We start from the raw sequence: 72,089 nt of genomic DNA, 5'->3' as shown, positions 1-72,089 counted from the left end.
TTTTTCATGTAGAATGACAGTACTCTGCTTTACAGCAAGCTGCATGTTTTAATTACATATCACTCTGGCAATGCAAGCCATGAAAAACAAAAATAAATCACACTGCGGCTTCGGCAAGACATTGTCATTTTGATAACAAATATACATTTATTATCATGGCACTTGAAATAAAAAAGGAATAATTACATCAAGAGTAATGAGCAGTCAAGGTTATCTGAGCTTGTTAGTACCCAAGGGATGTGTGGCTGGACCAGAAGGAACAGAGCCACAGCAGGTTCAAAGTTGCTGGTACCCTACATTGATCATGGTCCTGTGAGAAGTTTTGCTGATATCCCAGACTTGAGGTTCCCTTTGCTGGTTCAGGCGGCACATGAGCATTAAGCTTAACATACACAGACAATTCTAGGTTTCTTCCAGAAAGCTATTCCTGGAGGATAAAAATAAATTGTCTATTAGCTTCACTATTGAAACTCTTTCTCCAGAAAATGAGAATCCTATGTTCTGCTTGGCCTAGAAATCTTAAAACTTTTGCATCTCATCTAGATTCTCCTTCTCAGATTAGGATCCTTGTCTAAGTTTGAAAGACAGGTGTCTGCTAAGGAAGGCAGGAGCCTCTCTTGAAATGGAAAATGTAAACCTCTGCCCTCCAAATTATTATAATTATGAAATTAAGGGGCTCTCAGACAAAGATGTGGTGGTAGGAATATCAGATCTTTATTAGGAAAAATAAAACAAAAATGCAATAATACAAAACAACACTGAGAGAGTGAGAATACAACCTGACCCCTTGTGGGTCAGGGTGTTGGCAGCAGTCCCATTAAATGGTGGCTGCAGCCCTCCTGCAGTGTCAGGTGTGGCTCTCTTGGAGCAGTGATCCTGTAGAAGGGGGCAGTTCTCCTCTGAAGGTCCAGTGGGGGTGTAGATGGGCCTGGTCTGTTACATGACTTGTGAGGGTTCCTCAGGGTGAGAGAGATAGACGAGAATCTTGCTGCATGGTCAGAAGACTGGATTTATTATTTTATGATATATAATACATTAAGACTATACTAATAAGAATAGAGAGAGAAGTTCAGAAGCTGCTAAGCTAAGAATAGAATAGGAATAGGAATGAATAACAAAGTTCTGTGTCCAGGCAGAAAGCAAGCAAGCTCTCCTGTGAGTGGTCAGCAAATCCAAACACTCACAGAAGACCAATCACCGATGCACCTGTTACATTCCACAACAGCAGATAATAATTGTTTACATTTTTCTTCTGGGGCCCCAGCTTCCCAGAAGAGGAAAAATCCTAAAAGAAAGGATTTTCCACAAAAGATTTCTGTGACACTGGTCTTCTGGGAATCCAGTGGGAAAAGAAAGCTGCTCCTCTGGGAATCCAGTGGAAGAGGTTATCCCTGGTGCTCCCAATCTCAGATTGGCTCCTCCCCTGGGCAGAGCATCTCCCAATGGGATGATGTACTTTTATCAGTCAGGCAGCGAGACTCAATGGCCCATTAACAGAAGATATCTTTCTGGAGGGAGGATTGGTTGAGGAAGAGATAAAGAAAACTGCCCTACCTGGTTTTAACAGGCGGCCAAATTAACAGAAGATAGCTCCCCACCTCTAACAAGTGGCAATAGAATACATACCTCTGGCCACATCTTGCATTTGCAACCTGAGACAATCCTAAAACACAAGAGTCCAATGTGTAGGAATTTAGGTACTTTACAGACAGGTTACAATGTATTTTATATGCATTATTTAGACTTTTTTTACCTGCTTCAACAGCACAAGTGTCTATTTTTCTTCATTTCATGAGGAAAAAAATTTGTTCCTGATAAAACTTCAACCAAAACAAAGAAAAGCCTTGCAATATTAAGGAAGGCCTTAACCGTATCTTCTTTGACTCATTGTTCCTAATGTTCTTTTCAGGCATGCAAAGCTTGAATGACTAAACCAGGCATTTAAGGCTATAAAAATCATGGTTCATTTTATAAGAAAAATAAGCCTCATTTTCTTGTGCTTTCTAACATATTACCAATGTCCCTTCTCTCTTTCAATGCCCTTCTCAGACTATAGATACAAATTTTCACTGTTTTTCAAATTAATTGAATCTCCTTTGAAAAATTGTTGCATTTAATTTTCTATAATATTGCTTATATATATATTTTAATGGCCATTATGACAAAAGTTATTCCTGCTTATCCGGTGTAAGGTGATCTCTACCATCTTATTTGGAAAACTAATCTGAAAGCCAACTTACTGCATGATTAAAGCTGTCCAAAATCTGTTACACCCCAGGGAAAAGTGTGTCCCCCATAGAAACCCTACTCAAGTCCATCTTTCCAGTTTTCTTATTCAACTGTTCCTTTTTTTTTCCTTAAGTATACCATCATCCCCATGAGATTGGTACTCACATCAGGGTCAACTCTTGCCCTGGACTACTCCTGGGCAATCAGAAAATAGAAAGCAATAAGGACATGAATGGTAGACATTGGAGTAAGTTAGATGACCCTACAGCCAGGTTTTATAACCTAGTCTCATGACAAATGAAGAAACTGTAAAAAATAACATTAAAAAATTAACCCAAATGTAGCAGAAGAACTGTCCATATAAGCCTTTCCACAGTTTCCTAGTGAGGGTGATAAAGGAAAGAGTTTTGGGAAAAATACAGAAAAAACAACATCTTCCATTGTCCTCTCTCAGCTTCCAGCATCAGAGATATAACATGCACATGCCAGCAGCCTGTATTCAAGAAAGGAATAAATGATTTATTGTTTTCTATTGGAAGGAATTTAAATAATAAATTAATTTCAGATCTTTGGAAAAGAGAAGACCATTATTAACAACTTAATTTGATTTCTGGAATACTATAGATCATAAAATGTCTGTTAGGCCTTTTAAAAGTTTTGATCTGGATTTCAACTATAAATCCAACACATGTTCCACTGATCCTCATATGTATATATATGTAGGAGTGACTAATTCCTTATATATTAGAATTGCCCATATCCATTTTTTGTGCTTGTTTAGATAAATATTAAACTTACGAAGGTTCCTTATTTTATTCATTTCTTGTAATGTCCAAAAGTCAATTTTAGTATTCACCACTGACTTTTGACTCACAATTTTTCATCTTCTTTATATTTCTCTCTCAAAACCCACTTTCCAGAATTTTACTATGATAAAATCTTTGCTTATAATTTTTTGTTTCAGATTCCTTGCTTTGTCTTCTATCTCCTGATCTTTGCTCCCTATTGGTTTCCCAAGCTTATACACTTTTCTATTTACCACTCTGGCTTTTCTTTTCTTTTCTTTTCTTTTCTTTTCTTTTCTTTTCTTTTCTTTTCTTTTCTTTTCTTTTCTTTTCTTTTCTTTTCTTTTCTTTTCTTTTCTTTTCTTTTCTTTTCTTTTCTTTTCTTTTCTTTTCTTTCTTTTCTTCTTTTCTTTTCTTTTCTTTTCTTTTCTTTTCTTTTCTTTTCTTTTCTTTTCTTTTCTTTTCTTTTCTTTTCTTTTCTTTTCTTTTCTTTTCTTTTCTTTTCTTTTCTTTTCTTTTTTTTCTTTTCTTTTCTTTTCTTTTCTTTTCTTTTCTTTTCTTTTCTTTTCTTTTCTTTTCTTTTCTTTTCTTTTCTTTTCTTTTCTTTTCTTTTCTTTTCTTTTCTTTTCTTTTCTTTTCTCTTTTTCTTTTTTTTTTTCTTTTTACCACTCTGGCTGAGTAGAAACACTGTGAGCATAGCTAGGTGAGATGGGTTCTTCTTTCAGTTTTTAATGAAACAGTAGCTTGCAGCAGCTATCCAAGGGAAAATTTGTTCAGGTTTGAAATTCTAAACTGAAGAAAGCTCAGAATGTATGGAAATGTGCAGGTCAAACTTGTTCATCTTTCTCCTGAACAAATAGTGTGACATTTTAAACAGCTGGATTTATTTATTGGATCTTATAGTTCTGGAATCTGCAGGTCTTAGTGCAAGAAAGTATTCTTTGAATTAAAAGGAGTACCATTGCTTTGAAATTATCCAGTGGAAACTGTTCCAAAAGAATTATGTTGAGAAAGTGGGTAGCTTCATTAACAACTGAAGGCACTGGTGAAACACATCTTCCTTTCTTAATAGTAGAGACGAATTTGGGCATTTCTGTGGAAGTGCACAGACTGAAGTAAATTTCCAGAATCCTTGCAGAATGACACTGGAGTGATCAGAATTGGGGTTTTTTTTTGCTGTTAATCTTCTGGCTCAGATCCATATGCTATCCTTTTTTCAAAAGACAAGACTCTTTTAATAGAACGCTCTGCCTACTTAAAACCTAGGGCAGATTACATCTGTGACTCAGAGGTACAGGAACAGAAAAAGATTAATGTCAGGGCGCACTGAGCATCATCCTTTATAATTTCTTTTTTCTGCAGCTTCAGTAGAAATCAGTGTTCATCCCTAACTCCATGTATACCAAGTGTAATAATTTTTTCACTAAACTAATGTTTACCTGGGTTGAGAACAGATAATAGAAATAACAAAAAGTTACTGGTGAGTCAGACAGGACAGTTGTATGGCATTTTTTCTAAGTTAAAGAAAAGTTATCTGTAATATTGAATTAAAAAATAAGGGCATTGTTAAAAAAAAAAAAAAAAAAGCCAGAAAAACCCAGCAGTTCATGAACAGGTACCTCCTGCTCAGCCAGCTGCTGGTTGTGCTGCTCAGCCTCAGCCACTGCCATGGTTTAACCCAGCCAGCAGCCAAGGCCCACACAGCAGCCTGCCAGTGGGATCCAGGGGTAAAAGCTAGAGAGGTAAAAGTGAGAAGTGTATGGGCTGAAAAACTCGTGAGATGACATAAAGACAGTTAAATAGGGAAAGCAAAAACCACACACACAAACAAAGCAAAACAAGGACTTAGACTGCTATTCATAGGCAGGCAGCTGTTCAGTCATCTCCAGGAGAGCAAAACCCCATCAAGTGCTACTTCAGAGGACAAACTTCATCACTCCAAACATCCTCCTTCCAGCCTCTTCTTCTCATTTTTGCATACTGAGCCTGATGGTGTATCATCTGGAGTATCCCTTTTGTCAGTTTGAGCCACCAGTCCTGGCTGTGTCTCCTCCTGACCTCCCAAACACTCTCAGTTCCTCCACCAGCACAGCAGCATGAAAAGCAGAAGCCCTGCTCAGCAACAACAAACCACCTCTATATTAGCAGCTCTATGTTCAGCACAGATCCAAAACATAGTCCCATGTCAGCCACTGGGAAGAAAATTAACTACCCCAGCTGAAACCAGCACACTTGCCCCTTAAAGAAAGAATTTAAATGCTTAGCACAGACCTCTGACTTGAGCAGGTTCCCAAGAATTAGCTATTATGGTGCACAGTTTTTCAGTTTTGAAGTACCTTTGTCAGCTTACTGTGTTTTCCTGTGAAGCTGTGTGGGAGCAGCACCACCAGGAAACAGACATTCACCATTCTGGCTCCAGTTTTGAATTTGTCAAATCCCAATAGTAGAACAGCTGGAAAAGGGGATCAACGTATTTGGCATTATGAATAGCTATAATACTTAATGAAGGCATGACACTGTAATGAAAATCCACAGAAGCTGAAGAGACAAAGCTGTGCTTGTCAAAAGAAATTCTTACATGACCTTAAATCTACCCAGATTTTAGTCAATTTAGCTTCTCTGAAGCTTTCTGGAAATCAAATCTAAATGAACAGTAGAAACACTGTAGGGTTTTCTGGCTGTTGCTGTTCTGGTGGCCTGGAAAGGCCCAGGGATGGCCTTGGAGAGCCGACGCTTCAAAGAACGAGGAGAGACTTCTGATCTTGTCTCGGTCTCGGTGTTTATTAATTGTTTATCTAAAAGATTTTCTTTCAGCCCGACAGAGGTCTGCACAGCAAGTCAGCCATGGGCACACTCCCCAAGCCCCTGGGCGGTCACTTATCTTTATACCCTAAGTTACATGTACAATATTTATCATTTTTCTCCAATACTTTCTACTCTTATTAACCTGTGCACTTCTAGTAATGACCAATCCCAAAGTGCCACCACCACCACAGAAGATGGAGGCCACGAAGAAGAAGAAGAAGGACAGGACACGCCCCAATTCCTCCATCTTACTTCTTTAGACCCCCCTGTACCAAAATCCTAAACCCTGTGTTTTACACTCTAATTAACTTATCCCTTCACCATTCACCCAGTGAATTCCTCCCAGCCCTCATACAGGTCTCGTCTCCTGTGTAGGATCAAAGTCCAGCCACCAGACACTTCTGGCAACATTCCAGGATTCCAGAGCCCCCCAAGGGTGGTCTCGGCCTCTCTGCACCTCCATCCTGAGGTGCTGAGATCCCACAAAACACCTGAGCATATGTTTTGGTCACTGAATGTGAAAGCCAATAATAACTTCCACCAGAAAAGGAAGGGTGCCTCAACCTGTCTTTTCATTTGGCCTGTTTTGAAAAGGTTAATGTAAGTCTGCACATAAGACTTTCAAGAGTCAGTTTCTTATAAAAGGCAGAAAGAAATATTTTGTGGATAGCTCCAATTTGTAAATATTGAAATTATGGAGATTCGTAGAAAGTGCCATTAAGATTAATTTATTTTCACCAGTTGAAAATTTTATTTCTTAATCTGAATTTTAGACATGACTCTCTGTTATTGTAACCTATGCCCATTACTTTCTATTCTGTCTAACATGAAAAAGGAACTAAACTTTTACTGTTTGTAATGGGTTTGTTGACTGCAATAGTTTTCATCTTTTACTTTCATCTCTACCCTTTAAACTCTTTTAGGATTTTGGTTTTTTAGGTCCTTGCAGACTGTGTTTTCTAAACCTCTGACCAGCAACATTGCTATGTCATAAATTCTTCCTAAATGGTGAATTTTATTTGATAATCTTCCCATTTGAGAAGTATTTTTGCTTTATTAAACTTCATTATGAGCTGCAGTGCCAGACCACTGTGGTGTTGGATAGATTGGTACGATTCTCTACAACTTCGGCACAAGTCACATGGATGATGTTCAAAATGTTACATTTTAACACGTTTTTCTTGAGTGCCTTCATCTTTTCTTATCATTGAACCAGTAAATCCCAAGTCGTACTCTCCAACTAATGTCAGCCTATGTTGCAAACATCAGTTCAATTTTTCATATGGGATTATTTTTTAAATTGCTTTATAATCACATAATGTACATAAAATAATATAAAATAGAGGAAATAAATCAATAATAGTCCTCCTCTATATTTTAGTTTTCAGAATTTTTAATTTAAGCATAAGAGGAACAAGTAAGAAAAAATAATTTATGCTAATATAGGATCACTTTTCTTAAAGAAATTCTGAGAGATGGTATAACACAATTAGATAAGGAAAACTACATTTTATATCAATGCAGTGAAACACTCACAGCCAAAATGAATGACATGCCATCACCTGTCTGACTGCATATCTTATCTGCCAGCAGCTTCTCCCAGCTATGCTCTACAGGGATCATTGAATGACCATCTGTGACCAGTGTAGCTATGTCAGTGAAAGTCATCAAAATAGTCCTGACATAAGATATTCAGGAATATGCTCTATTTCCAAAGTGGTAGCAGCTACATGCTGAGCTCTCCCCTCCACCAATATACCTTTTTGGCTTTTTCCTGCTTTAACTGATCTACACAAAACATCTTGACAACAGTTGCAATCAGATTTGAGGTTTTTAGGGGTTGACAGGGATTTTTCTGGCCTTCTGAGTTGGAGTGAGCTTTATTGCATTATGAGGAACCATTAATACTCTTATTCTTCTTTATCATATGAGTGTGAATGAGATAATTTGTGTCTTGTTGGCTGAAAATTAGGAACAACTACCATACCCTTCATAAGAAATATAAAATTAGTTGCTTGATATATCTTATGGGTAGGGATATTAAGGAAAGCAATTTAATAAATTTTCCCTGATTCACATTTTTAGTTAATGTTCAGAACATAATAGCAGAGAAGTTTGACTTTAGTATTTGCTCTGATAACCTGCTTTTAATAGTAAAGACTGAATTCTTGAAAGAAGAAAAGGCTTAATATTACAGGAGTCCCTGGAAGTTCTCCCAGTCTAGCTTTACCAACAATTATATGACTCACTTTCAGTAAACCTTCAAATTTAGTATCTTTTCAAGTTACTGAAATTGACTTTCCAGTATCACTAGCAAATTAATGAGATTTTAACATTTTCAAAGTATATAAGTGACATAAGAATTCCATTGATTTAGGTTTTTAAGTCCCTTTATGATCTGAGCATCAGAGTAAAGCTTATCAAAAATATTTGTTTAAAGGTACAGATAGGTACTAAGGAGTATTACAAATAAAATATATGAAGCACTTGGCACCTCTTTAAGCAATTTTGAAAATCCTCCAAGTTGTTAATGAATCTTTAGATAATTAAAAGTAGTTGTGACTAGAGTTTTGTGATGGCTTTAGGGACAATGTTACTTTTGGTGTTGAGACATTATCATATATCTTATTCTTTTATTTAAAAAAAATTACATTAGGAACAAAGTTTTCTTTTCATAAAGCTATTGTACATTAGCTGTGTTTGATGGACATGTGTAGAAAGACATTTATTGATTTAGATTTTTCTGTTTTAATCAACCAGAAATTACTGCAACTTCCTTAGTTAATTAAATAGTTCACTAAGTCATCTATTTACTATTTACTAAGTCATCTATTTTTACCATTCAAAGTGTCTGGTAAAGACCAGCCCCTGCTATTTCGAAAAATAACAAAACGCATTTTACAATAGAATGTGAAAAACATAGGCAGAAGCTGATTTTTGAAATCACAATCTCCTATATAAATGTTTGGGAAGCACTTTATGACATTAAGTGTTTTGTAATTTTTTTCCTTGCTTAACTCTGGTACTGCTGCTTTCTTTTTTAAAGTCTCATCACTGAGCTGCCCAAGTTTCCTGTGACACACATCGTTTTATGGCTAACTGTTCCAATTGTTTTGTTACCTATTTTAACACTACTGCAAGAAATGTGAGAACTGACAAGTCACTTTTTTCGAGGACAGAAAGGTCCTCAAATGTCTAGATAGTGTCTAACAATCACTGTGTCTTTGTCAATGAACACATAGGAAGGAAGTGTTTGAGGCAGAGCTTCAGACTGAGTTAATATATTTTAAAAGCAGAAGTCTTTAAAGGAATAATGGACAATCTTAATGGGTTTTGGGGCCTCATCATTTTTAACAGTGCTCTGTGGCTTTCCAGACACCTGAATTACATTTTTCATCTGTGATGTACTAAATCCTCATAGTAAGGTAGAAGTTAGCAAAAGAACTTCAGAAAGACATTTAATTTCACTTTATATCAAGGTATTTCTGTCCTGAAAGAATCCATTTTTCTTTTCCTTTTCATTTTCAAAATACATTTTTCTCTTTCTCAAAAGTATCTGAGATAGATTTTAATGGGTATTACAAGGCTAGTTTTGGTAGTAGTTAAAACTTCTATCAGCAAAATGCATACTTTATCAACTATACTTTTTTTGAAAAGAAAATAATGTCTCTACTAAAAATAACAGTTATTATTATTAAAAACAAAACAAAAAAACAAGACATATTTGAAAAGGCTTAGGGTTTATATATTTCCTCACGTTCTATTCATTAATTTTAATAGTTTTGAATTTATCCCAGGAATTAGATAAAAACAAAGGGAAGTGACATTTTAAGCCATTGTGTCCAATTTATATTTTCACTCAGCAATACTTCTGTTTGCTACAAACACTGGAAATGTCAAAAGAGCCCTAGATCCTTTTGATACCAGGTCACTGCTTACTGTAATGCTGATTTATTACTTTAGAGTGCAACAGAGTTTAGACATTACTTACATGCATAGAAAAAGCCTCCATATTTTACTAGCACACAGGCTGAGTTACAAGAGTACGCCACCAAGGTTTGTGCTGCCTGTATTTTCACGAGATGTGAGAGTTTCATAGAAATAAAAAAATAGAAAAAGAAAAAACGCAGTACTAGAAGGTAAGAACTCCAGAGAACATATTTTTGTGATTTTTATTTTGTCCAGTCTGATCTCCATCCTAAGAAATGCCTTAACAACTGCTTTTCACAGCAGTGGTGAAATGCATAAACTACCAAGGGTCCATTAGAATATGAGCTTATCTGGAAAGGAGAGGGTAGTAGGCAAAGATGTGATTCCCATATAGATGAATGATGCTATATAATGTTCTTTTTATCCTCTGGCTTTCTCACATGGGAGAGAGTTCTGATGAAAGCAAGAGCATGATTTATCTGCATTTCCTTTTTTTTTCCTGACATATTTGGACAGATGGAGTATAGTTATAGAATTATAGACTATCCTGACTGAGAAGAGACCCATAACAACGATCAAGTCCAACTCCTAAATGTCCATTTTGAAATCATTAGATTACCAAATGGGTGGACTTTTTAGTCATGACTAAGAGTTTCCATGTGGTACTAAGATTCACAAGACTATTTGAGGACTAAGGATTTTAATATGCACATGATTTTATAAGTATCTCAATAGAAAGGCCTAATAAACCTCTAATAGAAAACTGGGTCACTGTCCTACATTTTTAACATGTATATAAAACAGCAAAACCCTATTCCTCTATTCAGGAAGCAAAAAATTATTAGTCCTAATAATAAATGGTTCCCAAATCAAGAGTTCTTCAGAGTTTTATTTTTAAAATACTTATATGTACCTATCTCATCTGCATTAACTTTGCCTCTTTGCCTAACTCTCTTTTTTGCCATACATCTTTCAGATCTGCAGGATACCAGAAAGACTGAGGGGTCTCAAATTTACCTCACACATACATTCCAAAGTAGAGAGATTATACTAATAAAGACTTCTAGGGCTCTTTCAGGCTCTTTTCTACAATTTGATGGTTTCCTTTAAGTAGGAGAAATAGAGTTCTGCTAAATCCTTCTGAACATTTGTTTTAGGTATGGACATTTCATTTTGAAAAAGTGAAAAAATATTTATTAACATGGCCCACAGTAGAAATGCAATGCAAAAGCACAGGTGCTGAATCACATGAGAAGCATCTGCTGGACCAGCTGTTGCCACCATTGCAGTGCAAGAGGGTGCCCAGGAGTATTTTCTCCTGCAGTTTTGTTGGTTCATTTGGGAAGAATGATAGGTGATGGACTGCAAGCTGAGATGTGATTATTGTATTAAAGAGTGATTTGGTTGACCTCAGGTGTACCATCTTGTTAGTGACTCCCATGACTGGACTGCTGCCAAGACATATTTGCAGGGGAGTGGACAGATTTATTGAGTGCGACAAGAGGGAAAATAATGTCTCTTTGTTATAATGGAGAATAGGAATGAGCTGTTAACCTACATAGTACAGCAGAGATGATTAAATATTCATGGTAGCCAAAACTCAGTAACAATGACTAACCTTTGTGTTAGAATGCTAGCTCACTGAGTGAAAAATGCACCTAAGCTGTACTTTATTTTGACTAAGAAGGCTGAAATGAAAAAGAAGCTGATTTCTCTGGACTGTTAGACATCTGCCTCTGTCTTGAAATGCAGTTATGCAGGTGTCTGGCTAGCACTTCAGGAAATCAGGCACTTGGTATTTAACTTCTATTCCTAGGAAGCTGTGATAGAAGGGCATGACTGAGACACTTGGGTTACATGAGAATGTCCAAGAGCATCAGGTTCCTCACAGATTCAGGGAGTTATCATAGCATTAAGTGATTATGCAGGAAATAGGCTACAGATTAATAATCAGCCAGACCTTTTGATAAATTTTTCCTAACAGTTTATCAGCTGGAGCGAGAAAGCCTCAGGTGTTGGGATCTTCATATTACAGTTATCTTTAGGTATTTTATATTGGTTTGGGAAATCCAGCTATTCTAGTATATTACAGAATACATACCTCAAAACAGTATCTTTTCATTGTACAATCCAAGTGCTGCAAAGAAATTTTAAAGCAGGGTAGGACTTTCTACTCCGTCATTTTGCAGGAGCAGTTTCATGTTTAAAGACCACTTAAAGACCACCTTTTCTCAATTTCTACTAAGAAGTCAGTTTTACAGGTGTAATGGTGAAACCAGAAAATTTTGCACAGGCTCTTGCCACTGAGCCCTGTATTATTTAGATTGAATTTTCCATTAGTATCAATATGTTCATCAATAGCAGAGGACCATGGCTTATGTTCTTGTAAGTGTATTTTGCAAACAGCTAGTGAGGTCATGAAATTAATTTTGCAACAGCTTATTCAAACAACTGATGAGGCCAATAGTTTAGCTCTTCTCATTAGTGTTAGATATAAACCTTTGCCCCCAACAGTGAAAAATAAATGTTTAATTTAAGCAGATACCTAGTTCCCTTTATTAATGTATTTCCAGTATGCATTTGTAATGCTCTGTTTAGTGTTATGGGGTTTTTTGCGGATACATTCTCTACACTTGGCTGTTAGAAGTTTTAATATCTTTAATAAAATGTTCTCTAAACATCATTACTAAAACTCAAGCCTGATAGCAAACTGCTACGGAAGTTTTTGCACTATCAAGGTCACAGTCTAAACAATTTATAACAGCTGTAAATATTTAATATGAGTTGGATACTCGAGAATGTTCATACATTTATTTCAACATTTTTTTTTAGTAGTGCCCAGCGCATGTTGTTTCTTAGCGATGATGACATGAAGTCTATTAATAGACTTATAGATAAAAAATATTTTTCCCAATCTGCCAGTCTACAACCTGAGAGTTGTAGAATTGCATGAAAAAACATATTGGAACATAAGCTTCTTTTTCCCTTGCATGTGCTTTCTGGAATGGGAGCAAAAACTCCAGGTATATTTTGACAAATGTCAGGAAGATAAGACTCCTAACAAATACTAGGAGATGAAAACTCAGCTTTCTGGAAGGTAGCCTGAGTTTTGTCATTGGCTTAATCAGAACTAGAGGTTCCCTTGGGGAAGATATGTTTTGAGGTAACTGCCATGTTTTCACATTGTTAACTTTATGCTAATAGTATTTAAAGCATAGCTATTCTGTTTGGGTAACAATGGTGAAACGAGATGCTATCCTTGTTTTGTTCTCTATTTCCTCATACTTAATGGTTAAAAGGGTTACACTGATATTGTGATCAAATATCACTCATGCATACATCAAACTTCCATTTATTATATGTAGTCTCCATGGCATGTCTGACTTTCAGCCTAACACATGATCCTTGATTATTATCTATTTACTGCATATTCAATGCCTATTGAAAGCATTTTTACACTTGTTTATTACCTTTTTACCTGGTTATTGTTAACTGTCAGTAATATCCTGCAGTTAAACAATTTATGTCATATAAACCACCTTGCAATGCTTTTCAAATGAATTGAAGCACTATAATGTAGGTTTTCCTGAGCTAGTCTTGAAGATGTGAATTGTCAATCAAAACCCAAAACTATCCTTATTTATGTAGCTTTTTCTTTGACCTCAGTGGAAATTATTTTTTTATCCTACGTTAAGTACTATTTCATCTTACTTCAGGAGGATGTACTGGAAATAAAATGAGGTAATATCAAACTAATTTATTGTGAAGGGCTGGGTGATAATTTCTTCCATATCCAGTGTCCTGATTGCATTTTTTCAATAGTCAGGAACTAGAATTGGAGTTATGATGTTAGTGCTGTTTTCATTAGTTCTTTCCTTCAGAGAGTTCAAAATATATGTCAGCATTTTTTTCTGAGATATTCTGGATCGTGTATACTTTTTATCAAGCACACTGTTCTAATTTCTTTTCTTCTGAATGACACTTGAGCTAATGTTCCTTTTAATTTGCTTGGAAAAGCACTAGACAGATCACTGGCAGTTACAATTATTAAAACAATATTTTTTTATCAGGTTTATATTTATTCCAATACTATAATCTGCAAGAAGACGTGCCTAGTCTCAATGTACAGGACAGGAGAAGTCAACATCCAGTTTTACTGGAATAAGTTGCTCAGGGAGGTGGTGGGTCATCATTTCCGTAAGTGTTCGAGAGATATCTGGATGTGGCACTTGGGGATATGGTTTAGGGGTGATTATGGTGGTTCTAGGTTTTCAGTTGGTACAGATCATCTTGAAGGTCCCTTCCAACCTTGATGATTCTGGAAAGAACGTCTGTAGGTCACCTGCTTCAACCTCTCTGCTCAAGCTTTGCCACTTAGAGTTATTTTCCCAGGACTGTGTCCAGCTGGTTTTTGAATATTTCTAAGAGATAATTCACAACCTCCCTGGAAAACTTGTTCTGGTGTTTGGCCACCCTTATAATGAAAATGCTTCTGGATGTTCAGAGGGAACCTCCTTGTTTTGGTGTGTGCTTCCTCTGGGTCTGTCATTCAGCAACAGTGAAAAGAGCCTGACTCCAGGTATGACCTGCCTGTCCTTTAGGCATTTCTATATAGCGATGACATCCATCATGTTATTTCACTTCTCCAGCCTGAGCAGTCACAGTTCTCTCACAGGCTTTCTTCACAGTGTAGGAGCTCCAGCCCATTCACCATCCTCGTGGCCATCTACTGGACTGTCTCTGCAGGCCCGTGTCTCTCTTGCAAGGAGGATTCCAGAATGTGACACAATATTCCAGGTGTGACCTCACCAGTTCAGAATAGAGGGGCAGGCTCTCTTGCAGCCCAGGACACCATTTTCTATCTGTAAGAGAACATTGCTGGCTCATGTTGAACTTGGTGTCCTCCAGGACCACCATGTCGTATTCTGTCAAGCTTCTTTGCAGCTGAGCTGTTGATTGAAGCTCACATTGATTTAGCCAAAATTTTAAAAGTCTTTTAAACTGTCTTTAAGCTCTAAGGAATAGTAACCAACTCTGATATGTTGTCCTATTTGAAAGACTACAGTGGAAGCAAACATTTTGAAGCATTAATTTAATTACATTTAAGAGGAATAATTTATTTTCAAGAACTTCAATAAAAAAACTGTGCCTAATTGAGAAGGCTAATACAGAACTTAGGAATTCCCTTCAAACTGTCCTTTCTATCAACTGTAAACATTTACATTAAACTCTGGACTTTCCCCATTATATTTTACTCTCCAGAGCACTATCATTCAAATGCAAGATTAGTGGATTTGGTCTGTCCTTTATTTCTTCATAAATCCATCCAGATTTTAGAGAAGGGCAATGCATGCAATATGTAGAAAAGATAATGAGATAACAATAGCTAGATTTTTGTTAGAGAAATAGGTTTTCCACCTCACAAAATTTCAGGCAGAAGATCAATTTTCTCATTCTGCATTTTTCTCTCTTAACTGTTCCTTGCTTGCGAACCTGTGTTCCACTGGAGAACTTCTACAAGTTTTCAGAAGTGGTATACAATATGCAGCTGCCTCATCAAAGGCATCTATTACCATTTTAAATGTCTCACTGTAATCAGTCAGTTTAGATAGGTCTGGCAGATTAACAGATTTTTCAGTGGTTCTGTACACTTCTTACATGGTGATGTAAAGCAGGCGAGATATCCTTGGACTGCTGAAATTGCTTTAAAAGCTTATCTGCATCCCACTCCAAATGGTTTCTAGTTTTTCAGGGAGTGTTTTAGATTGTTCTAATGACAAGACCCCTAACTATTTTCTTCCTTATGTAGTAAATTATAGGCAGTTTACTAAAAATTAAGTTCTATTTTTACATCAGCATATGTAGTATGGCCATGGAGGTTGAAGAATTATAGCTTGATATTTTATTGCCAATTATTGATCCTGCATGTATAATTTATAATGCTGCATTACACAAATTATGAAGAAATGTGATTCATTGTTGGCATGACTGCTCATTATATAACAGTCTTAATTGGTTCTCTTCTAAACTAAAAAAAAAGTGTGTGCATATATAAACACATCCTTTCCCTTTTAAAAACCATATTCATATAAAGGATACAAAAATTCTTGACTTGCAGTTAATTATCTAAGCTTTCATATTAACATTAATTGATAAGAAAACTAGTCTGCTGCACATTGATGTAATGAGTCTCAATTAATTAATTCTAATACAAAAGTCTGATTTGACTAGAAGAAAACTATTAATTCACCTGGATTTCATTTCCAGACAAGACCATCAATTTACAGGAAGGAGTGCCAGCTTTGAAAATCTTTTAAATGACAGAACAGCTTTACGAATGTCTGTGAACAGTTCATCCAGAGTGTTGTGCTGCCATTCAGAAGGATCCTGACAGGTTGGAGAAATGGGCAGAGCATAAAATTCTGAAAGCCAACAAATACCAATGCAGGGTCCTGCCCCTGTGGAGGAATAACCCCATGCATCAGCACAAGCTGGGGCTTGACCTGCTGGGAAGCAGCTCTGAGAACTCTTCTTCACAGGAGCACAGTTTTGACCAAAGCAGCCAAAGATGCAGGTGTTTCTCTTCCTCCTCCCCCCTGAGACCAGTCGATGGCACTTGGTATGGTTCACTTGTGGCAGCTGGGGCTTCAGGGAGCCCGAAGACTCATGCACAAACAAGACCCTGACTCTTGTGTCCTGGCATGAGTGCTTCACTACAACCTGACCTGCCACCTTCCATTTCCTTCTGACAATATTCGAAAGAAAATGGGAAGTTAAATGCCTTCTGTAAATCCCTATTGGCATTAATCAGATGAGGCTGGAAACAAGCACCCTTTTGAGGCTCTCAAACTCAGTGGTCACATTCTTTTCACCAGAGAGACTGAGACACGAGGGAAGACCCTAAGAAAGCTGAAGAACCCTGGTGCTCAGGTGTCACCTGAACACTGCAGTAGCTCAGCACGGATTTTTGGAGTCTTTCACTTGAATGGAAAGACTTAACTTTTACTCTGATCCCTCTATAGCTATGCTTCTGTATGTTGTAAATAGAGCAGATGGACTGTTGCACTATGGACATACAGGCTTGGTGCTCTATTTTTTGAAAAAAATGGTTAGTAAGATGAAATTTAGAAGGATATTGAAAAATAAAGAAGTAGAAATCTCAAACGAAGGCCTATAACATTTTTAGTGTAATTTTTCTTCTCTTTTTTTAAGGTATAAACAAAGAACACAACCATAGAAAAATGATGTAGTGTTATGAGATGTCATGATTAAGGCCAATAGAAAACAAAATAATTTAACCTTATAATTAAAGAATATTCCTGCTGCTATTACTAATTTTTCATTCTCACATCTAACTTACTGGGTAAAAATGTCTGAATTTATGTTTCTTTTTCCTGGGAGCTGTTAAAGTTTTTTTAATTAAAAAAAAAGCAAAATTCTTTCAAACTGCATCTGTGATTCATAGTGTTACTGAAAACAATCTCTGAATCTATGATTGTGAGTAATTAGATCATATTTTATGAAAGAAACCTTCAAACACAATTAACTAGATACTCAAGAGAGTTCAGATGTCTTTTATATATCTTTTTAAAAGTAAGATGTAGATTTCAAAGTTGTTCAATGGCTCAGCATTCTTATTTTTTATAAATGCAGCTGTATGTGATTTTTCTAATCTAAATCAACTAATCTGAACAGAAAACATTTTAGAGCATCTTCATTTACCTTTAAGTAAGAATGGAGCTTTTTGCAAACACTGATCCCAGCTACATGCGCTGAGCACATCACAATCTGACATTTTGAGAAATTTTTAATGTCCTCATTTCTTTGGGTTGCAATTTAAGTTGAATGTCATTGAAGGCATTCTTTAAATGAATTCCCACAATCATTGTGTGTGAGTCTACCTGATGATTTATGCAGGTTTCTGTGGAGATTTTATACTATTTTTTAACTCAGTCGTGGTTCCTTTGGTTCAGTTGTGTAAAATAGTGATCAAGACTGAGATATTGGAGGTTCCAAAAAATAAAAAACCCTGAGAAAAAATGTTATGGAAACTGCTACTAAATTTAATTGATATATGATCCATTAATATCTGATGCTTCAAGGAAACGTTATCAGCAGGCTTCAATTTCATGCAGTTTCTTCCATTAGTATTTGGTGAAAAACATTAAAAAACCCTGAAAAGGAGACATAAGTTAAAAGGTTTTAAAAATTTTCTAAATGCTATCAAAAGAAAAAAAAAAAAGAAAAAAAAGAAAAATACCTTTGTAGCAATATTAAATTGCTGGTTTTTAGGTTGTTGGTTTTTTCTTGAATATTTGATTAATACTTGCAGACTTTTCAGTTGGATGATGATGAATCAAGTCATCTTAGGCTGTTATTTTTATGCTGTTGGATATCAGGAAAGATTTCCCAGTTCTCCCTGAGATTTCTCTCTTTCAATTTTTCATTGGTTTTTTTAGGACCCACTCTTAACAAAGAAACTCACCACATGAAAACGCACATATTTGGCCTGAAAAAAGCCTTGTCTTTACTGAAAAATTAAACAAGCAATTGATTCTGCAGTGTTATGGTTATTCATCCTATTCCTTTAGAAGAAACAAGCTTGCTACTGAAAGGACCATAACTCTTGTCATGGAAGTTTCTGAGATGATCACAATTGCCAAGCAAAAAATATCATTTTATTTTGCAGATTTACGAGATGCAAAAATGCATAGCCTGAATATTATAGGTAAATACTGGTGTAGAGAAGAAGGAAAAATTCCTTAAAAGAATTATTTCAAATAGATTCATTGCAGAGCATTTATCTGAGCTTTTTGAGACTGACTAAAGCAGACAAAAATCTGCACTGGTAGCATAAAATGTTAGGTGGCTTTACCAGGGGTAATTTAGTTGGCAAACTGTATTATTTGAGCCTTTCCTTGAACACATTTTGGCTTTTGAATAGTGCTTTCTTCATTCCATAATAATAATAATAATAATAATTTAGACTATGATTCATTGCATTCTGTTAAAATACATAATAAATATAGATCATGACATTACCACAGGTGTTAAATAATAGTGGATATTTTTGACAAAAAAAAAAAATTACTACTTTTAAAAATTAATAGATGACCTCCAGGGAAGCTGTGAGTAGTCAGTATCTATCATGAACATCATAATGGTTATGATTTCATAGTTCCACTGACCACAGTAAATTATTTTGACAGTGCTGCAGTTTATCTACCACTCAAAGCTTTTATTTAGTTACAGAAAAAGTTGCTGTATCACATTCTAACAAATAGCATTTAAAGAGAATAATATTTTAGCCTATAGGTAAAATGATCAGGGGATCATTTGCTGTGCTGTACTCCACTCAACAGCCCAAAGAGCACCAGTGCTCCAACAACCTGTATTTTAGATCTCTGAACACCTAGTACTGAAGAAATTCACTTAAATTCCACTAATAAAGTGCCTTTATAAATTAATAGTGTAATCTCATATTATGCTGTAATCTGATGCCATGGGTTTGGTTTGCTTGGCTTTTTTGGGTACAAAACACAATAGAGATGCAATTCAAAAGATGAAGAGTATAAATACATCTTTATGGATAGAATCCTTCCACCTTTCCATTTGTATCCAGAAAATCAGTGTGACAAGAAATGCTAAAAATATTGATATTTTTTCCCAACTTCAAAATTGCAGCTAAATACTCCATGTCATCATCTCTGAAGCAAAAGTCCTGGTTTAGACAAAGCAAATTTTTGACAATATTAACCCAAATGCTACAATACAAGACGAGCTCCTATTGTTGCCAAAAAGCTCTGTCACTAAATTTGCAACCTAAAACCTTTAGGTTTTAGACTTACCAGGAAATGGTATGGCCTTCTGGGTAGTCAAAATATAATTTATAACTTATATTATTACATTTCAGAGGCATTTCTTCCATTTGCCTAGCCACATTTGTATTGCACTTTTAATAAAGGCCTGTAGATATTGTAGAGGAGGGCTTTTCAGTCTGCTTAATAGGCTCTTAAACAAATATAGAAAATTTTGGATTTTTTCAAACGTCTGGCTGTTCAGTCTGTGACAGGAGGAATACAGGACATAGTGGTGACTAGTAGGTCTCTGTGCACTTTAAGTGTGAGGTAGCGCAACAGATCACCAGCTTTCAATCCTTCTTTTTATCAACTTTTAATTAGATCCTTTACAGCTACACATCCTTTGACCTGAGCTAATTGATCATTCACTGTGGTTTTAATAGGTTTCATAATAATAACACTTGGCACTTCTATAACACTTGAGATTTTTCAAAGTTAAATATTAAGTAATTAACCCATAGAATGCCCTTTGGGAGTTAATAGTAAGTAAATACTTAATTCACTTTATAAAACAGGAATTTGGGAAATTTGTAGTGATTTGACCAAGAACAGGGAGTGAGTGAGAAAAGACTCCTTAAACAGAATCCAGGAGAAGCTGATAAAGTGGGCTGAAAGTCATTACTAGTATTTTTCTGAAAATTTTGATAACTTGAAACATTTTATTTCCAGATTTGAACTAAAGCATGGGTTTGTTTCTGAAACAAAATAAAAATAAAATACAAAATACCATTATGCACATATAGATATGTTAACTTAAATGTGTGTTTTAAAATAATAGTTTTAAATTAATTATTTTTTTTCTTGCTAACATGTCATAAAGCTGGCTCTCTTATAATTCTATTCTTTATGGCACATCTGTAGCTTGAAAGTGATCTGTCAACGTTGCTATGGACAGTAGAAAAACAATTACGCAACTTTTTGATTTACTAAAAAGTAAGAAAGGAAGATACTGCAAAAGGAAATATTTTGTTTCTATGGGGACACTTACTTGAAAATAATGTGATTCCAAAAGTTGCAGAAAAGCAATTTTTTTTTCTTATTTAATTAAAAGGTAACTTTAACAGTCAAAATACAAGTCTACAGTATCTTGATGTCAGTCAGAAAAGCCAGCATTTAAATTCAGGGAGAAAAAGTAATCTGACAAGTAATCTGAGGATAATCTTGACAGATTTTGGGATTGGGTTTTTTTCCTCATGTGGGTTTGTTTTCTTTGTTTGGTGGGGTTTTGTTTGTTTGTTTTTATATTTTTGTTTAACATATATTTGCTGAGCACAGTTCAAAGGCTATAGACTCCTTTTATTGAAAAGTCATTACTAAAAATGAAGTTGAATTTTGTTTGTTGGTGCTTATCCTTCATTAGTCTTTCATTTCAACTTCTGTTTCCCATTCTTCCTGGCCCCACTGCAGCTTTTTCTCTCTATATGAATTTCAACGTTGGAAGTTTTCCAGTTTATAACTGGAGGCTGTAACAAGAGTTGGATGGTGGAAAAAAAATGTGAGAGCAGGGAAGGAGATAACAGCTGAAATTAAATGCTGACAATATGGGCTAAAGAGCCTGTGTGGCTTGTCCTGGGGAGAGCAGTGAGGCAAAAAAAATCAATGTTTATTGCTAATTAGCAATTAAAATCTTACCCTTTTATAGCTTATTAAAACATCATATAGAACTAATGGCTATTGAACTCCAAATGAAAACTGCACAGTACTTACAGCAACAAAGATTTTTGTTAGGAAACAATGAACTCTATCAATATTCCTTGCTCTGTTCTGGGTTTCCTAATGAAAGCTCTGACCTCTGTCTAGGTATGCCACTCCAAAAATGAACCCAGCAGCATTTAAGGTGACTAAGCTGACTTTGAGAAGTGGTATCTGACATCAGTGGAAGAGGCTGGCATCTTGTATTAGGGGTTTTGTAGAATCTACACTGACAGAAAAAAATATGGCAAAGAGACCATTTCAGTTGCCTGGGACTGGCAGCAGCTGAGATGGCAGACATGATGTAGTAAAAAAATAGAAGGAACTGAGATCCATCAGTTTCAAAATATATGGAAAAAAATATGATGGTACCATTTTGAATATTCCTTGCCTGTATTCCTGAGGCATTTTGAGGACTAGAGGGAGTAGTTAAAAAGTTCTGAGCAAAACCGACAACTAAACTGGTTACACATATTTCCCATTCGCCTCTCTTTGGGTTTACCCAGTTCAGATTATTTCTTTAACCAATGTTCTTCCTATCACAAATTTTGTATACCCACAGCTGTAAGAGATTCAAAAGAAGAACGACATTACTATATGAATTATCACCTTCCATTTATGTTGAAGTTTGCTAATGCTTGGGAATGAACAGTTTTTGAGAAGTAAAAGCAAGTTGAGCTATAATCTTTACTTGGAACAAAAAGTAGCAGGTTCTAGTATAGGCATGTAAAGAATAAAATTCACAAGCCAAACAGAAAGTCTGTGTACAAATTACTTCTTTGGGTGAGTTCTAGTTTCTAACTTTTCTCTTTTAAATATTGTCATTCATTTTGCTCATGATTTTGACATCTGCAAAATTATTATTTTATAAAATTTTTCCTAAAATCCTTTATTACTGGAAAATAAAAGAGAAATCCCAGCATAAATATAATAAGCTTTGTTTCCTTCGCTTAGTGTCCAATGTATGATTTCTAAGTACAAATCATTTGTTATTATATTTGTCTTAGCGCTTGACTCCAGGCATCCTCTAAGTTAAGGAAGAAAAATTTGTTGGCTTTTTAGCCTGCAGCTTTGTAAGTTGCTGCAAGAAGCATCAAAGACAAATCACCCAGAAGTGCAAGGACCAGTTGATGGGAAAGGAATAGCCTATCTTCCACATTATCACGGAGCCCCTCATTAGGGATGCTGTGAGAGCGCTGACAGGCTGTGATGGATCAGCAGGCTCTGCCACGCCGAGCTGCGTGGGAAACCCAGTCAGTGCTGCCTTACTGGTGGCATCCAGCAGACACAGTGTTCAGTGGGAACAGCACACCACCCAGCGCTTCACAGACTGCAACAGCACCTCCCACTCAAATGTGCTTGCCGCCATTTCGCCAGAGTTCTCCAGCATTCTGAGTGGAAATCTTTACATGAAGTGACACTGCAGCCATGTGCTCAGGAAGTGAAGCCTTTCAGAATGTAAACCAGCAGCAAAACCAGCAAAGAACCTTTATGATCAACATTGCAATGTCCATTTCTGAAGACTTCTGTCATTTTTGCAGGACCCACAGCATAGTCAGCTGCCCAGGAGGATGTGCTTGGATATCGTTCATGACATGGCATAGAAAACATTGTGCTGACATATTTAGCTTGCTGACAAAGTGCCAGAGTAGGAACAAGAGTGATAGGGGTGGATCAGCTTGTTCCACTTGAAGAGGAATCACTGCAAAAGGAAGAGGACAACAGTATCCTCCATGTCTGAAACTTAATCATGGACAGTAATTTCTTTATAGTAATTTTTTCGGACAATCCAGAAAGAGAAGGCATGAAAATATCATATTTAAGCTGAAGTTAGTGAACTGAAATTTAAAAAATAAATTAGTGGAAGAACTTGCCTAGCAATTAAGTTAATTTGCTGTTATTGAAAAAAATGTTTTGAAACAGATACTTCTAAAAGAATTTGTTGGAATGATACCTTGACTTATATTAGTAATCCAACTAAAAATCTTAAGTATCCAATTTTCCTAAAAAGTATCAGGTTTGAAATAATTTGTATATTCTGCTGAATTTTCTACTAGTGTGGCCTCCTGTTTTTGTATGCAATTATATATTGAGGGAAAAAGAGAGAGAAGCACATCTCTTTCCTAGGATGTGTATGAGAATGCATGAAATACTAAAAGAAAATATCAATATTTCATCACACAAATACGACTTTTTTTCAAATATATTAAAGATGCACAGTATGAGAAAGTGATAATAATATACCCATAAATTCATATATTAACCAATATACCAATTTTTTCATGATAATTGTGTAAATAATTGTCTATGTAATAAAGAATTTTATTTTTTCCCCCAATGTTAGTCACATTCAGGACTACAGGTGAAAAACCATGCATTTTTTTATGATGAGGTGCATTCAAACATATTATCAAAACCAGAAATTTATATTTTACAATAATTTGTGACTCATACATGAAAATAAATCAAATTTATTGAAAATAATCCTGCCCATAATGTGATGAAAATATGCCCAATTTGGGGGCAATGCCAAACATTTCAGAGATTACAGTAAGAATTCCATTTATTTGTGAACCCTCAGATACACATGGTTTAATGTACTAAAAATAAAAACATAATTAGACATTGTTCTAGGAACAGTGTAGAATTTTTTAATTTACCTGATTTTGGAAGTTAGACACTGGGGATAATTGTGAAATGGAGAGGGAGAAGCCCATTCTTTATTGGGTAGAGTAGTGTCATAACATGGCATCCCCACTGGGCAATAATTGGCATTGACTCCATGATTCCAGAAGGCTGATCAATCACTTTATTGTACTATACTTATTAAGAAACCCATTGCCCTTACAGACAGTCACGACACAGATGGCCCCAACTGGCCCTTCTATGTGAACACCATCACCACCACTGGCCAATTAAGAAATTTGGTAAACAAATCTCCATAGCACATTCCACACGTTCACAACGACAGGTGCAGCAAGTGAAGATAGGAATTGTTTATCATTCTCTTCTCTGACCTTCCCACAGCCTTCTCCAGGACCATGCCTGGGAAATTTGCGTGTTGCTCTCTGTGGCCAGAGAGCTGTTGCAACAGCGTAGCATAATTAAAGAAATAGAAATCTACTCATATATCTCCCAGAAGCTTCATAAAATGCCATAATTCGTTCTGAAGATATTTAATTTGTAAATGCATAGATCAATTTAAGGAAATAGCATTTTTTCTTTATTGCTTTATTTTTAACTCTTTCATTAGACCTGAGGATGTGACATCTTGGGATAGACTTTCATGGTATATAGCATAAGTTCACATGGTGAATCAGAGCATACACAGAGGGATGACTACATGCAGGTGTATACTATCTTCTAAATCTTTCAAAATACCAACCCAATGTCATCATCCTAATTTACATATTTGTTCTGTTTACCCAGTCAGCTTTTGAGATATCTTTATTTCCATTGCACAGTCCTAAAGAACTACATTTTGGTTTGATTTTTTTTAATTTAGCACTAGAATTAATACACTTTTCACATTTCCATTCTCATGGAAAATTAGAGAGGTAAAAATGTAAGTAGACTGCAATAGTTTACCTTCCTATTTAATCTCCTCCTTTCACACAATATTCCATCTTCTGCTGTTGAAAAAAAAATGTTTTGAAGGAAGCTTTCAGGTCTGATAATTCCCGACATTCACACATATATAATAAGGCATACGTAGATAAATATATGCATATATGAAAATATAGGTATTGGTCCTTTTGCTAGATTTTTAATGCCATATTTATTGCAAAATGTGATGCTGGATTTAGTGCTGAGGAGAACATTAAGCTGATTCTGAAATTTTTGATAGCCAGGTCAACAAAGTGAGAATTTATAACAGAATAGTGCAATTAATAGAAAGAAATTTTATTTTAGGACTGATATTTTGTTTTCTCAGATGCTGAAAGAACACTCTGTCAGGAGATTTACTTTAAAATTTTTCTGTGCCCTTAGATAATTATGTCATAACCTTGATAATGCATTTTGTCATTTTTGTATAGTGTAATCCTGCAAAACACTAAAACACTTTATTAAAAATAAATAACAACACATTATTCTCTCAGTTCATGTCCAACACGATAGGAAAGAGGAGCACAAACACTGGGCAAGAGAAAGATTATTATGAAAAATTACAAAATTGATCACCGGGGTTTTGTTTTCTAAGATGGATGATATGCTTAAAGTGAATCAATAGTTTGAATAATGAAAACTAAATTAAATATTTAAAAATCTTTGTTTCACTAGTTTGCGATGAGTAATGCAAGTAATCTCTTGCTGAAATATGTATCTCTGTCTTGAATATCGTCCTTTAAATTAACAGTATTGCATCTGGTGTTAAAAGGAAAGTGCCAGTTGGACAGTCTGTCAGAGACAAAGTAAAGCCCTAGCTCCAAGCTGAAATTAATTGTCCTCTAGTGAGACTGCATTTTCATGTCTGAGGAAGTTGTTTAAAATGTGATTCAAAATGCAATTGAAGATGTTTTCCTTCTGAAAAGTATAGATTGATATTTCTGGATTAGCCAAAATACCCCAAACAAATGTATCCCATCCCCAGGGAAAGCCATGCATCAAATTTATTAAGAAAGAATGATCAGAAGTTGATAGTCTCCTAATCAATCAAAGGCTTGCAAGCTAAAGCTCTCTTAACATCTGTTTCAATCCAGCTCTTTTCTTCCTCAGCCACCTTCTGTTTTGCTCAATGTTTTGTAACAGAATACTCTTGGAAAATTTATTCTGCTAAAGATTTTGGCAGAACAAGTGACAGTAGTCTATGTAAAAAGATAAATGTCCAACATCATGTGCAAAACTGTTGTATTGCCTGCGTAGCTGCAACTGTTCACCAACAAAACAGAGTTAAGTGATTTAGAGAAAGGAGGGATGGTTTTTAATAAAGGAAGCAGTCATCATCCATCATAAAATCTGAAAGCTAGGATGGAATCCAGAACTTTCTGATTAACATTTAGTTAGACACTGTTTTTTTATTTCATAAGTATATAGTAGTGATTTTTAAAGGCTGTGACACACAGCTTGTTTCCCAGAACTAGAAAAGCCTGGAGACTGTAAACAAGCCTCCTCTTCTGTTAAAATAGTCTCCAAGCTCAGAAATGTCCAAAAGCGAATAATTGGCTATGATTGATGTTCTGATTGTCCCCACCTGGCAGTCAAGACTGTGCATCCACTGCTGGAACCAGCAGCCTTTTCTGTACAGAGTAGAGACAGGCAAAACCTTAGGCTGTTGTGGGTTAGGGAGAGGGGCAGCCTGCCAGAAAAAATATTCTTCTTCCTGTGCCCAGAATATCACAGTGCCTCTTTCAATTAATTATGAGAAAGCAGAATCACCAGTGTTCCTCTGCCTATCCTGCTGTGTAATCCTGCCATAATCCCAGTTTTTACCAGTGCCACATGGGCAATGAAAAACTGCAGCAGACAGCTTTGTTTTTGAAATAATTTCTTCCATTTAACTGCAGCTTACCCTACTCTGGCATTGCTGCCAAGAGAATGTTCCCTGAGATATTGATACATGCCATATTCATGTACTTCCTGATACAGTGGTAAATTTTCACTTACACTCCAGTCTTCATGATTATGCATTTGTCTTCTCAGGAAATTTTACCACAGGTAAAATGTCTTCTCTCCAACAAGCTCATTTTTGTCTGTCTCCCTCCTGCCCGTTGTTACTGAGGGGGAATGTTGGCTCCCTACTTTTGGCACTATTTTGAAATAGTAGTAATTCAGGCAGTGGGATAGAACTTTCATATGTTCACATATAGATTGAATATATGTAATATGCATGTGTGAATGTATATAGGTGATATTGGAGTAAATCCATCACTTCCTCATAATCATTCTATTAAATCTCCCTGTATTTTTTCTATTAAATCTTTACTTACAAACCAATGACAACAAAAATGCTTATTGAGGTATAAAACAAAGTCCTGTACTGAAGTTATATGCCTTGTTAAGAAGAGGTAGATTTAAGGTCACCAAGGTATCACAAAGGCATTGCCAAAAATTGCAGGAGAGTTCAGTAATTTTTAGGCCCTCACAAAACTGTCATATTATGTGGTGCTTCTCTCATTTTCCTGTTGATTTGTCCAGACTCTCCTCTCAGCAAAGCTCTCCAGTTTCTGTTCATGTTGGATTGATGGGTCTAAGAGAACTAGATTCTTCTTCCTCATAAGTAGCTATAAGGGTGCACTACAACAATCCTAGACAATAATCTCACTTCTCTTTTCTCTTGCTTCATTGGTTCTAAGGATTTCAGACATGATTTTTGAGTCTAATAGTTACTGTGTGTTAGCATGGGAAAATCATTAGATTCTTGTTCTCTTAATTAATCATCTTTATCCACCTCTTAAATATATAAATACATAAATATATTTAATGTAATATAATATATTAAACAGTAAAGGGGCAAACAGTCACTTGTGGGACAGTTGCACAACTAGAGAACAGAAATGCATGTATAAGTAGGAAAAAAACGTGTAAGACAACAACCAAAAAATGCAAAATAAGCAGGAAAAGTGCCTGAAGAAACCCAAGTAATCCACGGTTAAAACAGGACAAGTAAGACATTTGTTTGCAGAAACAGAACAAGTCTCTGTTCCTGAAACAATACAAATTATATGAGGAAAACATGAGATAATTTTCCCTCTGAGAAGGAAGATGAGTGTAAACTCACCAGTGATGAGAGATGAAAGATGGGAAAGAAAGGAATCAAAAGGATTTTAGCTTCCTTCATGAAAGACGTCCCAAACTGAACCACCCAAATGGAACCACCTTCACCTTGGCTAAGAACATCAGAGACATCAGCTCCACAGTGCTCTTATGCATTGCAATGTACTACTGTGCTGCACTCACAGGTAATGTAGAGAAAGATTGTTAAACAATAATTATGTGAACGTTCAGCAACAGCGACTGATAATGAGCAAGAGATATCCATTCACAAAGCGTGCTGTTTGTGAATATCAGTCTGGAAAAGTGGCAGAATCTTTTTGAACACTCATCATAGTAGCTTCTAATTTCCTGCATATTCCTATATATAAACCCACTTGCAAGTCTTTTAAAACATTTGAGAGCTGTTCCCCAGTATTGGACTTTTAAGAGAACTGTTTTGTCTTTACTTTTTCCAGAGTTAGACGAGTGTATGGCAACTGACATCTTGACCAACAGAAGGAAATGAATGAGAAAATTTCCTGAGCTCAAAGAGTATGAATGGTTTTCTGTAGGAAAGCTAGGAACTAGTGCTAAGATCATATCCCTTTCAAAGCCAGGGTAGGGGACCTAGGACACGCAAGAGAAAATTCAAATTATGCTGTTTTTCACTCTGCTACTGATTAGCTATGTGGCTTGATTTATGAACTTTACTTTTTGTTAGTTGCAAAACAGGCCTATTTCATATGTAAAACACAATTTTGCTTAAAGATAGACATTTTTTAGTTAAAAAATAGATTTTGATCTGAGATATGGCTTCATACCATCACATGTAGCAGCTCACCAGTGCCTGTTTCTGCAAGAATCTGCAGAAAATGCTTTACAAGTAGTAACAATGTTGTACCATATAAATTGATTAATCCAAAACCTGAAATACTGTCTTGTAAAACATAATGCTTGCACAATGATGCATATCTTTTCTGCAGAAAATTAAGGGATATTTCCTTATACATTCCTCAGGAACTGTGAAATCTGGTGGGTTAGCTGGTTGAATCAGCATTATGTTGACAGTCTGCCGAAGTTATGGAGACATTTGCTAATGATTGTGATTAAATGAGTATCTGGTTTTATTTGGTGAGTTAAATAAGGTTACTGTCAATGAACGTCATTATAACATCATAGAATAAAAAAAAGTTTCCTGCTTATAAAATTCAATCAAATGTGTTCCCTTGACATCTTTTTTCCCCCTCTCTTAGAATTCTTCTTTTTTACTGTTAGTCTACAATGTCTTCCTAAGGCTGTTTTTAGTGCTTGGGAAAGTATTACAGTACTTATTTTAGGACAAAGGAAAAATTTCCATCTTAGATCATTAGATCAGATTCAATTCAGAAATAATTTTTCCCAAGTATCGTTTTAGGCCTCATCTGAGAATACTTTGTCATCACACTTCATAAGACCCAGAAAAAAAATCTCATTAAATAAATGTAGTGCTTGAATCAGCAGCTGAAGCTGGAAATCTTATCCTGGTAGAAGAATACAGTATCATACAAGGCACATAAAACTCTTTGCAGCTGTGAAAGAAGAGGAAAACCTGTGCACAGTTCTGTCTGTATGTTTGGAAGGCTGAAAAAAGAAGATGGAATAGCAAATTATGAGAATTTCCATATAAAATTTTACTTAGGTTTAAACCTCTTTATTTTGCAATTGGTAGATGATCTTTGACAGAGTAAAAAAATGGTTTTCATCAAGTACACTTACCATATGGTAAACTGACCACTTCCAAACACTGCTTGAGACCTTGCTATCTTGAGATTTTTCTCAAGTCTGGTAATGAACTTATGGAAGAGAGCAGCTGGCAGACCACCTGATGTGGCACTGGTAGTGAGCTAGTTATTTATACTTTTTCCAGTGAAAATTATTTCATTAGCGACTTTTATTCAAAAAAAAAAAAGATAACTATTCTTTTTGAAATAAATTAAATGTCGTGTACCTGCTTCCTTTGTACCCAGATGCTTTACATTTATCTAATATTGTAAATTATTGCAGCTGATTACACTGAGATTGCTTGCCGTCAGTGTTCTTAACAGGTATTATGAATGCCATAATTTTAACAGCTTGGGTAGCAATATCAGTTTGAATATCCAAGCTTCAGAACAGGTTTGCTAGATACAAGAAGCACTAGTAGTATCAAAATTCAGCAAGATTGTTTGTGTGTCTAAAAGATTGTTTGTGTGTCTAATTGGGATGTCAGGATTGTTTCTCTCCATTGGCTGGGTAAGTTATATGGTACATGTACTGGTTTGTGTAATGCTCTGAACCACTTTTGTCTTGAATTTACTTTATTGATTGTGCATTTCACAAGCCTCCTCCCATCACCACTGTTAAATATAAAAAACCATAATTTTCTCCTTCTTTTTACAGACAGGCAGCTGAAGAACTGATGACTTGACTAGAAATATGTCAAGATAAATGTACAGATTGTAGTGGCTTGAATAGGCTTCCAGTCATCCCAAAAAGTTTAAATATCTAGAATTCTACTTGTTGCCTATATCAGATCTAGAAATCAAAGCCAGATATGTTGAGCCAAGCATCTTCCTAACGTAGCAGTTACTAAGTGAAATTTACTAAAACCAATATGAAATATTACTCAATTAAAAGTTATATTTATTTCTTTATTTATTTACTTATACTATAATTGTAGACTGTAGTTTCTATATGAATAATCTGTATTTGTGACAGGAAAGACTCTTAAAAGGCAAATGTACACTTGTTATGTAAATGATCACACAGTGGAGCAGTGTCCTTTTAATTTACCTTGTTTAAATGTGCAGATGAAGCCCTATATCCTTGACAGCCAATGAGAAAAGTGAATAGGACTGGCATCTAAGCAATAACACTTCTAAAAGACCCTTATGTGTAAAAATATGATAATAGCTAAGATTCATTACAACAGTCTTGCTACTTGTGGCCTGGTTTTGCCGCTACATTTAATGATGGGATGACCTTATCAATTCTAATGACTCTACAGTGGCTAAGGGCTGTATTTTACCAGCATTTAATACAAGCTATTAATAGAGTACATCTTTCATCTGCTTTAAAAGTGGGCCATGAAGCAAAGGTGAATTCCTGGTAATAAGCAGAACCAACATATCAGGTAGATATGTGCAATACTTTTCATCTGCATGAGTTTGTTGGTTTTTTCCAGTGATTTACTCCAGTTAAGATTACCTACTCCTACAGTTGCAGAATACTTGTGTTGTAGGTATTAAAGCTTAAGACTTGGCAATTCTAGACTTAGAATTATCTTAGAAGCTTTTTTCAACCTAAAGGACTCTATGATTTTATATAGCCTACCAATAACTGGCTGAGTATACAAAACTAGATTTTGTTATAAACAAATTTCAATGTGAAATAAGGCTCACTGACCATACAGAGGCTTAATTTGTCCTACCTTCTGTTTATGGATAGAGAAGAGACAAAGGTTTCCATGTAACCTGGCTTCCCTAACATTTCATACTGTTACACTTTTATTTTTTCAATCAGAATGGAAAAGCAACCCAATTTTCTTACTGGTAAGGGTTTTGAACAAATGTGGAACAGTCTGTGTTCTGTGCTTTCTAGCACATTCAGCTAGGTTTAGGTTCAGATGTGAATATCACATATCTGAACTTATGTTCAGATGTTCTTATGTGATGCATTTCTTACTACTGAGGAGTACAAAAGTGAGTACGTCTTAGATTCTATACTCCACATTTCATATTTTCTTCTTCATTTTTTTGTATGTTATTTTAATACTCACTTTGTACATTTATTGTTTTGAGGTGTATACATATGTATGTCAGCTTTCTAAAGATGGGCACAAAAACTTTCACACAGTGGTAGGCAAGTATACCAGTATTTACCTGTACAAACAGTGTGAGCTTGATGATGATTTCACAGAGCCACAGAACGATCAGGGTTGGTCAGCTTCATGATCAGCTCATCCAGCTGTCAACCTAAGCACTACCATAATCACCCTATCACTTTATCACCTCAAACATATCCCCAGGTGCCACATACAGATGCCACTTGAACATTTGAACATTTCCAGAGACAGATACTGCACCATGTCCCTGGGCAACTTATTACAATGCTTGACTGCTTTTTCAGCAAAAAAAGAATTCTAATATCAAATCTGAACATCTTTTCCTGCACCTTATGGCCATTTTCTCTCATCTTTTCACTCGAGACATGGCAGAATGATGCTCACCTGACTACAGCCTCCTCTCAGGTGGTCATAGAGAGCAATGAGGTCTGAGTCTCCTCCATTTCTCATAAAATTTGCTTCAGACACTTCACCAGCTTTGTTGCTTTTCTCTGGACATGCTCCAGCACTTCAATGTCTTTCTTGAAGTGAAGGTCTCAAAACAGAACAGAGAATTTGAGGTATGGCCTCATCAGTGCCAAGTACAGTGGGACAATCCATTCCCTAGTCCCACTGGCTACATTATTCTTGAAGTCAGTAGTGTACTATAGGCCAGAGTTAAATTATAAAACATACAAAAATAACAATTCAAAATTTATTTTGAAAGGAAAATCTTCACCTGATCTCATTCATGGCTTCCATATGCATCATCCATTACAGACACAGTAAATTCCCTGCATGAGCTTCACTTTCATATGATTATTACTTGTCTGTGTTACAGTAGTACTTGAAGGTTCAGATGCAATTGCAAGCCGAATTATTTCAGGTAAATGGAATCAAGTGCCCTGAAGATTAAAACTTTTGGTATGAAATGTTTCTGACACACTGATTAATAAAAGGTGCTCAGCCCACCCAGCACTTATTCTGATTCTTGGATAGATTTCATGCTGAGCTTTGTGGCGGGGTGGTTTCACCATGGTCTGCATGGTACACCTGGAAAAGTAGACAGCAGGACAGGAATGTGTGTTACCATGCGAGTGAGTGCGACACCAAGCTCCCTGACAGAACTTTTCATCTCAGTCTGATAAAGCTAAAGAGGAAAGTTAGTGTATTAAAAATCATCCAAGGACTTAGAGAGATTTTTGAAACAGAGGCATCAGCAAAACCAAACAAAACACATGGATTCATAACAGGTGTGAGAAGACAGGAACAGGAAACGTGACCCTGCCAGATGTGGCCTCTCAGCACTGTGGGCTGTTCGTGACCTTGTCACCATGGACACATTACAGACAACCCCAGCGGCTGCCATAGCTCTCCACACCCACCATGGGCATACTCCAGCACCTCCATCCTTGGGATGGTCCTGGAACTATTACCCATCCCTGGAAGGGCAGCCAGGGCACTCAGGTCTCCTAGAGCTGTGTGTGCAAGGAGGGATTCCCACATGCCCAGAAGAGGTAGGCCTGCAACCCCTGTGATGGACTTTTCAGAAATTCTTTTCTTGAAAACAGGGCTAAACAGAATTCAAGAAGCTGGCATTAAGGTGTGAGGAAGGGTAATCTAAAGTAATAGAGTAATATAAAAGCATAAAAGTAATACTGAAGAAAATGTATAAGGAAAATGAAGGAAAGGGTAGAAGTAGAAGGATGACACCACCTGTGCACCTTGCAACCAGCCTTGGTTGTTGCAGTTTCAATGTCTGTTTGTTGAAGCGGTGGTCAGCAGGCTGGATCTGTGGTAAGAGAAGTCCACAAAAGACCAAGGTTTCATGCATTTTATTAGCTCAGGTTCAGGTGAAACAGCTAGGTACCTGTCCTGGGGCAGGTAGCTGCACACTGAGGTAATGCTGATGGATCATTTTGGGAGTCCTCCATGACACCTCCCAATATGCCACAGCTGCATCTCCTGTCAATGTCCTGTTATTTCTCCAGAGGGGAGCTTTCAAAACTGAGCCATTTGTGTAAGGACTTTGGCTTGATAAAAAGCATTATCCTCCCTTGCAGGATCTGTCTCTTATCAGCCTCTTCCCTTATCTTGCACAACACCAGCTTGTAGCCTCAGGTGTAGGTCCTCAGCTAGCACTGTGACTGAGACATTAGCATTCCAGTCTCACACTTGTGGGCACATTCTTCTCCCTAACCTTGTCTGCTTCTCCTTAGATCTGGGATAATTGGACAATAGCATCACCTTTATCTTATCTCAAGTTCCATCACAGACCAAATTCCAGTTAGTAGGCATATTTGGGGAGGAGTGGGCTTTAATGGTCCCAGATGAGCAGCTGCTTTTTTGCACCATTTGCTACAGTGGACAAAAGTCCTCTACTGATCTGATGTTTAAGCCATTAATCATTTCAGTCTGTCTCAAAATAACCTCGGGGATCATCCAATCCAACCTTTCTTGGCAAAAGCAGATTTTAGACAAGGTAGCCCAGCACCTGTCTAGCTGGATCCTAAAAAGTGTCCACTGATGTGGAATTGATCACCTCTCTGAGGAGATGATTTGAATTGCTGATTGTCCTCTTGTTAAAAATTTACTTTGTGTTTAATAGAAGTCTTCCCAAGAGTAACTTTTACAATCAATCCTCATCTCTTTCATTTGACTCTTTGTGACTGTGTTTGCTTTGTAGTAATCCCTTAAATACTGGAACCTGGTGGTATTTATTTATGTGTATACTCTTTTGCAACTGTCTGATAATGTGGTACATCTCCTGCATTGTTGATATTTATTCTAAATTTATAGTTCATTGATGGCTGGTTAATTATATGTTGATAATAAATCAGCGTATCACTTTGATCCTTGGATCTTTGTTGATTGGACTCCTTTCCTAGCCACAGTGTTCAAGCTATCTGGCTGAAGACTACCTTGCATGAATCATACTAGCTGTGGAAATATCCCAGCTGCATTGCAGATATTTCTAGTTGAAGGGACTCTAAATAAATATTAAAACAAAAAAAATTAAACAAACAAAATATTTTCAATTTATTATTATCTACATTTATATGAAATATGGCATATAGAGACACAAGTGTGTAATTATGTATTATAGAAAGTTTATTAGTGTTTACCTAAGATGACATTGGTAATTTGATTTGTTTTTCAGACAGAAGAAATATCCCCTAGTTAGATTGTATAGACCTATTTGTCACATAAGCAGATGCACTTCCCCTCAGTGAGGTTGGTATTTTGAAGACAGTTTAAGAATTATTGATACACAAGTCCAATTCAGTCTGAGAATGTTCCAACATATATACACTGTGCTAAAGGACAGTATTTTATAAATACATGCAAAGGGAAATTCAAGGCATATGGCCAAATTCATGCATCTTGTATTTCAGCCCTTGAAATCTACAGAGGATTCAGCCTAATGAAGATTGGCAGTGTCACATTGTTGTGCTGCTCTTCCCCACTCTCTTATCATTGTTGTTTTTAACATTTCTCTGACATACTAACACTTGTTCACTTGCCAGAATGTACTTTTGAACTCTAAGAGATCATGAAGCTGGCATCCTGAAGAGCTCAGTTTCACTCCAGCTTTTCAATGCTACAGAAGAGCCAATGATGTAACGGAGAGAGGGGCAGAGCAAAAACTGTCATATTTTCATTCCTTCATTGAAACTGCTTTATTTACAATACTCTACAAATGTAATTTAGCTTGGAACATGATCAAAATTAAACTTCATGTTTTGAATTAAAACTTAGGTTTTGGTCATGTTCCAAACAGAACGACACTAACCGGATGCAGCAATACTGCAGTGAATTTTAAACAATGCACTAGAATATAATGCCCTTTTCCTTTTCTGTGCTCTGAGCTGTGCTCCTTTCACCCCCTACAGCTTCCCGGATTCTCCCAACCTCAAGGTCACATTTGAATGAGAATGACATTTCAAAAGAGTTAATTAGTGGTAAAAACATTGTTAGTGGGACTATTGAGAAAATAAACAATGAACAATCTCTTTTTGATTGTTTGAAATATTGAATTCTAAAGGTGCAATCAATAATGAATTGATAAGAAAGTGTTACAGCTTCTGATGATGAAAAATTACGGGAAATTTACTGATACTTTTTGTCATCACATTGGCAAAAATAATTTGGAATAATGGTTTTAAATATACAGCTTTCTGAAGATTAGTAAAATTTTTACTTATTCATTGAAAGGATATTCCTGAATGTAATTACATTCACATCACCTTAGAAAGAAACTTATTTTGTTATCTCACTTTAGTATGAAGAAATTACTCTCTTTTAAAAATTGTTACCATGCTGATATACTTCTGAATTTAACTGTTATACTTTACTTCTGAATTTAATGAAATTGCAAATGGATTTGCAGTAAATCTCCAGACTGGTGTCAAGATGTGAAAATACTCTAATATGCAGTCATTAGACTAAGCTCAATTTTTTATAGCATTTAAAAAATATGAAATGTTTCATACATGATGAAATCACAAATCTATGTAGATTTTAAAATGTACAGGGTATGATGTCATTTTACTTAGTGGTTTATAATACCTAAGTTATAGAAAACAAAACAGAACAAAACTCTTCACTAGTATTTCCTATTAGTAAATAAGACTTTGCATTTATGAGAGCTGCATCCTTTCCTATCTTTCCTCTTCCCTTCTTCTCCAGTATCTCATTGTACAAGTTCACGAAGAATTGGTCTGAATGTAAGGCCGTGGAAATGGACAAGAGATTTGTAATAGCCCACCTATCTAAAAATCCTCCAAAAGCTGACATTTCCTCAATATCAAGTGGCTTTTATAGTTGCAAAGTTAACTTTATGAATTACATTGGAAAGTTGATAAAGAGTGTTAGTGAAAAGTCAGATTTCTTTTGCAGTCATTCAATAGTGTTATAATAGTGACAATTCAGGGGTAGTTTCTAAAACAAATTGTTATAGTCAAAAGGAAATGGTACAGCCATTACAATAAAAATCACCTAATTATTTAGTTTTGCACATAATCTGAAGCTCAGTCTCTTAACTTGATGTAATATTAAACAGATGAGAAATACTTCCATAGTTTAATGGAAAGAAAAAGAATAACTTACAAAAAGAAAAGAAAACAAAACAAAACAATTAAAAGAAAAAAAAAAGAAGGTAAGATTTAGCTGTGTCTTTCCTCCAACCACTGAAAGTCATTTTAAGCAAAAAATGTATTAGGGATTGAATTGTCACATGAAATTTTTTTTCATCAGTAAGGACTAGTTTGTTCCAATAAATATGGTATAGATAATAAAAACAAGACAGTGACATGAAAAATGTATATTGTAGTCAACTGTTCTAGTACATTTTTAACATGTAGTAGTTGAGTTTTTATTTCCCTTTCATACTTGTTTTGTGGTGAGACCAGAAGCTTTATATACCTCCAGTAAAAAAAAAAGCCAGCAAAATAAACCCTAAATTAAAGAGAACAATCCAACCGAAACCAAAACTCCCAAACCAATGCATTTTTTACTCTCTCTGCATACTCTGCAGAGAACAGACTGCAATCTGGTCATAAAAGATGCAGCAGAACAGAGTGACTTCAACAGCTAAAAGGAATTGCTTTAAATGAGATGAATTTTTTTGATTTTAAGAACTCTGTTGGACACTAAAACAATAGACTCAGTAGCTCAGTAGCAAAAATAATTAAAATGAGTGTCATCTACAGAGACCCTTTATTCAGAGTTGAAGGTGATTTTCCTCTCTCTGCGTTCAGCTGCACCAGTGGGGCGGAGGAGCTGGCGCTGGTGCCCACGGCGGTCGCCAGGCTGTGCCCACTGCTGTGCATGGGGGAACAGCCACCACGAGCTCCAGCAGCTGCTGTGGCAGACCCTGCTGCCCATCACTTGGAAATATTACAGTTCTACCCAAGTAGATGGGCACTCCTATCCAGAACCAAGGCAAATACTGTGGCCTTTGCAAAATCTGCCTTCTCAAATCAGTTGTATTTCCAAGAAGAATTGTATTTTCAACTCAGATGTCTGTCCCATCTGCACGTAACTGACTGTTCAATTAGCAACTTTGACTTTGGCTGTCAGTCTTGAGGTTTTTATTCTTTAGGTAAGTGGATTTTCTTGATGATTTCCATGTCTGGACTGAAATACATGGCTGTATATTTCTTTTTGTTTTCACAGTTCGATTTTTCAGCACAAAAAAGGTGAGTTATTTCACTGTTGAATTATTGCAGTTTTTGCCAATCTCTCATTGTGGATTGAAGTGAATAGTCATGAATTATTACTAATTTGCCTCAATATGAGGGAGGGTCCTTTGTTTAAGTAGAAAATAAAAAATAAGGGTAAGAAAGAAAGAATATGTATTTTAAAGCCCATGGTTAATCTCAGCTTTAGCTTCATTTTAGCTGTCCAAACATTAGAGTTTATTTCATTTATTTTTTATTTCAAGTTAAAAGAGAGAACCTCTAGGCACTTCCAAAAGATACATACATCCATACATACAAACACACATACAAATATATATATATATATATATATATATATGCCTGGATTGGAATTATTCATCCTCTGGAATTGTCTTTTTCCTCAATTGTCAATAAATAAATAATAAACTACAAGCTTAAACCAAATTTTGGACAGCCAGATGGTGAGATAAATTCTATGCTCTGTGTAAGAATATTTAGCAGATACGCACTACTGCTATATGAATAGCAACTCTAGCTTCAAATATTTTTCTGTCAAGACTGCTAGACTGCTTTATATTTCCTTTGTGTTAGCTTAAACAGTTTTTAATAAAATGGGTGAGAAACATAGATAAACTACTACTGTTTTTTTTCTTTTCATAGTCCATGTAACACCTTCAGTTTTGAATAGAGGTTGTCCTTCCTAAAATTATTCCTTCCTAAAATATTATTATTTAACCATCCCTTGACTTTGAAACATGTAAATTTGACTCTAGGATGTGGTATGATAGTAAATATACAAGCATTGAAGATGAAATCAGGGTAAGAAAAAGTTATCAACAAATGTGAATATAGGACTCCAAACTGTTCAGTGCAATAAAGACATTCCTACTTTGTATAATAAACCTTAAGAAGTTGTCTTGTTTATGCAACTGGAAATTCAATGTTCCCTGAATGCAGAAAATATAACTCAGTGGCGAGGGATTCCCTTTTGTTGGCTTCTCTGAACATTTATTTTAAATAAATTGGATACCAGAAAAGACTATTGTGACTAAAAGCTTGATTAAAAAACGTATAAACAAGCAAATAAAACATAAGAATAAATTTAGTACTAAAACTTATATGCTAAACTGGGGAGAGGTATGGGGTGACCTGGGCCCTAGACCAAATTGTGTGGGCTGACTTACAGTCCTCCTGTTTTTGTCTGGTTACCTTTTTAGAGAAATGTTTGAATTCAAAACATAGAAATTTTACTGGGGCCTTCTTGGTGACCCTCACATAAAATTTAAGTGGTTTAGATATATTTTCCTCTGTTCAAAGCAATTTTAACTCCATGTTAAAGTTTTTATAGTGTGAAAGTATAGTGCCTGCAGTGGGCTCTGTGGAATGTCAGGAAAACAGGTGGAGCATTTGGATGTATAAACTCTTCTGTGTGAGCTGGAGGGAGGCAAATCTGGCTCAGACTTGTGCTGTTTGCTCTTTGGGATTGATTCATGTTGAAAATCTCCCAAGAAATATTCATGTTTCATCACTGAGTGCAAGCTGGAGTGGTCTAAAACAGAGCTAATAATTCTGCAGTATGAACAGTCAAAAGTGCAAGTTAATAACTAACTTTTTGTCTTCAACTAAGAATACTTAGTTCAGTTCTTCTAAAAGTTAGAAAAAACAAACAACCATTTTCCATTGAAATTTCAGAATTTTTTTTTCCATTTAGTGCTTATTTACTCTAAAATGTCTGTTACACCACAAATACTTCTTGTGACACCACGGTCCAGGAAATGATCATCAGGCTTGAGTTAGTTCAGCTTCTGTTCCTCTAAGGAAACACAAGGCATGGAGCCATTCATGGCATTTCCATCTTACTCAGTTCTCAGCCTGAATGTCAATTTCAACAACTAATTCTGAGAGATTCTTAAGTTGTAGTGTGTTCTGTTAGCTTGTTTAATTGCTCCCCCATTTTCTGTATTGCTCCCCCATTTTCTGTAATGGTTCTGTCCTCCCAGTTTTTCCCGCCTTAGCTTTGTCAGTTATTGTGTTCCCATGGCAACTCCCGCCATGGTATTGTCTGTCATTTGGTTACCTTGGTTACTCCCACCACAGTTTATGTCAATCCTCTGTGTTATATGATTTCCCCTCCCCTGTGTTTCCTTATATGTGAATTTGTTCTCCTCCCTGGGCCCAGTCAGTCACTCTCCACCCCTCCTAGTTTGCCAGAATCTTCTGTGCTTAGGGAGACTTGATTGGCTGTGGCTCCGGGGTCCCTCCTTTACATTGTTTCTATTGGGTTTTCTCTCATGTCAGTTTCCTAAGCCCCCTCCCCTACATTCCCCTATTGGTCCTTTGTAAATCCCTCCCTGAGATCCCTCCTCCCCTTTATAACCCTATTGCACCTTTTCTTCTGGGACACGCGCTGGTAGACACGTTAGATTCAACACCTGGGTGTCTGTCACACCTGGGTTCTACAATAAATCTGACAAGTCCCCACTGAGTGTCCGGACTCTTTACTCTCATCGACCAGCAGCAATTCCGTCCGCTGTGAGCACAGCCCGAAGCCTTCTGACGCCGAGGGGTGCCCACACATTGGCAGCTGGGTGTGGGCCGCCCTCCTGCTAGCCGGACACCTGACTTTAAGGTCACACCTCGCTGCATTCTTATATGTAGTAGACCTATATAACAGCACTACAAACCATTTCTCCAGCTTTTTTTACTCGCAAAATTCAATGTGCTTGCAGTTGGAAAGCAAAATCTAGTGAAGAATCAGCTACTCCTTCCGAAATGAATGTGGAAGGATTTGCTTCAAAATAGATACCCATAAATTGAACCCATATGTGTACATATAGTGTGTTTGGTATTTAATGTCTCACTACAACCACTGTTTAAGCAACTGAACTGGCATCCTGGTGAAAAGAGTAAGTTGATTCTAGAGACTGCTTTGGACCATCCAGATGAAGCACAATTAGATTGTCTCAATATGTGTGCAATAACAATCAATATCCAGGACATCTTCATGGAGCTGGCAGGTAGGCTACACATCTGTGTCGAAGCCTACACTTCAGACCATAAATGATCCCAGCATGACTCACACACCCCTGGGTGTTTATGTTTAGGTAACAGGTTCAAGCCTTATTTTAGATTAAGCTTTAGGTTTTGCTTTGTGCTGAATTATGTCAGCCTCCAGGTTCCATCATCTGCAGACTGTGGTTAGGGACCATACCAAGTCTACGAGCTACAGCGGGAGTTCAGATGTGTAGCATACAAGGCTGACTTCTTACCCAGCCATCAAAATTTAAGGGTCTTAATAAATGACTCAGGGAATATTTAACACTGCAATCACTGAGTAATACACTGACAAGACTGAAGTTGCAAATATCTTCTGATAAATTATTTGTCCTAATAAATCTGAATTAACAATAATATTAAATGTAACGCTGCTCTGCCAAACCAGATGGGTTAAGACTGCTGGTTAAGACTGCTGGTTAAGACTGCTGACATAATACCATTCCAAGGCAAAAAGGTTTTTATCTACTTATGTATCTAATAAGGTATAAAAGTGTCAGAGTTTCCACCAGGTGATTAAGTTGTGGTAGATTATTCTAAGAAAAATATCTCCATGAAATTTCAAATATTGAATTTAAAAAAATCATCACAATTACTTTAAACTGTTTATTTATCCATTACGCAACTAGATTTCTCCCTCCATAAAAAAAGACTCAAACACCAGTCTGCAATCACACTTTTAAATGCTTCATTTCAGGAAAGAACAGTGGGATGACAGTTCTGTAGATTATGACTACAGCCAGACTAATACAATCAAAACATAGTGCTTCAAAGATCAAAATATTCTTCCATACAGAAGACAAGTAGAGAACATATAAGTGGGACATTTGTCAAAGATAAATCATTTTGACTGTCTGTGACAGGGTTTATTTGATACAGATATCAATTATATGAGTTGCATATCACACCCACTAAAACATTAAAATAATATGTAGCAATCAGATTTCATTAACACCTACAAGATTTTGGATTAGTGTGCAGACATCAGACTCCCAGCCATATGCTCTGGGCACAAGCTAGAGAGCTAGAATGAGCAGAGATTGGCCTTAAATTATTTTTCTGATCTTTTATAATTTTGAGTTGTTTGAAAGCAGTGAGTCAGACATCCAAAATTATATTATAATTCACCAAGAAAGTCTTGGTAATGAAATTAAATGGGAGAAAATATATTTTTAATTTTTTCATCAGAGATGCTAGTGTTCACACAGAATCAAGTTTTAGCAACATTTTATATTTTATATTTTATTTATGTTTAAACAATATTTTCCCTAGAAATATTACTTTAAAAGGGAAATGAGGAGAACCCAGGTAACTACAGGTCTTAGTGCCTGGCAAGATCATGGAGTATCCCCTCCTGGAAACTGTGCTAAGGCACATGGAAAATAATTATTGATTGGTGACAGTCAACATGGCTTCACCAGAGGCAAATAAGGCCTGACAGGTTTGGGGTTACTGCAGTGGTGGACAAGGAAAGGGCAATTGACATCATCTACTTGGACTTGTGCAAAGCATTTGACATTGCCCCACATGACATCCTTGTCTCTAAACTGGAAAGGCATGGATTTGATGGATGGACCAATCGGTGGATAAAAAATTGGCTGGAGGTTTGGACTCAACAGATCAATGGCCAAGAGATGAGGGGTGTTCCTTAGGGGTCAGTTTTGGGACCAGCATTTTATAACATCTTTGTTGTTGGTGACATGGACAGTGTCCATAAGTGCACCCTCAGCAAGTTTTCCAATGACACCAAGCTCTGGGGTCACTGGAGGGAAGGGGTCCAGAGGGACCTGTACACAGGCCTGAGAGGTGGGCATGTGTGAACCTCATACAGTTCAACAAGGCCAGCTGCATGGTCCTGTACATGGGCCAGGGACAAGCACCCTCTGGGCAGAGAATGGATCAAGACTAGCCCTGGGGAAAAAGAATTGAGGGTATTTGTGGATGAAAACTCAGCATGGCTTGGCAATGTGTTCTTGAAAGCCAGAAAACCAATCACATTTTGAGCTGTATCAGAAGCATGGCCAGCAGGTCCAGGGACATGATTCTCTCCATCTTGCTCTTGTAAGACCCCACTTGGAGTACTGTGTCCAGCTTTGGGACCCTGTGGTGGGTTGACACTGGCTGGATGCCAGGCAACCACCAGAGCCACTCTATAACTCTGCTTTGCAACTGGACAGGAGAGAGAAAATAGAACAAAAGGTTCACAAGTTGAGAAAAGGACAGAGAAATATCACTCATCAAATTTGCACTACCGGCAAAACAGACCTGACTCAGGGATCTGAACTATTACAAACGAAATCAGAGCAGGATATTGAGAAGTAAATCCAAATCTTAAAACCAATTTTTCCTCCCATATCTCCCTCCTTTCCATTTTTACCTTCTCCTGCCCAGTACTGCAGGGAAATGGGGAATGTGGGCTATGTTCACTTTATCACTTGTTGCTGTTGGTCCTCAGGGAGAGGAGTCCTTCCCCTGCTCCAGTGTGGGGCCTGTCCCATGCAAGAAAATTCATAGACTCTTCAGCATGAGTCCGTCCCACAGGTAACAGTTCTCTACAAACTGCTGCAATATATGTCACTCTTCCACAGGGCACAGTCCTTCAGGCACAGCCTGCTCCAATATGAGTCCCTCCACAAGTTCTACCAGGAAACCTTCTCCAACATGTGTTCCCCTCTCCATGGGTCTGCAGGTCCCTGGCAGGAGCTGCTCCCTCATGGATTTCCCATGGGTTCACAGGGAATTCACGTGGCATTTACCTGGTCCAGTGTGGGCGTCCTCCGTGGGCTGCGGGTGGACCTCTGCATGCTCATGGTCGTGCACAGGCTGCAGGGACACAGCTGCTTCACCATGATCTGCACCATGGGCTGCAGGGAAATCTCTGCTCTGGCACCTGGAGCTCCTCCTCACCTTCCTGCTCTACTGGCCTTGGTGTTTGCAGAGTTTTTTCTCTCACATATTTTCACTCTGCTCTTCCCTGGCCACAATTACACCTGCCCCAAAATATATATATGTATTTTTTTTTCCTTCTTAAATAAGTTATCACAGAGTCATTACTATGATTCCTGATGGGCCCTGATGGGACCCACCCTTGGCCAGTGGTAGGTCCATCCTGGAGCCAGCTGGCATTGGCTTTGTTGGACATGGGAAAGCTTCTGGCAGCTTCTCACAGAATCCACCCCTGTAGCCCACCTGCTCCCATAACAGGCTCCTAGCACAAGAAAGGCCTTTTGGAAAGAGTCCCAAGAGCTGGATCACTTATGGAAACAGGCTGAGAGAACTGGGACTGTTCCACCTGGAGAAGACAAAGTTCAGGGAGAACTCTTTATTGTCTTTCAATTCCTAAGCAGGAATGACAAGGAAGATGGGGACAGACTTCTTACAAAGATGTGCAGTGGAAGTACAAGAGACACTGGCTTTAAACCAAAAGAGAGTAGCTTTAGTCTAGATGTAAGGAAAAAATTCTTTTCTGTGAGGTTGGTGAGACACTGGAACAGGTTGCCCAGAAAGGTTGGGGATTCCTCATCCCTGGAGCCGTTCAAGACCACACTGGATTGGGCTGTGAGTAACTTGGTCTAGTGTAAGGTGTCCCTGCCCATGACAAGGGAGTTGGAATTAGATGATCTTTAAGGTCCCCTTAAACCCAAGCCATTCTGTGATTTTATGATTACTTAAACACACAAATAACAGCAGTTAGGGCACAAGACAGAAATGTGGCACAGGCCATTTTGTATTCTGCTGTTCAAGCATTGTGAGTATGGGATGATTAGTTCTTGTCATCTCTGGCTTAATTTACCAAGTTATGTAAAGAATTAAATATTTTTTAACCTTTCATGCATGTAATTATTCAGTTTAGGGAATTCAGGGGTGAGTTTTCTGTTCCTTGCTTGGAAAGTAGAACAGAGAACTGTGAAAAAACTTGTGACATACAGGTAGAGGGAACATTTTTTTTTTTTTTCAGAATACAAACTCTTTTTGATATATACAAATGATGTTACAGGTGAAAGTCTGAGTCAATCAAAAGGGACTTCAGAGCCCTGAGAACAGTAGTAAAAAATTTGGGGGCATAGGTAATGTTACCTTCAATCCTCGCAGAAATGGGGGGAATGCCTTGGTAGAAGCAGGTGAGACTATCATATCGTTATCTGGCAACAGGACTGGTGTCTGTGCCAAAACTTTGGATTTCTAAACCACAGAAGAGCTTTCAAGAGACAAAGTATGTTGGGGCCTGATGGGATCCCTCTGACCTGATGAGGAAAATGAGTCTGTGGGATCTAGGTTGATTTGAGTATTGGGCAATGATTATTGGGATGAAATTTAAAAAGCCAAAATGCTGGGTCCTGCACCTAGAACAGAGTAATGCCCAGCACAAGAATAAATTGGGAGGAGAGTGTCTGGAGAGCAGCCCTACAGAAAGGGATATGGGAGTGTAGTCTGACAGCAGGTAAATCCCATCCTGGCATGCACCAAACTCAGCATCCCCAGCCAGCCAGAAGAGATCATCCTGCTCTATTCAGTGTTGGTGCAGCCTCACCTTGAGTGCTTGGTGCAGTTTAAGAAGGATGTGGGGATCCTTAAGCATGTCCAGAGGAGGTCAGCAAAGCAGGTGACAAGGCTGGAAGGAATGTCCTATGTGGAGCAGCTGACTGTGGATTTATCTAGCTGTGAGAAGTCTGGGGGTGACTTTATTGCTTCCTGAGGAAGGGATGTGGAGGGAGAGGTGCTGCTCTTTTCTCTCTGTTATCCAGAGAAGTGTGGAAAGGGTTCAAAACTTCACCAGGGGAGACTTGATCTGGACATTAGGAAGCATTTTTTTACTGAGATTGATTGAAGTGGTCAAACACTGGAATAGGCTTCCTAGAGAGTTGAACAATGTCCCAAGCCTGTCAGTCTTTAAAAGGCATTTGGAGTATGCCTTTGATAACATGCTTTAACTTTAGTGAACCCTGAATTGGTCAGGCAGTTGGACTAAATCATCATTGTAGGTTTCTTCCAAGTGAATATTCTATTCTATTCTATTCTATTCTATTCTATTCTATTCTATTCTATTCTATTCTATTCTATTCTATTCTATTCTATTCTATTCTATTCTATTCATGATGTCATGCTCTGAAATAACTCAGTAACAGAATTGAAGAAAAATGGAACCTATTTGGATACAATTCTTAATAAAACTGTGAAGCTCCTTGCCAAAAGACCTTTTTGACACCAGCAATATAAATTGATTCAAAGTAGTTTTAATCTTATTCAATTAAGGGGATGCATTGATCACTACAAATTGTGGTTGGCTGAGTGCAATTTTCAGGTCACAAAACTTGGCTAGTGAACAGAGGGTATAGGAAGGGAAGTCCTAAACTTCACTAGGTCTTGCTTTTATGCTTGTCAAAAAGAAAAGGGTATGACATTAGGTAGTAGAAATAATACTGAGCTAAACAGAGCTTTGGTTTGATTTGTTTTGAACTTCAAATTATTTTTCACTAAAATGTAGGATTTTATGTTCCCAGTCTATTTCCTGAATTTGAGTCCATGATGTAGATTACTGGAGCCGTCCTTAAGTTATTCATCCTAAGAATGACTGATATGTAGATATGTGATGCACATGGCCTTCATATATGGAACTATATAATGTACAGTCCTTTATAATTCCTTTTCCTCTTCCAATTGTCCTTGCCTTTCCCTTCCTTGGATATCTTTAATATTTGTCAAAGAGCAAGCAAGATAGATTATTTCAAGTCTCCTCCTCAGTGTAACACAAGATTTTCTCAAAAATGCTGCTGCCCAAGTGCTGCAGGGAGACAAGGATTTTAATGAGCCATTAGAACATGCAGGATTAATAAGATATTTATCAAATGTGGATCACCTGCAGACAACAAATATTATATTGGGAAAAACTGCCAAGAATAATAAAAACTAAACAAAATGGAGATGAAGATTATGGTGAATTATCTTGAAAATTACAAAAGAGTAGAGGTACATAGTTCCTGGCTGTATCTTAAAATAAGGACTTGTTTCCTGGGCAGCTCCAACACTGAAGTTAATTTGATTGATAAAAAAAAAGTAGAAACAACAATGTGATCATCAGGCCTTGAATCTGATGCCCCAATTTGGTTATATCAAAAGACCATATTAATAACTCAACTAGTGCATTTAATGTCTTTAATGATCCTGATTCTAGAGTGGGTTGAGAAATAGGATCTTCCACTGACCATGGTATTTGCCATGATTCTGGAACATCAGTCAGAACTGCGATGCCTACCAGTAATTGAAAAGAAAATTGCATTTTTAGAAATAATTAACAGTTTATGGAATGTAACCAGACCCTGAAAGTTATTATCATTGTATCAAAATTATAAATAATAATAATTATATTGCTCAGTCCTTGATGTGTTGAAAATCTGGAGAGAAATACAATGATCTTAATTTTTCAAGCAAAGGTCGATTCTCTTCTAATAAAACATTCCCTGCTACTGGAAAATTGTAATAGTTGACATCAGTAACACTGACATCAGTATGAATTTACACAAGGATCCCAGGGTTCAGCTCCTAGTCAGAGTTCAGTGACTTCTTGAAGTGACTAACACAGATTAAGGACCTTTCACTTCAGAATTTTACACTTTGAAAAAGATTGCCTCTGTTTTTAAAGTGATAGTTTCATTTTTATTGTAAAATTATTTTTAAAGACATGAAGAAGTCTTAAAACTCATGCCAGTTGAAGTGAAAGTGACTTATCCCTCAAGAGAAAGATAGGAACTACTTCCCCATCCCTTGCTATCTTTGTTGAATACAAAGTACTGACCTATATATTAAGTGCTTCTGCACACCATATGACATAGTTTTGTTGTCACTCAAATTTCCTTATGTCTAAATAATTAAAATTTTCAATTATGCAAGAATATACCTTTATCCATTCTGTACTGTGTGGCACAATACAGAATGGATATATAAGCTGTCTCGAAATCAATAATGTTGTTTTCAGACATAAACTGTCTAAGCATATTAGCCAGTCAATGATTCAATATGGGTTTTTTTTTCCAAAAATTCAGAATAAGTGAATAAATATAAGGGTTTATTAACTTTTATATTATGTGGTCAATTAGGTTGTATAAAGTCAATATTATCTATTACATATCAATAATTGAAGTACTACTAAAGAAGTGAGACAATGAGGTTTGAATATGTGGCTAAAAAGCAAAATAGCACTAGATTTTGAAATTTAATTTTTTTTTTTTTTGTCCAAAAGACTTGGGAAAAAAATCTGCCTTTTTTACTAGATTCTAAATGCAGCTGAAAGAGTTAAATTCATATGAAACAGGCAGCCAATGTCTGCAAGATTTGCAAATCTAGTTCTGCATAAACAACAGATTTAGATATGCAAGATCAAATTTCAATAGACCTTGTATTTTGGGGGCGTCACCCAACACAAATCACTCATGCAAGCTTTTCTGATGACAAAGTATTAAATGCTTGGTTTAAAATTCACATGATTGGATGTATATGCTGCAATCAGACATTTCCTGTTCATGAAAATACATATAATTAAAGAGAGAAAAAATGTATGTCAGCTGCCAGATGTGCTATTTGCTTACACAGTGCATACCATAGACAGGGTGAGAATTTGTCTTTTTACAAACTCTCATTTTTAAGAGTTTTGAAAGCAGTTGTCTCCATAATGATCATCATCTCAGAGCTGCAGAAATTCTCTATCCCCTCGTGGCTTAGCTGATTATACGTTAAGTGCTATGCAAAATCATCTTTGCCATTGCTTTGCAAGGCAGTTGCATAAGGGATTGTGAAGAATTGCAGATGGCACAGTCCCTTCACCATGGAGAAAGGCAGTGCAGACAAACAGCCACAAGGGAAGGGTGCAGCAGCAGCAGGCACAGAGTGTTTGCCTGTGTGTCAGAAAAAAAGTGAACTCATTTTACTAGAAAGGGAGATCAGATTGTGAGATATAACTGAGACCTTTTAGAATGAGATCCCTCACTGGTCTGAAATGGGAAGACTTCATGTTCTCCTGATTTCGTTTGGACAGTGAGCGTACCTCATAAGCCTTCAGTTTGGGAATCCAGGCTGCTTCATCCTCCTAAATTTCAACCCTTTTGCAAACTCGGTGGTATTTTCACCTCATCTGTCTTACCTTCGCAACTTTGTGCTTATAGTTTTTGTATTAATTTTAGTAAATTCATCATCTCTTGAGATTACATTTGTCTCTATGTATTTTCTCTTAATCTTTAGGAAAGGTTTTATAGTGAGATAAAGAAAAAGATTACCCTCAGTTATTAATTTGCAGCCTAAAAGAAGTTCATATTGGCTTCCAAATTCTTGTAGTCTTCTTTGTTCATTAGGCTGAGTGTGAAAACATCACTTTCAGCAGTTAACACAGTCACAGTTAGCACATTCACCTTCAGTCAGACGCTGCCACCCCCTCCCTACGTGGTAGCCCAGAGGTGACAAACACAGCTAAAAAGGAAACACTTCACAATGTTTAGAGACATTTGAACCTCCTCAAAACTTGAAACAATTTCCATAAAAGGACATTTGAAGTCTGGATACTCAGTTAAATATGCACATCAGTGTCCTGACTAAACAGAAGAAGAATTAAGATTATTTTAATAAAAAAACAGTGCTCTAGTTCATAAATCCAAAATCTAAGAAACAGGATGCATTCCAGGCTGATGCAGATCAAATATAACAAAACAAAATCTCATATTCTAGACAAAAAAATCCCAAAACAATTTGCCTTTCTTGAAAAAAAACCTCCAGATGTGATTTCTCTGTAAAATTATGTGTGCTCAAAAATATGGGCTAAAGTACATTTATGTACAATATCTAAAAACAATCTGAACAAAGCACACTTTCTTTACACAAGAATTTGTTAAAGACATTTAGCTTTGGTGATGGAGAAATAACCCGGTGATGATCTGTGTTAATTTGAGAACATCATCTGAGAGACATTTGAAAACACTGGAACTGCTGAAGAAATGCACTTTTCTTCCGTTAGTAATAATAGTAATAATAGTAAAATAATAGTAAAAAAAAAATAAAAAAAAATAATAATAATATAGTGCCATTGTGCACTATGAGGGGCCTGGCAGTACCCTAGCACACAATCATTTGGGCTACCCCCATCCAAACTATCTTCATTTTACTCCAGTCACTCTGCCTCTTGTTTGGGATGTAGAACAAATTACTTTCTTTCCTGTCTTTGGGAATTTGAACATAATTTTTGAACCTTACAAACTTCCCATCCTTTACTATTACTACTACTTCTGCTACTGCTACTACTACTAGGAGTAGTAGTAATAGTAGTAGAGTGCTTGGAGTTTTTTCTCCTCAGATACTTTGGTGCTAGCAAATGCTGAAGCAGTCATCAGTTGTTTTTATTTATGCCCATTACCTTTTTTATCCCTCAGACAACTTTTTTTCTCACATATTTTTCTAGCCAAACTAATTTCACGAATTCATTAAGATTTGTGGCTGTTCCAAAATTTCTTCTTTCATGAAATCACTTACGTGTTGAGAAAACAAAGAAATAAGTACTGCCAAGTTTTATTTAGCAGTGTAAACATTTCTAGGGTTTTGTTTTTTTTTTTTTGAAAACTTACAAGATTTTAAAAACTATTCTGCAATCTAAAATTCCTTATATATCTAGTTAGTTTTCACAGGAGTTAGACTTTTCAGTTTAGTAAAAGTAAAATTATTTTTTGCTTGTGAATTGATGTTATGAGGTGAAAATATAACTAGACTATCACACCAAAATGCAAGGTCTGTCAGCTCCATTCTTTCTCTTACTAGTTAGGAAAAATGTCCTTTCATGGTACAAAATTTTTTTAATAACTCTGAAGGGGAAGGTTATGCTCATAGTACCTCCCAATGCCAGAAAAGCATTTAATCATAAGCAGGACCCCATTTATTTTCAAAAACATTAACATTAATCTAACTTCATCATAACATTTAGTGTACCACTAAATCATGCACATATTTAACATTAGACATGGTCAAATGGTAAACATGATGGTATAGAAATGAGCAGCTGGGACAAAGCTTAAACTTTGTAGTTTTAATTATCTTTTACAGGCAGTGCAGATTTGGGAAGTGGGGTACATAGCATTAAGCAGTTGTGACTTCCACATGGAGTTTATTTTAATGTGAATTACTCTGTTAAAGACATTGCTTGGCAAATTTCTGGAGGAAGACTTGCTACCAATAAGGCACCAATGGCATGAAAATATTTTTAAATGGAGGAAACATCAGGAAATTATTCAGTCACATGAAAATTTTTGAAATTTTTCAAATATTTAAATTTCTTGGTATGCTAGCATAAGGGATTAATGGATGAAAGAATTTACAGCCAGTACTTTAAAACCCAGTCACTCTTCACAAAATATGATAGGATAAAATATTCATGTATATGAAATAACACATGAAAGTATTTCTATATATCTACTTTTTTCTGGTCTCTCCATGTGCATAAAAACAGATATGATGTTGTGCATTATGGTATAATTGCTTTTAGCTGTTACATTTTGGTGATTACTTACCTTTATTTCAGTTTAATGAGTAAGTTTAAAAAGTTCAAGACAAATCAATATTTGATCTTATATGAAGAAAATTATTTGTAATATCTGGAAGAAATTTCATAAGAAATATGAAGGAGGGAAGCATTATGAAGATTATGATTTGGTTTTATGGCAAGAACATATTTATCCTGTTAAAGTCTTACAGTAAATTGTAGTTTTCAGAAATGTCTGCTCCATGATCTTGCCAGGCACAGAGGTAAGACTGACCAGTCAGCAGTTCCTCAGGTCTTCCTTATTTCCCTTTTAAAATGTTCTGGCATGCTCTCCTCACTGCCCAAAGGATCTTGAACTCCACCATTTCAAGATCACTGCAGCTAAAGCTGCCTTGGGCTTCACATTCCCACCAGCACCTCCTTGTAGATGACAACAAGGTCCAACATCACTTCTCTTCTAAAAGCTCTCTCTCATTTGGAGAATCAAGTTATCACAATACATTCCGGGAATTCCTGCTGTGCTGTCCCTCCAAGAGACATCAGGGTGTCCCATGAGGACCAGGGCTTGCGGACGTGAGGCCACTCCTATCTGTCTTTAGAGGGTCTCATCTGTTTGGGGGGCCTGTAGCAGACCCTCACATAATGTCAACCATCCCTGTCCTTCCATTGAAGATGAGCCACAAGCCTTTGGTTGGCTCCTTACACATTCCCACCTGAACTTCCATGCACTTCTTATAATAACCTTCATGTCTAATGAGGAACTCCTGCAGTTCCTGAGCAATTACCCTGTAAAAACCAAAGTTTGTAACTGGGGACATGTGTGCCCACTTGATAGCTCAAAGTGGAACTAAAGACTAATATTCAAGTTTATTGTGAATCTGTGTTTCAGGGGTGGACTGAAAATGTATTCTAAATTATTTTAATGGTTTATTGTGTTTTTTCAATGTTAAAAGAATGTAAAAGGAAAATCTTCTTTGAAATCAGAGCATTCTTAGCCCAATTCAAGAACAGATAGAATGAAAGATAAAAGCAGAGCATTTTCTGATATTCGTGATTTAGCTGGATTGCCTTCTGTTTTCATCCATAGGTTTTCACCTAAGTTTATTCCTACGGAATACTGTATGTTCTTGGCAACTGTGGTTACGGAGAAATGTGAGGCAGAGTTATTCAAGAGCACAGGGAGTTATGAAAGCCATGAATCATGGGATCTTCCAGTGTGAGCTGAGTAGCGCCTGCAAAATAATTTTCTGGGGTCAACTAGGTACTGAAGGTGATACGAGATTTTTTGGGGGAGTTTGGATACTTCGGGGTTTTGGCTGTTTGCTTGTGTTTTGTTTCTTTATTCTGTCCTATCCCACTCCCTAACTTGCCTTACTCTGTTAATATTATTGGTTGCAATAGAGAAAAGGAATAGAGTAAAACAGCTTGGATGAGTCCTGCAGTAGGCATACAATATGATGCACTGTCTGCTCTATTCCATGGAGGAAAAAGACACAGAGTAACCTTGACATCTCTGCTTAAATGCAAAATAGATCTGCTCTGCATTACTGTTATTTCACTAGAATATATTTGTCTTTTTTTGGATTCGTAGTTTGGTTAGGTTTTTCAACAGTCACATTTTGGCACTTTTTGGCAAATTAAACAGACCTAAATAAATATAGGGTTGCATGATTTTTTAAAAATTTTAGTTGCACTTCTCTTGTTACAAAGTTATGTATTACCTGTCATCTACTCTTATCTTCAGTCTTTTACACAAGTTGGCACTTTTTTCATAACACTTTCAGAGAAGGGTTAAAGGATGCCCCTCTCACTCTCATGAATATCCTACTACACCATGGAAAACACACTGTGCTCTCTCCTGCAAGGTTGAATGCTACAGAACAACAGGGTTTTGATATTTTTCTGTCATTCTCTTCAAGGAAATAGTTTCAAGTAGGTCGGCAGAGGTTTATAGATTAGATGACCCAAAAGGAATTGAATTGATTCAATAGAACTGTTGGCTTAAAAATATATAGAATACATTTCTGCTATAAGAAGTTAGTCCAAAATGTTTTGGTGTAGTCAAGGAGTTCTGTGTTTTCAAACTGGCATGCTCATCCATTTAGACCATATTAAATGCAAACTCCTGTAATATTATTAAATTAACTTTTATAATCCTACTTATAAAGAGATTTACTGCCGAAAAGAGAGATCAAAAGGTTAATTTATTGGAGGAACTTTCACTAGCTATTAGTAAAATTTATAGGTTAGTGCATTTCTAGACATTAATCAGATTTCTATATAAAACAACACATTAGAGTATGCCAATCCAACCTCAGCTTCCAGGGAAGACCTTTTGAGGTTGGATTATTATGCTATAGCAAAAAAAAAAATGCTTGGCTAGTCTCAATGGACACAACACATGCTATTGCTTTGAGATTGCTAAGAAATCCCTGAATAATTTTTCTGGGATCTAAGCTCCACCCACCCCACCCCCACCGCCACCAGATTGGTTATATAAATGAATTCAAAGAAATTGTAAAAATAAAGAAACCAGAAGTACTCAAACTAGGATGCTTGGCTTGAATGGTAACGCTACTTTAGATAACATAGTTATATGATTTAGGAGTCTAATCCTGAGAAAAACTAACAGCCTAAAGCCCTATGTCTCTTGTATACTTTTGAAAATATTGCCTATTACGACTCAGACAGGAATTCTCTGAGATTATCTGTTTGCCTTGGTTACAATCCTCTACATCACAAAGCAATTGTATTCAAGTTGGCTTCATAGGTAAGGACTGTAATTTAGAATTGCAGCAATAGTGATTATGTATTGTAACTGACCTCTGGATGTTAATGATATGCAGTCTTCATTCATGTCAAGAAGAATATAACTTGTCATAGGTACAAATCTTTATGCTGTATCCTTAAAGCTTTTGGTTTTTAAGTGAATAAGTGAAACAGATCTGATACCTGTATCTTTGTAGCTTACTTCTACCAACAGGTCATTCTAGGAATTGCCATACAGAAAACACCATTTATGCAATAATGAAATACTCAATAGATCTATAACATGACAATAATAATGTATTTTTAATATGAAAAAAGTGCAGCATTTGTTTCAATTTCTTTAGGACAGCATGAAAATGCTTCACATTAACACACAAAAAATGAGTTTGTATGGGTTGGGTTTTTCTGTATTATGGATCTCCTTCATTCCCCAGGACAGAAACCATGGTGATGCAAAAATCACTTGTGCAACCAAAATCACTTTTCCCATGAAATGATGGGCAGCAATGGAAAGATGCAGCAAAAAGGTGAACTCAGCTAAGCAAATGCTTCAGATCACATCAAAAATTCAGAAATTTCTGGTATTATATAGGAACATAAGTACACAGGGGTTTGAAAATATATAAAAGTAGGGAGTTTTTCCTTATCTGCTGAGTATTTGCAGGATGTGTCATTGTGCTCTCTTGCTAGAAAAAACCAAGAACATAAATATCAAAATATTATACAGTGGACATTTTGAATGCAGTTTGGTTTTACTAATTTTTAAGCATTCTTTAATTGAAGAACTTGGATTCACAACTCTACCCTACCTGCTTCAGTTAAATCAGGAGCATAAATTATGAGAACAATCAGTTTGCTCTCTTTCAGCAGTTCTTAGAGGTCTCCTATGAAACTGGGACTTCAGTGAGCTTTGCCCAGAAGTTGTCTGTAATTCCAGACAAGGCAAAAAGACAAGGGCTAAAAAGCAAACTAATTAAAAAAATATGAGTTACCCTTTTCACAGAGAAGCATCTATAGCTTAATTTATAGTATTTTGAAATGCTTTAAATGACATATTGCCAGAGGATGTATTTACGTGTGTCTGTGCAGTTGCATCTGGACGGTTCTGTCTTTATTCAGAGCTGTGCCAATGCTATTATCATGCCAATATGCACTGTGCTTCTGCATATGCCCCTTAGCAGAATATTAGCCCCTTAGCTTGGATACTCAGGCATTCTTTGAAGCTGGCTCTGTTTAGACAGCTCAGGTTATGGGTAGAGAACCTGGGTCAATTTGTACCCGTCTCTGTAGACACAGACATCCAGGCTCTGAGGAAGTAAAACCTAAAGCGCTACATCATTGTGAAATGATAACTTTCTATCTCTGTATATCCATCCATAAGTTCAGAGTAGCTTCTAGTTAAAGTAACCTCTATTCTATCACAAAATACATTAAAGAAAGGAATATTCTCATTGAGCTTCTCAGTGTTTCTGACTCCCAAGTTTTTTTTTGCCTTGATTCTCTTTCTCTGCAAAGCCAGGTTTAAATGGCAGCAAAGCAGACTCACATTTATAGATGGAGGCTCACAGATTTATGATGTGAAATTATTTGAACTCATCCAACAATACAAGTTTCAAAGATGAGGTTTTCATAAATATCATCAATTTTGGCAGGCATACATCAGTCTATGTCTAAGTATGAAAAAAATTGCAAAGACTCCAAAATAACCAGGCAAAGTTAAAGGGTAAATTACCAGTCTCTGTGCAATGCCAAGTAGTATGAAAATAGGTAAGTTTCTTATAAAAATAAGCAACACAATTTCTGATGAGATGACTCCTGGGAAGATACCTCCTGCATTGCACACACCATCACCTCCTTTTCATCAGTGAGTGATTGCCAGCAAAATACAATCCTTCTGTATTGCAACAATCAGTAGTAAAAATGTCAAAAATGGGAACAGGAAAATAGGTCACCACAAACATAATTTTCCAGTGTTTCTCATGCACGCAAAATTCTGAACATATAAATATATAAACTTATACAAAGTCTTTGACATAATGTTGACTTTAAAAAAAACCCCAATTAATTATGTTCTGAAAAGGAATTCTGCTTTTTCACTTGCAAAAAACCCCTTTATGCAAAAAATATTAAAATATGTCTCTTTATGCCTACTTTTATTAAGGTTCTATTTAGTTATTAGATTAGCAATAATATAATGGGAAATGGAAAGAACTAGATTTTCCTTTAAAAAAAACGCCACAGTTCCAAAATAACAATAAAAAAACAAGCTGCAATGAGGGAAACACAGATCATATTTAAAAATTAAAATGAAAACAAAAAAACACTGAACAGAAAAAAAAAACAATAAGCCCAAACCCACATTTTTCCTCCTAAATATGTACTTTTAGAAATGCTTTGCTATGTTGAAAAATAATCCTCAGTGCAATCAGAGTTGCAATACTTCTCAAAAAAAAAAAAAAAAAAAGAAGAAAGGAAAGGAAAGAAAGGGAACTCAAGCAAAATTTTAACCATTCTAAAGACAACTTAAATTATGTCCTCTCTAAAAAACCTGAACCCAATGAACCTCACGACCCCAGGGAAATCTGAAGTTCCTGTGGTGCTCTGTACAAGATTCAGCCAGTAGTAAAGATGAGCATATTTCTTTAACACACACATGCAAATAGATATGACTGACCAGCAGAAGGCAAGTGTAGGTAAGACTATAAGATGCATCAAATACGTACAAATAACACTCATATAAATGACAAAAAACCCTCAATCTTTTCCAGCCTGGCCCAAGCCTGGTTCCACTCATATTCGGCTCCAAGACCAGCCAGCTAAACTTGTCCCCAGTTAGTCTCAGTTGAGTTTGCTAGCATCTTACACACGCACACAAAAGAGGATGAGCACTCACTCAGATCTCTGTGAGGACAGAAACAGGAATTTACCAAGAAGCAAGGAGAGACCCTACCATGATCACAGACAGGACTCATGCAAGTGCAGTCTGTATTCATGAGAATGCCTTCTACAATAGCCTCCCTCCGATTTTTTTCTGATATTTGATCCTTCTAAGGTGTCTATAATCAATTTAGGAAATTCCCATAATCCCTCCAAGCATTTAATAAAAAAAAATTTAATAATATCCTATAGTAAGTTTTCTCTTTCACTCCAAATCCTGGATACTCGAATTTCCTTTTTAACCATTTACACAGTTGTGATTGATCTGCCCAAAGTCACCAAAGGCCTGGTGCCTTTACCAGCCCATCTAGCATCTCTGGTTTGCGCAGATTCACAGAACAGTCTGAGTTGGAAGGGACCCAGAAGAATGAGTGACACTTAAATGGATGGCCCATACAAGGATGGAACCTGTGGCATTGGCAGATTTCATTACCTACTCCCTTCACGAGTCTGTATGTGTTTCTTGTTTTCTTTGCCTTTCCTAGTCCTTGCCTTGGCCTTCTAACCAGATGTTCTTACAAAACAAATGTCCTACATTGCACCAATCCTTACAGAACAGTGTCTAAAACTCAAGGCTAGCCCTCTCCTTTTCCCTGTCTGTTTCACTTTCTCTATGAGTAGAATAAAACATTTGGAAGAAGTTGAAAAGCTAGCAAAAGACAAGAGGGGAAGGACATATTCTGCAACACACATCTTGCATACCCATATCCCTTTGGCACACATCAAATTTATTTTTGAATTTTCTGAATATTTCAGGAATAAAGACCACTTAAAAAAGATATATTAGAGAGATCTTAGTTGTCCTTGTCTTTTTAAAAATAAACAGCAATGCTGAGAATTTTCTGCTTGTGAATATATAAAAATATATTATATATATAGAATATATAACATATATAACATATATAATATATAATACACATTATCTATAATATATAATATACATTATATATAATACATATAATATATAATATATTATATATTATATGTATAATATATAATATATTATATATAACATACAATATATATTATCTATTTAGTATTACATATTTATTATATATTATATAAAATATATTGTATGCATATTATATGTATATATATATAGTGTGTGTGTGTGTTTGTGTATACATATATATATATATATATATATATATATATATATATATATATATATATACATATATATAATTCAACTGTTTACCTTTTATAAAATTACCGAGGGCTCAAAGTTCACTCCAGTGCCACAGACATTTTAGACTGAAAAACAGAACTGGCTCTATAACTGTATTGTTTTTGTCCTTTCATCTCTTCATGCATTCATACTAAAAAAAATTTAAAAAGTAAAATGTCAATACAGGAATTCTTACAAACCTTTTGACAAATGTTATAAACTGTATTTTAATTTTTGTTTCTTAGTGAATCTATTTTCATCCAAAACCTTTATAAACAAATGCTTTCCTATCCTGAAAATATACCTATAAACCAACTACCTGGAAAAAATGTTGATATCTATCTTCTTATTTTTATAAAATAAGAATAAGATTAATCATTAGAGTATTGAATCTCTTCTACTAATTGCTCAAAGAACTCAACTTTACATTAAGCATAAACATCTACTAACCAGGCTGTCAAAGAATGAAAAAAAACTCCAAAGATCAGGAAAGCTTGTTTGCTATAGTATGATCCTGTTAAGAGTATCTAGGTGTTGCAATGGATTAAATTACTAAAAGTGACAATTATAATGTTTTCTAAAGGGACTTGTTTAAAAAAATTAAAATTCAGCAATGACATGCAGAGAAACTTCTGTCTCAGGCATACTGGCATTTTAAAACTGCTGTTTACACGTGATTTTATATAGATTTCTAATGTAGAATGTATAAAAAAAATAAAAAAATATCAAACAGTTCCAAAAAGGATGTGGGGGTTTCTGTCATGTCCAAGAGTTGTCTCAGAAAAAAAAAATAATTATTAGGAATAACTTTACAACTACAGTGTAAAATGTTTTCTAGCTTTGAAGTGCTTTCACTGTAATTGGGTCACCAAATTTTTCCATGATGGTTGTTAATTTCTGAAAGTAAGTGTCTTTTTCAGCTTCTTTTCCTGTACAAGTTGAAGTGTGCTAAGAAAGAAGTGTTGGACTGTATCCAGTATCTTTCCTGTGGGAATTATTACCTCGGTGTCTGCTGCATTATTTATTTTAGCAGTGACTGATAGAAGCTTCTACATGCTTTGGGTGAGTTAAAATTTGGTCATGTTTACAACCAAGAAGGTTGACTCTAGTAAGCTGTGTAATTGTGCAATTTCCATGGCAGACCTGAGGGTCAGCAAAAGTCGCTGCTGCTCTGGGGTTTTAGCAGTTTCATGGCATCTGCTCTTCATCTCTGAATTTCCCAGATCTTGATACCCGAGGTTATCCTCCTCACATACATGTGGTTGAAGTGTCTCTGCACCCATGATTGCTTTCATGCATCTTTACAATGACACTTTTGAGACCTAAATTATATATACAGAAAAATATGGAACCATTTCATACAGACTCATAAAGTTTATATGAGTGATCCTTTTATCAAGATTAAAGACCAAGTATGTGGTGAAGTCAGTAAAAGAAAGTGTTTATTGCATAGCTTGTGTCTGCTTTCTAGATTTTATTTTTCCAAACTATCATTGCATATTTTGTAGTTGTTTTTTTTTTCAAGTGGCATCCATGAAACTGGGTCCAGAATAGGTACTGAGGACACTTGATACCCTTGCAAGGTGAAAAAAAATAGTAAATTAATTCATCAAGATAAATATGAATGAAAACACTTTTCTTAGGGTTTCATTTAATTGAATGACACATTCCCCTATTGCAAGTCTAAATCAAGGTTCATTATTGCAGTGTTTGTAATAAGTATAGGTTTTTGATAATAAGGTGCATGAAATTATGACAAATAGAAGGAAAAAAGCTGTATGGAAATGTGACTGTATGAGATTTCCTTTCTTCCAAATGTATTTTCACAAGTACTGAGGAAACGATTTGAAATGTCTTTTTCATTTTATTAGCACTAATTGTACACTTGCATATTCTAGGTAAGATTTGGAAACTCTGATCTTTTCAGTTCATGTGTTTTGATGATCCCTGCACAGAAATCAATGATGACTAAATGCTACATTCAGCTGGGACTGTTCTGATGTATTTTTTAAAGACTTAGAAATACCCAGTTTAGTAAATGGATTTCATCTAATATAAAACTACAAAAAGAGTACTAAAAGACTAAAAAAACTATAAACGAGTGTTACAAACCATTACGCCTGAAATTTTTTGTTTGAGCAGCAATTATTTAGATTATGTATCTGTCCAATTGTATGGTTAAGTTGTCATTCAGTGTTCTAAAATATTCATGCATAATATGTATTCTCAGCATTACATCAATCTAAGCAATTGATGTTGCTTTAAAAAAAAAAGATTAATGATGAAGTGACTTGATAGATTCTAAGAAATGTTTGATATTAATAATGAAATTACAAATTGCATAAGAAACTATTATAATAATGTTCAACTTTTGTGTCATTACACCCAAATCTCTTTAAGTTATTCTAGTTAAAAGCAAGAAGTAAAGCTTGCTAGAAAATAGTGCTTTGGTTTGCTAACAGTTTTCAAGTTCCAGATTTTTTATTCTGCATTGGCATGAAAACAAAGCCTTTTAAATGCCACTTCAAACTTGAAGTGTGTCAAAACTTTTGCCTCATGTTGAAAAGGTCAACCTTTTGATGCAAGCCCTTCTCTCCTGAGTGTTTGTTCTCAATCAAAACCTTTACACTGAAAATATTGTAAATGTCTCTGGACTGTTTCTGAAAAGTGTTTTGTATTCAACAAATGATCCTGCTCAATTGTGATTGTTCATAAACAGCCAAAACAGTGAACCTTGGTGTCCTGGAGATTTGTGGTGCCTTGCCTCTAAACTCCCTGTAATGCACCCCACCATACTACAGGGAATATTCTTGCTTAGAGACAGAACTGGTAAATACCAATTTTTTCTTTTTTCCTGAATGTACCTGTCCAGGTGACTGGCTAACTTGCTGCTACCAGAAGAAATGGATAATCACAGGGTTCTCACAATTCTTATTTTCAAGAAGAAGGAACTGAACCTCTCTCTTCAACAAAATTTTAGAGGGTGGAGCAATGGCACAAGAAGGACTTATCTTTGAGTTTGGCAGGGTGTTCAGTAGTTGGGTAAGACTGCTGAGAACTTATTATGGGTGAGTTTTAGATGGCACGATCACACAAAGAGGCAAATTACAAATAAAACATTGTGAAGTTATGAAGAACTTATTTCAACATTACTAAGTCCATTACTACATCTTAGCATAATGTACTAAAAAAAGAATTTCACTTTTTTTTTTAAATTCAATTTCTCTTCAAGTATTGTGATAATATTGGAAAATTACTCAAGAAAATAGTGACTTCTGGATTTTGCTTGGCAGTAGGAAGGTGGAATAAACATCAATCACAGTAAAACTTTGAGAATAGTATTTGTATTTCTGTAGCACTCAAAGCATTGATAACTCTGTATTTTAAAGACAAGATTTGTCTCCCTGAAGGAAGCAGATAAGTGCCATAAGCACAGACAGGTACATATACACCTTTATAGCAGATCTTATGTGATAGAGACTTTCTGGTGAGTGGTTGATTGTCTCTTTAAACACCAGGCATTAGATGGTATCAGAATTACAACTTATTGCCTCTGTCAAATCTATGCCACAGTGTTTGACATATACTGCACATATATATTGCCTGAATTATGTAAAAACACAGAAGTCTTTCTGACTTTATGAAAATTATAACTGTGGCAAATCAGCATTTCTGTAACGCAGTTTTTATTGCTTTGCCTAGCCATAAAAGCCCCTCTTGATGTAGAAAAATATATATCCTCAGCAAAATTACTTTTCAGAACTGGAAAAAAAAAACTAAAACCAAAACAAAACAAAAACTCACCACCACCATCAGCAAAAAAAAGCCAGAATCATGGTCAGGACAGCCAGTGGGAAAAGTGTTATTCACAAGAAGTACTCAAACAAGCTAAGCAGCCAAAAAGAACACTGTGTTGGATCTTGTGCCACCAGTAAAATGTTTATTGGGCAAGTCACAAGTCCTTCTGTCCAGAACCTGGAAGGAAAGTAAGACACTCTGAGGGGATTTGGAACAAGAAAGGTTTTAGTCTTATTTCAAAGAGTATATAATTATTTTTTCTGAAATAAAGTAATAAAATAGCTCTGAAAGAAGATTAAGGGAATTTGGTGGTGAATGTCTATTTACTACAGAAAAGCTAGAATAGGAATACACAGTAATGTCCTATAAACCATGCTTTTGTCTGTTCTGATAGAAGAATATATTCCCCCATAGTTCTGGACTCACTCATGAAATAATTTCAGAATAGGTTCAAAATAATTTCAGAATATAAAGAAACACTTTCACCTGGTTCTATATATATAAAAACACACAGTCATATCACTGGCAGTATCTGAAATACCAACCCATATGCTCTCCAACTAAACACAGACAGCTCTCAGTTGCAGCCCCTAAAACGTGGTGATCATATTAAGACTGTCACATCCAGAGCTCTGTGTTTCAGCTATATTTAGCCCAGCAATATTCCTTTATATACAGGAAAGATATCTGTTTTTCTTTTGCTTATTTTCAATGCCGCATGCAACACAGCAGCAAACTAACACTTCATACAGACATTTTGCTTTATTGAACCAGAGGATGAAGCAACCACTTTCAATATAAATGGAGAAAAATTGTGCACAGCTTAGATACAGCCCAGAAACAAGCAAATCACTGACTGCTTCTTCACCTCAGCCTCCCATGTGTTCATTTGCAGCAGATCTGTGAGGCACTGCAAGCTGACAGGTGAAATCATTTGCCTCATAGATCATGAATGGAGCTACAGGAAGATGAATTGCATGCAAAAAAGCAGACAAAAATCAACAATACACGACATACTGAAGTAATGAGAATCCTGCAGTAAATTAGGGAACTCACTAAAAAAAAAAATTAAAAATACAGCCGGTGCACTTCAGACTATAACAGAAGGAGATGTGATGAACTAAGCTTAGATGAACATTAAGTACATTGCAGCTGTGATATATGGGCTATAATAGAGGATGACTGCTAAATCCAGAAGGCTAGTAATTCCTGAAGATATTTCTTTTAGAGAATTCTTGGGCTAGCCTGTTGTGCTAACAAGCTATTTTGTTAGCTGCTGGACATATATTGAGATAGTTTTACCAGTGTCCATCTCCTGAACAATAATAGGAGAGATGATGGAAATACTGTTTTAATATGAAACATTAAATTACCAGAACATTTACAATTAACATATACGATTTTCAGCAAAACATCTCTATATTCTGTTTGGTCACTTGCAATGCCCATTTTTCATAAACTGATATGGTTAATTGTAATTGTACCTCGAGGTTAGATTACTTTATTTTCTGTCAGAATAAAGCATTCAATTGTTAACTATAGCAAAAATCCAGAAGTGGGACAATCCAGTTTTTGCTGGACTGAGGTGTAAGAGAGCACATTGGAGCTGTATTTAAGAATGGCGAAAGACAGAGAATGGCATTCTTCAGTTCTGTATTCTCTGGGAAAAAATACTCTCTGGAAAAAATACTGCTACTACTTCTACATGTGCTGCTACGGCAGTACTGCTGGAGTCCACACGGCACATGGTGACTGCATGTGCATCATGCTCATGTTCAACCCCTCATCCACATGGAGGCTGGAGCACTATCACCTGCATGTCAACACGTTTATTGAAAACTTTTTTCTGAGAAAGATTAACTTACTGGGGAAAAAACCCCCAGAGAAGCCAGTATTCTTTTTCTGTATGAATGAAACGTAGCACTGTAAGATGGTACGTTTCTGTTTGGAGCTGGTGGAAGTAGAAGTTCTTTTAAAATCGCAATAAATGTTGTTCCCATCTTTCCAGACCTTCTTGTATAAGCAATCAGGCAATCAGCCAAACATAGGCTGATCACAAATCTGAGTGCTATGAGCAGGAGCATTGGTCTAAATCCTGAACACTTACATTTATATGGTTTTATGAGAAGAACTAATGCGTCACAAAACGCGCCCTTTCACCAAGCTGGGCATGAATCCAGCTCGGAGAGGACAGAAAGGCAGCTCACACTGAGGGGGAGGAGGGCAGCCCTGCAGCGGGGCAAGCACAGGCTGGAGAAACTGCCTTGAAGAGGACAGAAGGACACCGGGCACTCCACAGGGTGAGGGCCCACAACCATGGGTCAGGGACCAGGCTGGTGGTGCAGCTCTCAAGAGAAGGCTCTGGGATGCTGAAGAGAACCAGCAAGGAGCATCCTCAGCCCCTTGAACCCCCTCACAGTAAAAGCCCCTTTCAGGCCAGAGACCCCTGTGCCAGTCAGAGCTGTAGTTGCCCCTGTGTTCTGCCTGCCATCACAGTAATATCCTGATGTCATTAAGGGATGGGCAGCATAAGGGTTATGAAAACAAACAAGGCTTCACCTAGAGTGAGAGAGTCCCCTTTCATCTGTCCTTTTGCCAGCGCAAAGGGCATGTAATACCTCAAACACCCTTTCAAATTAAAATTTCAGTCAAAAAAAGTCTAGCCATGTTCAAGCAAAAGTAGTATTGGGGGCATACACAGTTCTATGTGAAAGAATAATATGCTGCTATTATTCTTACATTAACCCAACACAGATATGAAAGGAGAGTGGAAAAGGAGATGCTCAGTTTGACTCCTTCATTAACATCACTTTAACCAAGAGGTTAAGCCTTTGAGTTTGATAGGAGTTATCTCCTTGTGTTGCACCACTTCTACATCTGTTAATCTGGAATGTCTCTGGGAAAGTTAACAGAAATATACCTTTGTAAGAGTCAATCTGTGCCAGGTCTGAACTGAGAGATCTTTTTCCTTCAAACTCCCATTGCAATTACTTTTAGTGTTAGCATATCTGTTTTAAGTTGTAATAGTGGAAGAAGGTTAGACCCCAATATTTCAGTAATAAATTTTGCACTAGGAGCTTTAAAGCCTGTTTTTAAATGAAACAAGTTAGGACAAAACCCTTTAATCCTGAAAGTTTAAGGACTAAGATAAAGGTAGCAGAGCACTCCAGGTGCTTTGCCTTGAAAGCAGTACAATACCTCATTCAGTTGGCTAAAGTGGATGGCTGGTGTCATTATTTCCTGCCTAAAAGTCCTCCTGAAATCATTACTCATATCATTATATTTAAATTGGTGAAATTCTCTTCTAAAAGTGAAGTAATTCACAGTGGAGAGTCTCAAAAAATAACTCTGTGTTAGGCAGATTTTATGACTGAAACAGATCTGAGTCTGAACAAAAAACTTTAGGATATAAATGTTTTGCTTATTTGCAATTTTTTTTATTTGTATGCAATAATAATTATAATCACCCTTGTAGTATAATACATGGCATATAGTATAACATATAGTGCATGCTTGTATATATTTAAGTACAAAACCTACCATACATATGTTGTATATATACATGCATGCATTCACTTATAAACATTATGTATACTATGCAAAAAAATCATTATGATTGAATCACTATGATACAGAAAAAGGACTGTCTTTAGTATCATTATAAATAAGAAACGTGGTACACATCCATCTCTGTCTTGTCAAAACTTAACTGTACAATTCTAAATCTTTCTTTGGTCCCACAAGGCAGAAATTTTCCCACTGAAAGATTTTTTTCCAGTGCTCCATGAACATGTGGAATAGACAGGATGTTGCTGTTTGAAATTATTAAGGAATAGATTTTTGAAGTCTTAAGGTCCTGAACTTTTGTGATCTTGATTTATGTGAGTGAAAAAGAGAAACCTGTGACTTGAAGGCAGTTTTGGTACTAATCAGGGTGCTCAGATGACAGTGGAGAGTGCAGAAATGTGGAACTTCATTCCATTCTACTGCTTTTACCATGTCAAAGTTCCCTTATCTATGATGAATTATGTTTTATTAACACCTCAAGCCACATCTACTAATTTTTTTAGTTTTATTTTAATTTATATTTCTTTTTTATATTTTTAATATTCTTTTCTTGCATGATGTTGGTGCTACTTCGCTATAGCAATAAACAGTATTTATGAGCTGGTATTTTTACCTGTTGTAGACGTCTTTCTTGTGAGAATACAGGCTTGTGACTTGCACAGATGGCAAACAAATCTACACTGTCATCACTGTTGGGATGACTGCACTGCTACTAGCAGAAAACCATTTTATGCCTATATGCATGGACACGTGTGTACACATATATACACACAAATATTTATGTAAATGTAGTGACACTCTTTGGGAATAGAGGGAAATGAATAGATCTCCTGTACCTTCATATTCCACTTTTGTTCTGTGCAGTGTAACCTTGACTACATAGAGGATAATCAATGTCTGTCAGTCTGTTATTAATCTTTACAAACGCTCTACAACTGAGTAATTATTAAGCAATTAAATGCCAACATCTGCTTTTAAATAACAGTAATAGTGTGACACAAACTTATAAAAATAGGGAATTAGAAGATAAGAATTGTGATAGATCCTTTAGTCACATTGCTATGAAAAACCTACAACTACTTAAATTAAAGAAATAATGACAATTATTTAAAGACATTTTTCTCTAGATTAAATTCTTATTTTTCCTCCATTATTAATAATTAGAGGCTTTTGATAAGTACAATATTCTTTCTTTTTAAAGTCAGAAGCACATATCACTAACTCAAAGAAAATGGAAAACATAGCTCTTTTAAAATTTTTGGTTCATTATGATCTTCCTGCCACCATTTCTGCTCACCCTTTATTTGAGATTCAGTGATCTCAAATTATAGGGGATATTGAATTCACGGGCTTATGGAGAGAGTAAGTCATATGAGAAGTGGCTGAGGAAACTGGGGCTGTTTAGCCTGGAGAAAAGGAGGTTCAGGGGAGACCTTACTGCTTTCTACAGTTACCTGAAAGAAGGCTGCAACAAGGAAAGGTTTGGTTTCTTCTCCCAGGCAACCAGTGATAAGGATGGGCTAAGAGGATAAAGTCTTAAAGTTGCACCAGGGGACGTTCAAGCAGAATTTCTTCACTGAAATGATAGTTGGAACAGGCTGCCTAGGGAGGTGGTAGAACACACCATCCTTGGAAGCGTTCAAGAAACAGCAGGACATGGCAATTTGTGCTCTAGTCTAGTTGGCATGGCAGTGTTCAGCCAAAGGCTGGACTTGATGATGTTGAAGGTCTTTTCCAACGTTATGGATTCTGTTCCTAGTTTGTCATGTTGTTTAAGAGCTTTTACTCTGCCTATCCATTTCTTTCATGGAAAACAGCAGCTCTAAGATGAGACAAAGTAAACTGATACACAATGTTATGGTAATTTGTGAAACCTAAATTAGCTCAATGAACATGACATCAGGCATGCAGAGGTCTTTATCCAGTGTGCTGGAATAATTTCTCACTGTATACTCTGTGCCCATTTTTAAAATGATGGCAGGTCTTACTGGAGAGCTAAGAACTTGGAATTTCTAGTGAATTTTGAGAAAGGTAGTTTTTAAATGTCTAAATAACTTTGAAGCATGCTGCCCATTAGCAGTAATAGAAATAACAGCCATTGACAAGGTCTTTACATGTATTTCAGTTTTCCTAGAACATACAATTGGGTATAGGAGCAGTTTCTGCTAGGCATTATGTAAACATTTAAGATATCCTTTCTCAAGATGTTAACTGGACAAGTAAATGAGTTATAAAGTAGATGTCAAAGGAAAATGAAAAGTGAACTCCTCATTCTCGTACAGCATTAAAATTTCACTGGTGTAAAAAAAATTGAGAGTCCTTTTTCAAGGTGCTCCTAAGACTCCAAATGAAAAATTGTGTTTTCAATTGGTAGTTGCACTTCAAATGTGAGTTGAGCAAACTGAATGAGTCAAATGAACCTCAGGGAAAAATTATGTAAGAAAGCTTAATGCACTGTTTAACCTCAAAAATCAAGGAAAAACAAAATTATATCAGACCTCTAGTACATAGAAGAGTTCACAAAACCAAACAAGGCAACAATCTCTTTTCCTGTTACTTGAAGACCTTTTCAGGTCTGTGATCTCTGCAGGTCTGTGATCATTGCAAAATTTTTCATGGCACTCAAATCTTCCTGGTGCCAGCCACATTGAGGGCCAGTCTATCAAATCACACCACCTACCTTTTTTAAAAGACTCTGTGAAATGACAGAAAAAATTCAATAATCCTATACCATTTGGAGAGGTCAGTTGAGATTATTTGGGAATATAGAAGCAGAGGAGAGATGTAGTGCCAGTTCAGCGCCTTTCTATCTCAAGCATCACAACATACAAATTCCATCTGAAAATCATCTTCAATCTAAAGAAAAACTTCAGGTTTGTCCTGGTGTTATTGCACTGAAAATTTTATAGATAATGAAATATGACAGTGAAAGTGTAAGATTTAGGAATGATATTATAACTTTTCTTTAACTTCTGAAATAATTTGTGGCCAGTTTGTACCTGATGTTGGCTTTTATTTGCAATAGCCCTTCAGTCTGTCCCTCCTGCTCTGTGTGAGATGACAGTAACCATATGCAATCTTAGCCTTTTTATATTCCCTGTCTAGACAAGACAAGCTCTTCTATTTCCAGTTGTGCCATAAGGTTTCTGTTCCCTCTTTTCCCCTGTGTTCTCCTTCCACATTTGTACAGGCAGGGCATCGTCCTGGAGAAGGCTCAGGCTGGTTGAGCATGGACAGCTCTGTGCAAGACCAAAGTTTGCCAGCGTAGTGGGACTGGTCTCACTGCTCCTGCCACTGCCTTCAAATTTGTGCCAACAGGTGAGTGAGAAGAAATCTCCCTGGTCACAGCTACAATGAACTGTAAAGAAACAGGAGATTGTCTTGAGCAGATAAATGACTTTTAAAACTCTGAAAAAGGAAGTGTCAGAAAGCTGTAGCATCTGTGTGCTGCTGAAATCTCTGCTGGTCATAAGTGTTCAATAATTTCTGAGTAATAATACTGAGCAGCTTGTTTGAACATAATATAAATTAATGAACAGAACTGCAAGAAAATCCCAAAGCCAACTACACTATTAAATGATTCCTTGTAAGAAATGTATTTCCTTTATCTGGTTTTCACATAAGAGCCAACATAAACTGATTTTTTTTCCTCTCAAAATGAAAACAAAAGTTGGACAATAATTTTTTTCAGATAATAAATCAAGAATGGACATTTATTAAGGTATCATGGAAGATACAAAAAAAATATAGCATTCTCTGAGGCCTGAAGACAAGTCCCTATATCTTTGAAACAAATGAGAAAAATATAAGAAAATTCTTGCTTCTATGTAACATAAGAAAATTAATATACTGTTGAAAGAGATGATGACAGAAACTGAAGTAAACTTAATTGTAGTTTAAAAATTAAAATACAGAAAATGTTAATACCATGGAAACTACAGAGGACCTCGAAATAGAATTTATAGAAATAGAGTGATCTGTGATTATGATGAGTATTGGGAGAAGCACTTTATGATAATTTGCATTAACATAGGAATAAAAAGTAAAGTAGTTTAGAGTTTTAAATTGAAATAATTTAAATGAAGACATATCTGCTTGCTATTTTAAAACCTTTCAAAATGTTTTCCCTTTCCACTGGGGACTTGTTTAGAATATTGAAAATAGGTTTCTAGTTAAATAGACTTTTTAAAATTTAGATAAATTAATAAATAAAAACAAGAGGACAAGCTTCACAATCAATGTGAAAGTTGCACTTTATTAGTGATATGTGTTACATTCATCTGTCTCGTTTTAGTCTCATCTATGCTACTCTGATATGTAAATGTGTTTAAATATATTGAGGAACATTAAGTTTATACATCTAAACATTTACTTAATTTCTTTCTCCATAAGACAGTGTTAGGTATGAAAGTTATATCTCAGAAATTCCATGTGAATAAATCTGACTCAAAATGACCTTAAAACAAAATTTTAGTTCTGATACTGTGGCAGAACAGACTTTTGAAATAAGACAATACTGAGACTTGAGCTGCACTGATTTAAATAACTTAGAGCAGAGCTTGGAATGCAGTCTCTGTTATCATATCTCCGGGACTCATGCTTTATAGTGCCACTTTATGACCCACACCATTTTCTTCCATTCAAATCAGCAGGTGATGTGGCAGATGACTTTTCAGTGACCTGGCTTTATTGTGTATTCATTAGAGAGATCTGAGAAGACTGCAAAGAAGGGAGTAAGGCTACAGGTAAAGCTGACTACAGAACCTAGAAATCTATCCTTTCTTTTCATTACTCATATAAAAATTTGCTTCTAAGTGTATGTGAAGTCTATGATACATATTCAGAACTTCTGTGAATTTATATCCAAAAGAGATACTACAAAGGTACGGTGTCAAGATTAGAACATAAGTCTGTACAGGAAACTTAAGAAATATTCCCAGTTAATACAGCTCCAATGTCCCTGCTGCAAAAAATGCTAGTCCATCCACAGTCAGAGAAATGTGACCAAAAAAAACCCAATAAAATCCCCAAAAAAGTGTGCATTGAAAACAGATATATCTGTCATTTTAGGGTATAACCATTGAAAAAAAATATTTAAATAAAACTTTAAATCAGCTTTAGAGGACATACAATAATAACTTTTTTTATTTTTAATGATCTAACAGTTATCAATCAATGCAATTTAGAATTTATTGCTGTTCAGAACTGGGGCAAAATGGTAAAAGGAGTTTTTTCCTCATAAAAAGATTTAATATTTATACATAAGTCAACAGAGGTTTACAGTCTGCCTAGTCAAGGGAACATTTCTTCTTTAACAGACTTAGTTTGTCTTACATTGTACATAGAATTCTAGGGCCAGGTTATAAATAAAAAGTCAGAGGCATAGCAGAACGCAGCCATGTGAAGAATTTGTTTTCCCTCAAGAGAGCCTTTAAAGTCAGAATTATTTGATTAATTTTCATGTTTTATGAATTATTTACAATTTAATCTTTAACAACCAAATACATACAATTTTGAATCCAGATCGATTTTACAGAGTTAATTAACTGGTCCGTCAATGCAGTACAAATTCAAAACTGCAAGAAATAAGGTAACATAAGCAATGATTTCCTTGGGTTTTATCCATTTTTCTTTTTCTGCTGGTGGGTTTGCACCATCAAAATAAAAACAAAACTTCCTATATTGCCTTGTTTTGTTTCAGTTACATAAATACCTTTTAAAATTCCATTCTTCAAGTTCTAGAAGGCATATATTATCTGAACTGATTCAGAGATACTTTTCAAATGTTTTTGGTTCTATTTTTGCAGCTCTTTTACCATATTTTTTTTCATTATATCTCTTTTTGATTAGAGCTGCTTTGGGGATTTTTTTGATAGAGCAAATGTTATTTAGACAGACAATATGGCTGTCTGTGAAAAAGATATACTGAACACCAGCAGCTTTATGAGAAGTATTCCAAGCCTTGATAATAGGCTTAAATATCTTCAGGACAGGGTAGAGATACCCCAGACATTTTGAAGACATAAAGCACTATAAGCACAGCAATATGAAACTAATTTGCCCTTCTCCATGTCAGGTATATTAACTCACAGTGAACTCCATATCTCTGTGGGGAGAGTATTTTCCAGCCCAGGAGCCAGCTGCTTCCTGAGGAAATTGCATTGCTATCTGCAAAGTTCAATCTTTTTTTTTTAGTTTAATTTAAGTATGTACACTTTAATTCAACTGTCCATCGTGAAGGTTAAGCTAGATATTAGGAGAGGTTTGAC

Source organism: Ammospiza nelsoni, chromosome 1 (genome assembly GCF_027579445.1).
Source record: "Ammospiza nelsoni isolate bAmmNel1 chromosome 1, bAmmNel1.pri, whole genome shotgun sequence".
NCBI lineage: Eukaryota > Metazoa > Chordata > Aves > Passeriformes > Passerellidae > Ammospiza > Ammospiza nelsoni.
This window is presented reverse-complemented; position numbering follows the sequence as displayed.